At 37.9% G+C, this 72,089-nt stretch overlaps 2 protein-coding genes and 1 pseudogene across 4 annotated transcripts in view; all 3 read right to left on the bottom strand.

Annotated features, from left to right (window-relative positions):
- The window catches only part of LOC149847687 (monogalactosyldiacylglycerol synthase, chloroplastic-like), a 6,251-nt gene extending 4,491 nt beyond the window's left edge, over positions 1 to 1,760 (bottom strand). Inside the window, exons 1-2 of one of the 2 annotated variants that reach the window (XM_089995516.1) lie at positions 1,097 to 1,760; positions 831 to 1,003 (exon numbers count right to left, since the gene is read on the bottom strand). In XM_089995516.1, coding sequence (XP_089851642.1) covers positions 831 to 1,003; positions 1,097 to 1,621 — 698 coding nt within the window. In that variant the 5' untranslated portion in view covers positions 1,622 to 1,760. The remainder of the gene's footprint in view (positions 1 to 830; positions 1,004 to 1,096) is intronic. The other variant, XM_089995435.1, reaches the window with a different exon arrangement.
- A 16,200-nt stretch (positions 1,761 to 17,960) lies between these two features.
- Positions 17,961 to 18,467, bottom strand: LOC149847686 (putative steroid-binding protein 3 pseudogene; annotated as a pseudogene). Its single transcript, XR_016428486.1, has one exon. The product of XR_016428486.1 is annotated as a putative steroid-binding protein 3 pseudogene (transcript).
- A 23,305-nt stretch (positions 18,468 to 41,772) lies between these two features.
- On the bottom strand, positions 41,773 to 63,094 carry LOC149847685 (uncharacterized). Its single transcript, XM_089991795.1, has 6 exons — positions 62,859 to 63,094; positions 62,720 to 62,779; positions 43,512 to 43,665; positions 42,399 to 42,496; positions 42,234 to 42,299; positions 41,773 to 41,995 (listed from the first exon to the last, which is right to left on the bottom strand). The coding sequence occupies exons 1-6, from the start codon at positions 62,991 to 62,993 to the stop codon at positions 41,957 to 41,959; spliced, it is 552 nt and encodes a 183-aa protein (XP_089847921.1). The 5' UTR covers positions 62,994 to 63,094; the 3' UTR covers positions 41,773 to 41,956.
- Positions 63,095 to 72,089: the final 8,995 nt, after the last annotated feature.

The following is a 72,089-nucleotide window of genomic DNA, read 5'->3' as shown; positions in this document are numbered from 1 at the left end:
CTCAATTCCAATCAGTAGCTCAAACTCATCAATAATCTTGAATTGAAAGTTCTAAGTATAAGAAACTAAGCACTGCAAATTTCCAGCAGGTGATTGTCCCATAACAGACTCTAATATAGGGATCAGATCAATACTCAAGGAAAAGTTCAACATTCAAACAAACATGAACCCTTATGAGAAACACACACACACACACACACACACACACACACACACACACACACACACACACACATATATATATATATATATATATATATATATAATATACCCAAGTATGTAAGGACCATAGATTTTGAATAGATTACTATCCGATGGACAAAATAAAACAAACATATTAAGATGTCTTTGGGTCATTTCACGTTCAAATAACATACACATTCAATAGAATTTGACTTCATATAGCAAAAAAAATTCTTGGCATAGATTTGAAAATTTTAGAACATGCTGCAAATACTTGGGGATTCCTATCCAGAAAAAAATGGGGGGTGGTGTGTGTGTGTGTGTGGGGGGGGGGGGGTGCGTTGTGTGAAACAACTATAGCCTACTTAAAACACAAATCGATAGTTCAAAACATAATCAATCCCAGATATCCCTCATGCCCTATGTTCTCTTTTAATGATATTTGTTAAGCAATTTAATCCACAAAATATATGAATAAATTGAATGCACATTCTCCCTTCAGTAGCTTTGACATAGATAAGTTTACGCATGTTCCAATCATCCAGAAATAGTTAAGGCAACAGTCGGCGAGCACTCGGCATCAAATACAACTGAAAGCGTGAAACAATATGTTCAACATTCATCCATCAAGAAACAAGAAACCTCACCGAGCTATAAAAGCAGAGGTCGCCGCGAAATGTGGCTGATGGACCAAGGGCGGAGCTGTTGCGTAATACGTCATCCTCCAGAGTGCCCCATGTTTCACCAAGAAGCTATAGCTCCTGGGTAACTGGTTAAAAGGCCAAGGTGTATGATCCGACCACAAATCTGTAACATATACCTGTGCCAAACATCTGTAAATAGTACTTATATAATGAAACCAAGAAACTGCTAAAACCAACTGAATGTTAGATTTCTTCTATCAAAATCAGACCTGATACTGATCACCAAATTCAAGATTGAAAGCTGCCTTGATTGCTTCCGCAGAAGCTCTGTGTCCACCCCCAGTGTCACTCATCAGAATCAGTACCTTCCTGACATGTTTCTCCTCACTCATCACCTGAACTTCACCACCATGGTGTCCGCCAAAACCGATACCACCACCATTACCACTGCCCGACTCCGGGCTGCTCTTCATCGTCCCCCCGACCGACGCGAACCCGTAAGAGAACCTCTCACAGTGAAACTTGACAAATCTATTGAACTCACTCCAGGCACCATGGACGCTACCAGGCCCACCATTGCTCAGCCTGAGGGAAGCAACGACCTTGTTGGGCCTCTTCTCTCCGAACTTGGTATTGGAAAAGGTGCTCAAAGCAAGCGAGGAAGCCGAACCGGTTGAACCCAAGTGACCAAAATCCTTAGAAATTGAATGGTTACTGAGGGCCAGGTACCCAATTCTTGACAAGAATAGGTCCAGGAAGTTGGAGGGCTCTTGGGTGATTGCTGAAGCTTGCATGATTTGGTTCTTCTTCTTTCCTCTCTATCCCCTCTATGGAGCCTCAACAACACAGTGTTGAGCTTAATCCATTCGGGATGTCAGTTTCATGCAGAATCATGACATGGGGTTATATTTCTTCTTCAAAATACGCGGCAGAGTACAATATATATACCACAGATGAGAGAGAGAGAGAGAGAGAGAGAGAGAGAGAGAGAGAGAGATCTGGGTAGAAGTTTGCAGCCACACGCGAGGATTTGTAGGGATGAAGAGCTCTCTCTCTCTCTCTCTCTCTCTCTCTCTCTCTCTCTCTCTCTCTCTCTGTGTGTGTGTGTGTGGCCGTGGTGAGTGGCTGGTGCCAAACATTTTGCATCTTTATCGATTTCCCACGCGAATACAAGCCAAAGAGAAAACTAAAATTGGTTTTGTGAGGTTGCGTCTGCGATCAAAACCTTGTGAGTGTGTGTCAAAGGTCGTGTGGAACATGTGGCTTTGGTCGGTGTTTGATCTTCCAACCGCCGTGCTCCATCACCATTCACCATTCAGCCCAAAGTATGAAACCGAGTAGCCGTGTCCGCAACCCCAAGTTTGACCTCTTAGCCTTGGTCGGTGTTTGATACAAAACTCGGATTGTTAGCTGACGAATAGGTCCTCTGTGATCCGAACAAGAACTTTCCATGTTTTGGTTTGAAGGTTTCAGCAATGAGAAAATTTGCATATTTGGATATTTGATAGGGAAGTTTGCCTATCTAAAGGAAATTCACATGTGCTGGTGAAAAGGTCCTTTTACAACCGAAAAGTAATGCCTTTGAACATCGAGCAGATCTTCAAAAATTGTAGGGATTTTGAACACATCATGTCATTTTCCATATATAAACCTATGAAAAAAAAAGATTGATGCACTTTTTGAGACATCATAAGTAACAACACAACTTTTTAAGCTGAATTCTCTTTAAAAGTTCTGTTTGCTAAGTGTGAGGAAAGTGCATGAACTCCAAATTGTTTGAAGAATCTTTTTCGTTGGATGGATGTATCTCAAAGGGAATCATACGGAAAGCGTCTTTTTCCCATGTGAGTTTTTCCACAGTTTGAAGCGCGAGAGCTGATACATCATATTGTATATTGTTGGGGTTAAAACGGACGTAACGGGTCTCCCCACAAGTGTGAATCGATAAAAACAATAATGCAATGACAGTGAAAGAAATAAAACCAAAACAAAACATCGAAAACAAAACAGTATACAACAATTTATGTGGTTCCCTCTCAACTGAAGTATGTCCATGACGACCAATAGGTCAACAACTTTCACTTTCTTCCAAGAAAGATTACAGAGTGGCCAAAAGGCATAAACCTTACAAACACACAAGGTGTAACGAAATGAACAAAATGATATACCTCACTAAGGAATAAAGAACGAATGATCTGAAGAACCAGCTTGACAAAGTTGTCCGGAAAGAAGTGTAGCAACACTTCTTGCTTTTGTTCACTCCATACCGTTTTGGTGCCCTAAAGTTTCTCACACCTTTTCGCTCTCTTATGCTTCTTATTTTGCTCTCTCATCTATCCCTTAAATAGAGGTCGAGACCCGCATTTAATGTGAAAGACTAAACATCTTTCACAACTTACAATGCGCCTGAAGCACATTAGCACAAATCACTATCCACCTGAAGCCACAAATCGCTATCCAGCGACTACTACAAATCGCTATCCAGCAACTACTACAAATCACTATGCAGCGATACCACAAATCACTATGTAGCGATACCATAAATCGCTATCCAACGATACTGCAAATCGCTATGCAGTGATACCATAAATCACTATACAACGATATTGCAAATTGTTATTCAGGTTTAAAGTACTCTTCGCCAAATCGTTATCGACAAATCGTTGATCCTCAAACTCTAAACAACTGAATCATCATTCAATTGAGAGGACTTCTACAAATCGCTATCCAGCGAATACAAAAATCGTTCTCAAGAAGATCAAGCGTCATGCTTGGAATTCTGCAGCGATACTGAATGTGCATCGAACCAATGGATCCCACAAAGGAAGAAAACCCAACAATTCTCCCCCTTCCCGACTTTATGTGGAAGCTTCTTTCATTCCTGCAAGGAATCAACACTTCTCATGCTTGTCCTTGGGCAATGACTTGGTCAACATATCTGATGTATTGTCATCAGTATGCACTTTCTCCAGTTGCAACAATTTTTCATTCAAGACATTTCGAATCCAATGGTATCGAATATCGATATGTTAAGATCTTGAATAAAATAATGAATTCTTACTCAAGTGAATCACACTCTGACTATCACAGTGAAAAACATACTCTTCGCTTCAAGCCCAACTCTTACAAGAATTTCTTCACCCACAACAATTCTTTACTGGCTTCTGTAATGACGATGAACACAACTTACATTTCTGTAATTCGACTGCCATGCAACTGCTCCCCCTGCAAAAGTAATCAAATACCTAGAAGTAAACTTTCTATTGTCTACATCACCAACCATATAAGAATTTGTGAACCCATCAAGAATAGGTTCACCCTTTCCAAACACATGCTCAACTTTGAAGTGCCCTAAAGATACCTCAGAATCCATTTCATTGTTGCCCAGTGTTCCTTCCCTGGATTTGACAGAAATCGACTAACAACTCCAACAACATGAGCTATGTCTAGTCGAGTACAGACCATAGCATACGTCAACGAACCTACTGCCAAAGCATAGGGAATTTTCTGCATCTCAATTCCTTTATCATCATTTGCAGGACATTGACTTGAGCTAAGTTTGAAATGGCCTGCAAGTGGACAATTAACAGGCTTTGCTTTGTCCATGTTGAACCTCTCAAAAACCTTTATGATATACTTCTTTTGCGATAGCCAGATCAGCCCATGTGATCTGTCACAAACGATTCTCATCCCAAGAATCTGCTTTGCTGGACCTAAATCTTTCATGACAAAGGTCTCACTCAGCTCCAACTTTAACTTGTTTATCTTGCTGATGTCTTGGCCCACAATCATCATATCATCCACATAAAGCAAAAAAATGGTAAAATTACCATCTAAAAATTTCTTCACAAACACACAATGGTCTGTAGAGGTTCTTGAATATCCATGCTCAGTCATAAAGTAATCAAACTTCTTATATCGTTGCCTTGGTGCTTGCTTCAATCCATACAAGCTCTTATCCAACTTACATACTAGGTGCTCTTTACCCTTGTCAATGAAGCCCTCAGGTTGCTCCATATAAATTTCTTCTTCCAAGTCACCATGCAGAAATGCAGTTTTTACATCAAGCTGCTCAACTTCCAAATTCATGCTTGTAGCTATACCGAGCACAGTTCGGATGGAGGCCATCTTTACAACTGGTGAGAAGATTTCATCAAGATCAACTCCCTTCTTCTGAGCAAAACCTTTCACTACAAGCCGTGCCTTGTATCTAGGTTGAGAGTTGATCCCATCAGTCTTTTGCCTGAAGACTCACTTGTTCTTCAACACCTTCTTCCCTTTAGGTATCTTTACTAGATCAAAGGTGTGATTCACATGCAATGAATTCATTTTCTCTTTCATTGCCTTAAGCCACTTAGTTTGGTTTCCGTCCTCTAAAACTTCTTCAAAAGTTTTTGGCTTACCTTGATCTATAATCATCATATACTCATTCGATGAGTATTTCCTGGATGACTATTTCTCTCTAGTAGACCGCCTTATCGGAGTCTGAGGAAGTGACTCTTGGGGTGTTGGCTCCCCCTTAATTTTTTTCTTATCATATCCTTCATTTCCATCATTGTGAGGATGTGACATCTCCTCTATGAAATCCTGAACAGCCGGCGCATCAAGGGGATCTAAGTCAACAAGATCACCTTTACTGGACTCCGATGACTTAGACTTACCAATGTCTTCAATGGTATGATCTTCCAAGAAGATAACATCTCGACTTCTGACCACCTTCTTATCAACAGAGTGATAGAGTTGTAGTCAAATTCTTCCTGTCTATAGCCAAGGAATATGCACTGCTTGACTTTTGGATCAAGCTTGGACCTCTCTTCCTTTGAAACATGAACAAAAGCTTTACAACCAAACACTCTTAAGTGTTCATAGGAAGGTTTTTTCCTTGTCCAAACTCTCTGGAACATCTCCTTTCAAGAGAATAGAAGGAGACAAGTTAATAAGATCAAATGTTGTTCTCATTGCCTCATCCCATAAAGATCTTGGCAATTTAGAGTGTGACAACAGACATCTGACTCTCTCAAGGATGGTGTGATTCATTCTCTCAGCAACCTCATTCTGTTGAGGTGTCATCCTCACAGTCTTTTCATGCTTGATGCCATGATTGTTGCAATACTAATCAAATGACCCAATGTATTTGCCACCAATATTCGAGCGAACACACTTCAACTGCCTGCCAGTTTCTCTTTCAGTCATGGCCTGAAAATGCTTGAATACATCTAGAACTTGGTCTTTAGTTCTCAGTGTATAAGCCCAGACTTTTCTAGAGTGATCATCAATGAAAGTCACAAAGTACAATGCACCACCAAGTGTCTTGACCTTCAAAGGTCCACAGACATCAGAATGTACAAGATCTAGAACATGAGATTTTCTAGATGCAATGCTTCTATAGAAAAAAAACTTTGTTCTGTTTACCATGAAAGCAATGAACACAAGGTTCCAAAGATGTACCTGTGGCACCCGCCATGAGCTTTTTCTTAACTAGGACTTGCAGTCCCTTCTCGCTCATATGTCTGAGTCTTCTATGTCATATCTCTGTGGACGAGCCAATCTTCACAGCATTCACAACACTCTTGCAAGTCTTCGCTTGCAAAGTGTAGAAGAAGTAGGTCTTAGTTCCTCTTGCTACCACCAAGAAACCCTTGGTTAACTTTCACCTTCTATCACTAAAGGTGTTGTTGTAGCCCTCATCATCCAACTTTTCGACAGAGATCAAGTTCTGTCAGATGTTTGGTACATGCCTCACATCTTTTAGTAACAATTTGCAGCCAACGTTTGTTTCCAAACAAATGTTGTCAATGCCAACAATCTTTGACACATCTTCATTTCCCATTCAAACATTCCCGAAATCACCTTGCGAGTAAGAAGTGAAGAAATCAACCTTTAAGGTAACATGAAACGAAGCTCCATAGTTAATAACCCAATCAGTCTCTTGACCGATCAGATTGATGCTAGTGCCATCACAGATAACCATGAGCTCTCCATTTGTGACTATGGCTGTGACACTTTGTTTTTCTTCTGAGCTCTTCTCTTTGCTCTACTCCTTGAACTTGAACTTCCTGCACTCTCGCTTCATATGCCCCTTCTTGTGGCAATAATAACATTCGACATCTTTCTTTGAGCTCGAATGTGAGTGGCCTCTGGATTTGCCACGGTAGTGAAGAGCCTTGCTCTTACTCCTGCTTCTCCCTCGGTTTTCAATCACAAGTGCCTCAAAGGTAAAAGGACCTGATGACTTTCTTCTTGTCTCTTCATTTAGGAGACTACTGGTAACTTGGCTCATTGTTACCGTTCCATCAGGTGCGGAGTTACTGACTATGACCACCAAGGTTTCCCAACTCTTAGGAAGGGAACTAAGGAGCAACAAGGCTTACAACTCATCATCAAAAGTGATTTTCATTTTAGCCAACTGATTTACAATGCTTTTGATCTCATTTAAATGCTCTGCAATAGAGCTGCCCTCTTTGTATTTGAGGTTCACAAGCTTTCAAAATAGAAAGGCCTTATTCACTACCGTCTTTCTATCATAAAGACTTTGCAGTTTGGTCCAAAGATCATGCACCGAAGTTTCTGTGGATACATGATGAAAGACACTATCATCTATTCATTACCGAATGAAACTGACAACCTTTCAATCTAGTTTTCTTCATTTGTCATCTTTCATCTCTTCTGGTTTGCTGCTATCACCCTCTATAAGTTCATCCAGATCATTACAAACCAAAAGGTCTTTCATTTTTGTTTTCCATGTCATCTAGTTTGTGCCATTCAAACTGATCATGCGACTGACGTTGTTCTCTATGACACACACAAATATATGACGAACTGAGACTAGAAACCAAAGCTTTAATACCAGATGTTGGGGTTAAAACGAACATACCGGGTCTCCCCACAAGTGTGAATCGATGAAAACAATAATGCAATGACAATGGAAGAAATAAAACCAAAATAAACCAACAGCGAAAACAAAACAACACACAACAATTTATATGGTTCTCTCTTAACTGAGCTATGTCCACGACGACCAATAGGTCAGCAACTTTCACTTTCTTCCAAGAAAAATTACAGAGTGGACAAAAGGCATAAGCCTTACAAACACACAAGGTGTAACGAAATGAACAAGAGGATATACCTCACTGAGGAACAAAGAACGAATGATCTGAAGAACCAGCTTGACGAAACTATCCTGAAAGAAGTGTAGCATCACTTCTTGCCTTTGTTCACTCCACACCCTTTTGGTGCTCTAAAAGAGTTTCTCATACCTTTTCGCTCTCTTCTGCTTCTTATTTTACTCTCTCATCTATCCCTTAAATAGAAGATGAGACCCACATTTAATGTGAAAGACTAAACGTCTTGCATAACTTATAATGCGCCTGAAGCGCATTAGCACAAATCGCTATCGACCTGAAGCCATAAATCGCTATTCAACGACTACTACAAATCGCTATTCAGCAACTACTACAAATCGCTATGTAGCGATACCACAAATCACTATGCAGCGATACCACAAATCGCTATCCAACGATACTGCAAATCGCTATGCAGCGATACCACAAATCACTATGCAGTGATACCACGAATCGCTATCCAGCAATACTGTAAATCACTATTCAGGTTTAAAGCACTCTTCACCAAATCGTTATCGACAAATCGTTGATCCTCGAACTCTGAACATCTGAATCATCATTCAACTGAGAGGACTTCTACAAATTGATATCCAGCGAATACGAAAATCGTCCTCAAGAAGATCAAGCATCATGCTTGAAATTCTGCAGTGATACTGAATGTGCATCAAACCAATGAATCCCACAAAGGAGGGAAACCCAACATATATAACCAAATTACTGGCTATATTGTATCACCACCGTGCATCTCAATTGATTTAGGTGTGTGTGGGCCTAGCTCTCACATGTCTCAAGTGAGATGTGTGTGGAGATTGAATCTAACCGACAATCAGTTATATACAATATGACTGCAACGGTTCCCTTGTGAAGCATAGTGATGTTAAACATTTGTGCATTGAGCTATGCATGCCATGTGGGCGGCCTTTTTTATTTTTTATTTTATTTATAACCTAAAGAAATCGTACCCAACACAAAGACCTGATTGTGCGGACTCAGCTTGTCATACCTATGGTCATCCTGACAGTGTTGTATGTAAATCTCTGAGGCTACGCCCCCACCCCAAGGGTCTATGCTGGGCATCGGCTTGCGCAAAGGGATGACAACCATGAGAATTGAATCTTGATCGCCCTTCTAGTGGCCAAGGCTACACCCCACTACCCTAACCCACTTGAGGCACATCCTTTCTTTGATTTAACATGGAGAAACCACCACTAAGATGCCATATTACGAGTCCAATGGTATCACCTGGACCGCGCCTGGCACAAGGGTGGGCCTAGACCCATGTGTTCTTATTTGGAGCCTTTTGTCACACGAGAAAAACTAGCAACACGTGATCCCTTCTGTCTCTTTTTCCAAAGTAGGAAGTCATTTTTGCACCTAAACCTGCAGACCCACCATGGCTTATCAACCTTTCTCACAATTAAAACAATTCTCCCAAAGATGTGAATGAAGGTTTATTCTCTTAATAAGCCATATCAGGAAGTAGGATTAGTCAAAGGGGGCTCCGTGGTTGGTAGGAACTGTCAATGCATGACTAAACAGTTATACACAGGCGGAGTTCTGTCAAAGAAGATATTTAGATAAAAATTTCCAATACTTCACAAAAAAAGAAGCTCAAAATTAAATTTCGCCGTTAACGCACATTAATGGAGCAGAGCAGTCCATAAAACCATCACAGGAATTGAACTGCAAAATACCATGCTCATAAAAGTCATCAATTAAAACTCTGAGGAACCTCAACCGTTGCTACTGATAAAGCAGAATAGATGAGCAACGAGGCCATTTTTTTATGCAGTGGCGCTGCATGATTGACCAGCAGCTGGGCTACTGATGACCATCCATCTCAACATTCCAGACGGACACCACACCCATCTACAAAAATGCCAAGATGGGTTGGCTGTCAAGCAGGTCGCTGCATGCCCACCATGCAGAGACACTGCATATAATGTGAAACCATGAGCAATTTTAAGATCAACATTACCAGCTTTGTAATACTTTAAATGCACTACATTACTGACCGAACAAAAACAAACAAAACCATAATGGATTGACAACAGTTATTTGCACCTGCTGCTTCTACGTAGCCAGCAAGCAATTTACAGCATAGCAATGTCACAACTCATAACTATGACAAAAAAATTTATACAAGCAAGAAAAATTTGATTTGGAATGCTCAAGGTTGCAAATTAGTTTGTTTGGCATTTACTGCACCATACCACAAACCTGTAATAAATGGTACCCGATTATAAAAAATGGCACCCTCGAGACAAAAAATCCTTGAATTAAAATTGGAAACATTTCCAGATAGTTTTAGTGGGACTTCCATACACCAAAGCAATTCATAAAAGTAAAGAATACACACTAAATTATGAAAAAATGTATCCTTGATACCTAGAAGAGTTGGCTCCGAAGCCAAGAAAATCAACCATAACCAGGGTTGGTAAAAAAGCTGAATGAGACAAGCTGGTTCATTTAGGTTCACACTTAGCTGACTTCAAGCTCAAGCTCATGACAATCTTGAACCAATCAACTGAGCTTGAGCTGGCTAGCTTTTGCGCTGTGTGTGTGTGTGTGTCTGACAAGCTGAGTACAAACTGGCTCGCCTAAAAGCAAGGTTTATTATGCTGCAACAAAGAGGATCAAACTCCAAACTGCCAGCCATATACTTCAACAACCTATCTTACACAACACTATATACATAAATAACACTTTAATTCTATATTTAGCCATACCTTACAAATGGGTCATGTACTCGTGCACACCAACACACAGATCAAATATGATGAGTAGAAAGACACACATACTCACTGATCAAACATGATGAGTAAAGCTTAATCCAGTAATCTGTCTCTCTCTCTAAGATAGGAATGTAAATGGGTCAGATTCTGGTCGGATCTAACCAATACCAAATCCAACTAATTAGTTTTTGGCAAATCAGATTAGGATTAGGATTCAAATGAAAAAAAAGGTAATACCGAATCTGAAAAGTAATCAGATTAGGATATCTGTCAGATTCGGTCATAAATCCTAAATCGAATTCAAATCCGATTACCAATTCGATTCAGTTTTCTTAACCAAATCCGACTAGTCGGATTTGGAATCGGTTGGATATAGGATATATCAAATGAAAAAAATCTAATACCAAAACTGAAAAGTAATCAGATACGCATATCCGTCAGATTTGGTAATAAAATCCTAAATCGAATCCAAATCCGATTACCAATTGGATTCAATTTTCTTAACCAAATCTGACTAATTGGATTTGGAATCGGGTCGGATATAGGATATATTCAATCCTTCGACATCCCAACCCATGTAAATAGCTTTCTTAACTTTTTTCTCGCTATTAAAATACATTTATACCACAACCAGTTTAGTAAATGACTAAAAATCACAACACTCACCATGACCCGGACCGATCTTTCGGAATAAAACATGTGTAGTGCGGAGCTCTACTCAGTGGAAAATGCACTGAGTGTAGGAATGCACGGTATGCATTCGCTTGATCGGTGACGTGCGGTGGTAGCATGGCATGCGATAGGCATCGGTATCGTTGCTAGTGCATCGTTGTATGGCAGCACAGACGTGAAGCATTGTTTGGTTAAGCAGTGCCAACGGATCAGAGAATGTTGCCTTTGGAGATTTGGTTAAGGATCTCTCGGCTTGCAAGACTTCCCACGCGTAGCGGTTGGACGCACGGGGGTGAGTGTCGGTTAGGATTAATTCCCCCATGAATCACCTTAGGTGGTTCCAACCGAGTATGGTGACTCGAGGCTAACGAGTGAATGCCTAGGCCCCGACGAATAAGTCTGGGTGGTGTTCTTCGCTACGATGTTCAATCATCAACTAATCTTCGGACTGTGGACCGCAAAGTCTTGTTCCTTCGGTGATGAGGTTTTGCTATGTCGTGCGCATGGAGTCGCGATACGCTCCATAGCATGCAAGGCTAAGGCAAAGTTTGTGCATCTTTCGGAAGTGATAGCTGGTATGGGACGGCTATACACTAAATGGCATGGACTACATAGAATACACATTTGAAAATGCGCTTAATCAGCTTCCGCTAGGCAGCTGCGCACGAGGTGGTGCGCAGGGCCAATGAAAATGATTCAGCATATGGAAATGTGTGCACATGAAAAGGTATTGGTACACAGCCGTTAGGCTGGGCAGCTTGGCGCATCGCGGGTTTGCGAAGCATTCTATGCCTGTGACAAAGTGATAGAAAACCTTGCGACGGTAAGGAAGGACCGTCGCACCGCACTGGCTTATTGAAAAAAAGTAAGTCTGTGACAAATTGGCATCAGAGCAGAAAGATTCATCAAGACCTTATTGTCCATTGTGTGTGGCACTAAAGAGGACAATGATGGTTTATCTTAGTTACGCAAATTTTTGCAACTGAAGTGTGGTTGACCGAGCACATAAGCAAGATGTTGGCAGGATGATATGAGACATCTTGTCAATGATAAGCAGAAGTGTAAGGTTGTTGTTCAGTTAGCTAAGAAAACGTAGATAAGCCAAAATATTTCTACCAGTTGTGTGTTAAGCTTATAGGTGGAGTGTAACATTTGTCTTGTACATACAAAAAATGCACGTTGAATTCGGTTGGATGGATTTGCACCTTTGGGTATGAGAGACTCAACTAAACTTTTAGATTCTCACCCAAGATTGTGGGTTAGCGGAGTGCCCATGTTGAGCAGAATACTCACTGTTTTGGTCCCTTGAGTTGGCAGATCCTCTATAAATTATGTGTGCAAAAAAAGTTGTTGTTCGTAGCTCGTCGGTTCCGACAGAAAAGTTTGGATGACTCTAAAAGAGAGTTACAGCGAGCTACTCCAGAAGGGGAGTTGCAGCGTTGGGCCAAAGGTGCTCATGTGAGGACAAGTGCCCAGGAAGACATTTTGAAGGACCACTTTGGGGTGATACGCAAGAAGGCGTCCCCCACTTGAGGACTAGTTTGAACTATTGAAAAACAACAAGTTGGACTTTAAGGGAGTTGATATTCTCGCGGCACGCATTGGTGGTCATCTTTCTCTGTGAGGACCACGAAGGGCTTGAAATTACCCTTGCTGGGGTTGAAGGTACCCCAACCTTGAGCATAAAGACGACAAGTTTGTCGTGCAGGTGATGATGACTTTCTTGTGCATGAGACTACACTTGGGTCTCACGAGCAGAAAATGTTCGATGTTGATAAAGCAAAAGACCGTTGTCTAAGTGATCGAAGATGCGTTAAAGGTACGAAACTTGGCGTGTTAAAGATTGCAACGATGGTGGATGTAAACCAAAACAAGTTGAGTAGATTGAAGAAAAAGAGTAAACCAAAGATAAGTACAAAGGGAAACTGACATATTAGTGAAGACTGTATTCTTACCTGCATCGGCATTGTCGAGAACGACAATGGTTTTGGGTGAGAGAGAATTTCCTGAACCAATCTTTCGGAATAGGACATGTGTAGTGCGAAGCTCTACTGAGTGAAAAATGCATTGAGTGTAGGAATGCACGGTATGCATTCGCTTGATCGGTGACGTGCGGTGGCAGCATGGCATGCGGTAGGCATTAGTATCGTCGTTAGTGCATTGTTGTATGGCGGCACAGACGTGGAGCGTTGTTTGGTTAAGTAGTGCCAGGGGATCAGAGGATGTTGCCTTTAGAGATTTGGTTAAGGACCACTCGGCTTGCAAGACTTGCCACGCATAGCAGTTGAACGCACGAGGGTGAGTGTGGGTTAGGGCTAATTCCCTCAAGAATCACCTTAGGTGGTTCCAACCGAGTATAGTGACTCAGGGCTAGGCGAGTGAATGCCTATGCGCCGGCAAATGAGTCTGGGTGGTGCTCTTCACTATGGTATTCAATCATCAACTGCTCTTCGGACTGAGAGCCATAAGGTCTTGTTCCTTCAGTGGCGAGGTTTTGTTGTGTCGTGTGCATGGAGTCAAGATACATTCCACGACACGCAAGGCTAAGGCAAAGTTTGTGCATCTTTCGAAAGTAATAGCTGGTATGAAACGACTATGCAATAAGCAGCATGGACTACATAGAATACGCATTTGAAAATGTGTTTGATCAGCTTCCGCTAGGTAGCTGCGCATGAGGTGGTACACAGGGCCAATGAAAATGATTCAACACATGGAAAGGTGTACGTGGCCTTTGGCCGTTAGGCTGGCCAGTTTAGGCAGCTTGGCGCGTTGCGGGTTTGAGAAGCATTATATGCCCGTGACAGAGCGATAGAAAGGCTTGCGGCGGTAAGGAAGGACCGTCGCGCCACACTAGCTTATTAAAAAAAGTAAGCTCGTGACACACCACATCATTTTACAAAATATTGTGTGACATGGCTTGTCATATAAAAAATATATATAGTAAATTATATACAACACAAACCACTCTCCTTTTATCATTTTTAAAATGTTATAAATACAACTAATTTTTGACTCCCTAATGCCCATCATTGCTCCTTTATAAGTAGTATGGATAAATAACCACTCATATTATATATTTAGCCCATCATTGCTCCTTTATAAGTAGTATGGATAAATAACCACTCATATTATATATTTAGCCTTAGCCGTGCTGAGCAACTCTTGTTTAGGCTTGGCTTGCTAATCTATAGGAGCAGCTTGTAGCTCATTGTCAAAATTTACTTTAGGAGCCTGAAAGAGCTATTCACGAGATGAACTGAGCCAAGTCACAAGCTACTCAGTTAATTTTCCAGCCCCTTTATAACATTATGGTAATAAAAATCCACGAGCTTCACAATTTTTCTTTTTGTGAGTGCCTTGCCATCTGGACAATGAAAGGCCCGGTCATGCACAGTACAAATTCATACAAGTTGGACATCTACAAACTCCTATCACAGCAATACTTTGGTGGCTCACCTTTTCAATAAATGAAGCTTCTGTACTGGACCAAAGGAAGCGATATAATCACCAGTCTTGAAACTCTTTCTCTCAGCATTTGTACATTTGAAACATTGGATATGTGATCATACCAGTCCTGAAACTCTTATTCTTCTGAAGATTTCTAGAGACGGGCTTACACGCTCTCCAGTTCTATTGTTTGGACTAGTAATGGAAAAAATTTCTTTGACCAATTTGATGATTCCTTGGAAAGTTCAAACAAATCATCCACCATCTACTTAATTTGTTCTAGAATCTAAATGCCCTTAAGGATCCCATATCTAGCTCTAAAACTTATTTAATCTTGCATTACCCCTCCAAGTACCAGGTCCATGGCCTTTGATACACTTCAATTGCTTCATGCCACAATGAGATCCTTATTTATAATCTTCCACAACCAGTGGAGGACGGCCAACATTTTAACCTCAAGAACGACAGCAGATCCAGGTTCTGCAACTGCCCACTCCATAAAATGTATCTTATTGTCTCGAATCTTGCCAAATAGACTCACATAAAGCTTCACCTATGATTCATGCCATTGAAAAATTCCATAGACCAAGATGAAGTCCTTAGGTAAGAAAAGGATATCATATGGTAGAATCTTCCACGAGAATAATTTGCTCTGCGATTACTTTTGATGCATCTTTGGCCTGCACCATATGATCCTTAAAGATGATTCTGTAGGTGAGAATAAGGACCAATTTTATGGGAAGAAGAACCCTCTATATGTTCCATGATCCTTGCAAGTCACAATCTAATAACCACACAAATAAACTTACATCACCATACTTTTTTTGTCGCATCATGGCTACTTATAACCCAAAGGTGTATTGTGCCATGGATTACAACAAAGGTAACATCTCTGACTGTAATAAATAAGAAACCCTACAAGAAACTTGTTTTCAATCCTCAATCGTAAAAACATTCTAAATTATGATTATAGTATCATACTGTTGGGTAAAATTGATTGCCACATTACTGTTATCCGCCTGACTTGTCACATGAACACTCCAATTTTACACTAACAGTTCAAGAACATATCATTGACCGTGATGTAATGCAGTTGGTGGACAACTTACTAACAGATTTCCTCATAGCCTTCGTAAACATAAACATATAAGGCCAATAAAGTCATAAAATGACAGTGTTAATCATTTACATTGCATCTAAAATTGATATGCACAGTAGTCCTTGGGTCACATTAACAAAAGATGTCCACATTGTATCAACCATCCATGTTTTGTGCTTTATACCTGTATGTGCACTCATATGACACAACACCTGACATTACTTTGCATTTTGGATATTTCTTTTTGTTTTCTTCATAAGTATTGTAATTTCTTCTTTTTCGCAATGGAAAACATAATGAAGGGGATTCTGAGGTATGACAATATCAAGTCACTAAATTTCAGGAAAACAGGGCCACCCTCACTCCTACCATCAGGCATGCTCTTGTAAGGTATGGGCAAGATTCCAACCTTAACAAGGCAGTAAACACTAGCACATAGTCCAGCTGCTCTAGCTGCCTACAGGGTGCATGAATAGGGCGCATGAATATTGTAAATTTTTTATACTAAGACAATTATCTGCAATTATTATCATTTCTTGAGAAAATCAAAATTAAGTCAATGGCATTTTTACATTATTATTGGCACAAATAGCTCCAGTAGTGAATCTAATATTATACTAAAAACAACTGGAAGTGCAGCAGTTGCAGACTCTTTGAGAACAACTTTCTTATACCATAAAACTTGCCAAAAGAACCATGAGGTGAGTTCATGGATGAACTTTGTCACAAACTGAAATACTAAAGTATGAAAATTTCATTTACAGATGCCTGTTCCTATAGCTTTTCAAACTATGTAAATAAATAAAGGTATTTACTGGCTACTAGATCAATTATGACTAAAGAACATGTAGTAACAATTCTTTCACAGTTAAGATTAAAATAGGTGAGAAATATGCAGATTGCACCTTGAGAGATTCCAAATAGCTACTTAATCTCAGCCACACCATGTAAGATGTGATTTGCCATCCTCAAGCGAAGATAGACTGATCCATAGCTCTTGGGCTGATGGGGCTGATACACAATAATGAGAACAGTGCACATGCTATTAATTGATCCATTTTGTCTGGCTATGTTAACATGTTTCAACATAAAAAAAAAATTATCTCCTAAAATCTTATGATTGTTACAAGTTTTTCTTCAATGCTTACACATGAATGTGATGGTATTCAATTAGGAATCAAACTTGTGGTTGTGTTGCAAGAACATGATTGCACAATTTGAAGCAAGAAAAGTATAATATATCTTGCAGTACCAAACAAAGGACCCTCAAGGAGATCAACGACTTTGGTAGGTGGCTCTCCTTAGTTCCCATCAAGATCACACTAGGATTTCCCTTTTCTGATTGGTCGCCAGTAATTATATAAACTGAGTCGGCAGGCATAGTCATTCATCCTGTTCCTCCAGGGAATCTAAAAAAAAGATTGTTAAACATGATGCAATGATTGCATAACTGAAAATTAGAACACCGGCGCCAAAATATCTTTTGGGGATTAGCATTGCTATGTTTTACTGACTCACGATTTACCTCAATCTTTTGAGTAACAGATAAAATAGCCACTATGATAACAACCACACTACTCCATCTCCTAGCAACATCGATCACATATATACGCTTCAAGGAAAGGGAAACAAAGAAAAGGAAAAAACAGACATGATGCCATTGCCAGCCATTGATGCTGTACCTTCATGATAATGAAACTGCAAAACCCCATTCAAATTCGACAGACAACCTTATTCTTCCCCGATCAAATTCACAGAAATTTTCACCCATTTGTCATTATTCACAAAAACAAAAGTACTCTTTTGCTGTAAAACAATAACCCCCTTAAGAGAAACCAAATTCGAGAAGCTGCAGGGCTAGAAATCATGCAACTTTGACTCTTTGCAGATTGATGACAATTCCTCACAACCAACACCCCCAACAGTCCTAACAAAGTGGGTGCTATCAGAAGTACAGGATCTCCTCATCCAAATCTCATAAACCGCAAAAAATACCAAAAGCGAGCAAAGAAAGACCACCATCCAACATATTAACAAATATTGCGAATACCACCAATCATGATAATAGAGATCACTACTCATAAACTATTAGAGTCGATTCACAAACTATGCGAGTCATCATAAGGGAAACGAAGGGTACCCATTTGAGTTTTCACAAAGATAGCCAATATTATAGGAGATACCCATCACAAGATTCTGCATATGTTGAGCCTAGACGACACGGCCAACGACGGGATACTTAGCTTCGAACTTCTTCTCCCAGTCGAGGAGGACACCAAGTTCCTTCTCAGAGAGGCCATCCAAGGAGGAACACACATCTTCCTCCTTCTTGCTCATCTTGGCGAGCGCCCTGCTCGCGTCCTTCCCCGCAAAGATGCAGTAATCGCCGCCGGGGCCGTAGAAGTTTCTGCCGGTGGACACGTCGAAGATCCTTTCTTTGATCGCTACATAGATGGGTTTGCCCGGGTCAGAGCCATTGAACTGGCTCAGCTGCTGCTCGGTTAACTCCATCCTCTCTCTCACTCTCTCTCTCTCTCTCTCTCTTCCCCCAATGCTCGCAAAAGAAGCAGGTGTTCGTTGAGGATTTTTGGCCTTTATATTTGTAGGGTGGGACTCGCCCGCGTGGCCATTGGGGGTGGTTGTGAAGGTGCTGTGACGAGGAAGCAGATCAGGTCATGCTGAAAATGAGCGTTTTTGCTCATGCGGGCATCTTGGCCGTCTGTTTGTATTTTGGATGAATGCCACGTGGTTTGGTTGACTTTTGAATTTTTTAAAATGCAAATCGGATGGCCACGATGTCGGCGTGAGCAAAAACTCTCATTTTCAGCATGACCTGATCTGCTTCCGGGTGAGACTGGAGTGGGATGTTGTCTGCTAAGTGTCGGGAAATTAAAAAAAAAAGTGAGGAGCAAATAAAAGAGAACACCAACCAGTCAAGTCAACCTTTGCTTGGATGGGTCAAAGTGAAAATAACGGAAACCCAATTGAAAATAGTTATTTTTGCATTTTTTAAAATAAAAAAATAAATAAAAATATTTAATATTTGTAAATAAACTAAAAAGGTTACATTTTTTCTGTTAAGTTACTGATATAACGGTAAATATCGTGATAAAATTGAAATATTTTGGTATAAACAATAGCATCAACATATTTTTTAAAATATCGCTATATTTGAACCGTTTAAAACAATGACCATAGTGTCATGGTTTTGTTCAATAATTTTTAAATGTTGCCGATATTTGTCACTGTGGATGACGACAAACATGCAAAATATTTTTCTTGTGTCGGTGGTTCAAATCCACTTATATGCAAATAAAGGTAGCGAGATAGTGTTAAACAACTCCTGTTGGGAGTTTCTGCCATTCATTGCTTATTGTCGACTTGTTGAAGTTGGAAACCCTAAATTGCTGTTCTCACAGTCGAACCAACACAGCAAGGAGTCCTTAGATAACATTTAGTAATTTTTTTTTTTTATATTTACATAGAGAAACTGCCCTTAAGAACAGAGACCTAGCTGAGCTGCACTGGCTCTGCCTGCCGTACTTATAGTAACGTAGTTTGCAAGGGCTCCACTCATCTAATACGGGCAACTTGTGAGCGGAGGTTACAAGTTCAAAACCCATGAGTGGTGTCCCATGCTGCAAGGTCAAAGCTGGGTGTACTCCTCACTTGATAGGAGGGACCTTAAGGGTTTTACCAAGAGAAGGCCAGCCAATGTGTAGTCGGTGATGGGGTGTTTTCTCTTGAATTATAAAAAAGAAGAAGAAATGAGTTGCATGTGATTTTTTTTTTTTTTCAAATAAAGGATATTTTGTTAAGGCGACCAAAATCTCCCAGCAGTGAAGATTGAGAAGCACTGGATTCAAGAAGTATGGGAAAGTGACCTTACATAATGAGGGGAGCACAAAGTCACATGTACAGAAGATTAAGGCAAGCTCCCAGTGATAGTGGTGTTGGGCCGAGGCCACCAGATGGGCAGCTGAGGGTTATATTCCCTTGTGTGTGAGCCTGAGATCGTTGGGTGGGAGAAGTTAAAAAAAATCAAGGGAAGACGGTTCCTCCATTTGCGCAAACCGTCTTCCCCATTATCACAGGAGGGGATGAGGATAAACCTCATCCCCCACGATCGACGGGTGGGGTGAGGTTTATCCTCACCCACCATGAGAGGCCTATAAAAAGCCCTCATGGTAAGCCCTCCACCCAATCGATACACACAACGAGAGGAGGGTGAGAAGAAGAAAAAAATGAGAAAGACTGGCAGAGAGGGGAAGAGGCTTATACCGAAACCACCGCCGATGACACCACAGATACGCTGTCTTTTTTTTTCTCCTTTCTTTTTTCGGTCGATCAGAGGGCCAGCAGCCACGGTTGTTGACGAGTTGCAGAGAAAAAAAATCGGACAACAAACTGGCAGCCATGGCTGCCAGCTTTGTTTCCGCGCGCACGAGAGAGAGAGAGAGAGAACTAGCTTCAGCTATTGACCCCTCTGCAACAGAAAAAAAAATTGAAAGGGGTTGTGCCCCTTCTTCCCTATTAGAGACTGACTTGGGTAGGTCTGAGTGTGACCCTAACCGAACCAAGTAAGTAGAATCAGTGGTACCGGATTGAACCAGTCTAACTCGATCGTACCAAATCGAACTGATTCAGTCAGACCCAACCGATCTAGGTGTAAACCAAACTGAGTCGGGTCTGACTAGGTCTCGATTTTTTGTTTGGATTTGATCTGATCTAAACAAGACCGAATCTGGGTCTAATTTGATCTAGATAAATCTGGACTGATCCAAAATTGAACTAGATCTAGATAAATCTGGGTCTGGATCTTGTCTGACAAATCTGGATCTAGATCAGAACTGAATCTGATTCGGATTAGTATTGAATCCAGATCAGAACTAAATCTGGTTCTTATTAGTGTTGGATCCAGATCAGAGCAAGATCTGGATCCAACTGGTTGTATCAGTTCTGGATCTAGTTTGACAATTCTAGATTCGGATCTAACTCATAGCTGGATGGATCAGTTCTGGATCTATATCAGAACTTGGTATAGATCCAGTCTGACAGTTCTGAATCCAAATCAGAACTAAGTTTGAATCCAATCTGACACTTTGGGATCAAGATCAGAACTAGATCTAGATCTGGTTTGTAATTAGTTATGAATTTTGATAATCCAATTGAGTTTTTTTAAATCAAACCCAGATGGGTTGAGACTAGGTTCAGTAAACCTAGTATTTTTAAACTCAGATCAAACTTGTTTTAACCTATGATAAGTTAGATCAAATCATAAGAGTTGAAATGACCAAATTACTCCTACATATACCCAATATCTGATTAAGTAAAATTGACATAACTTTGCACTCCAAAATCAGAATTGAGTGAGGTTTGGTGTGTTGGACTCATATCATAGAGGAGAATCTCTTTATTCTTTGGTTCTAGTCAAATTAGGGGCATAAAAATCAATGTCTGATGAGTCAACTTGAGAGAGATATTTTAATAATTTTGTCAAAATATAAAGAAGTTATGTGTATTAATATAAACATGCTTGTATGATGATCAAATTATGTTGTTAGAGCCTTTTTAGATTTGATTTTTACCAAAGTACAACATTCATATTTGAGTTAAGGGATATTATAAGTAATCTTAGTTCTAAACAAACTATATTGTGTTGCATGTTATGATCAATGTTGCATATTAACATGTTTATAAATGTAGCTTTTGAATGTGAACATGATATGCATAAAATGATCATGCATGAAATTATTGCAATGAGATGATTATGTGTACATGTTAGTCGTGATGTGTCATGCATATTAGAAAGATATTATTTTTGTAATAGCATATCCATATCCTGAAAAACCGGTAACATATACCATCTTTCAAGTATACCTAGATTACCGTAAATCTTATGATTTTGCTTACATTTTTATGTTTCATTTATTGTCTTGTGCGAGTCATCGCACCACGGGGATTTCCAAAATCCTGAACCCGCCACTGTGTTCAAACACATTGTATGCATCTTATCACTTGAGTGTCATAAGCACCACCAAGATATGCAAAATTCTCAGAATTCAGCTCGTCCCAGAGCCCACATTCAAACATTTATCTTTTGAGCTATGGTGTACATTTTCGTGCCCATGAACAATGTCATACTCGTGGTAAGCTCTATTTATCTTGAATGTGCACACATTTTTTTTCTTTATGTGCACTCTTATTGAGGTCACATGGACTTTAAACACCGCGTGGGGCTGCCCTAAGCACGCCCACGCCATGCCCTAAGCTGGGTGTACTCCTCACTTGACAGGAGGGACCTTAAGGGTTTTACCAAGAGAAGGCCAGCCAATGTGTAGTCGGTGATGGGGTGTTTTCTCTTGAATTATCAAAAAGAAGAAGAAATGAGTTGCATGTGATTTTTTTTTTTCAAATAAACGATATTTGTTAAGGCGACCAAAATCTCCCAGCAATGAAGATTGAGAAGCACTGGATTCAAGAAGTATGGGAAAGTGACCTTACATAATGAGGGGAGCACAAAGTCACATGTACAGAAGATTAAGGCAAGCTCCCAGTGATAGTGGTGTTGGGCCGAGGCCACCAGATGAGCAGCTGAGCAGTGGCGGAGCCACGGGTGGGCATGGGTGGGCGGTCGCCCACCCTAGAATTTGAAACCGAGTCGACTCGTGACTCGGGAAACCGAGTCGACTCGTGAATCGTGAAACCGAGTCGACTCGGGACCCGGGCTCTCGATACGTCTAGAGCCTGTCGAAAGGGGCGAGGGGTAAAACCCTCGCCACTTTTTCTCTTTCCTATGTGCTTTGCCCTTCTGTTCCGGCGTTCCATCAAAGGCAACCCCATTCGCCGGCTCTCCTCCCCTGTCCTCTGCATCCACCGGCGATTGTCGCCGGCCTCCCTTCGGTGAACCCGCGGTGCCCCCCAAGCTCTGACGACGCGAGCCACCGGTGTAGCAGTCGGACCTTCCTCCTCGTTCGCCAACGACCATCGCTAGCCGGCGTAGCCGCCGACCATCGCACTATCGCAGGTAACCTCCCCTCTCTCTTGCTTTTCTAGTCGATCGGCAGACAGACACGATAACCCTGCTTTTGAAAACACGATAACCCTGTTTGCAGCTTCTGAGAAACTGAAGCCTTCGGTTTCTCAGAAACCGCAAAGCGTCAGACGACCCATGTCGCCGACCGAAAGACCTGCCGGCGACGACTGCCAGCACGACGCCCAACGGACTTCGGCGAACATCTGATCCCCTATACTTTCCGGCGATGGCAGCTGGATGGCTGGCCAGAGCTTAAAAGTTAAAACCCCCTTGACCTTACAGAGAAGCCGTTAAATTTCTGGTGAAAACGGCGACGTCCGGCGATAGAAACCATTGTTGGCTCCCCAATGACGATCCATGGTCGGAATCCCTTTGAAAGAAACTCATCCAACGATGGTTTCAGGATTCCGGCCAACTCGGTGGTCTGGTGATGGTTGTGAGCCTGTGATGTCGGCGATGAAACAGGGATGTCAGCGGCGCCGGAGAGGCCGTTGGTGATCGAAGCCCCTCAGGGCCTCAACTCCTCGGCGAGCATCAGCAAGTAATCAGAAAATCGGCAGTTGATCATGGCTATCGGTCACTGACCGAGGTAGCTGACCCTCACCAGTGGAAGCAAAAAGGGGAAAAACCCTGCTGATGTAAAACAGAGTCTATCTGCCAAATTATTTCTTTATACTAAAAAATCTGAAACATTTCCCGCATCGAATGAGAATAGATTTTGTCATGGTTTGAAATTCATCACAAATTTGACTTTTATCAAGAGCTTAATTTTCTCTGACTTTTGAGTTTGCTTGATTTTGGTAAGCTGAGATATATTTCAGTATCTTTGCTTTTACATGTAATACATCTTTTGAAGTTTTATGCCTAGCCGATTTGTTCAGAATGCATGCCTGTCTTCTAGTTAATCAATTAAAACAGATTTTTTGTTTTCATTATTATAGGATGTTAAGGGCATCTGAATATGGGTACGTAGAATGGTTGTTTCCTTTGCATGTTGATTCTTCGCTCTAATGCTTTGCTTTAGTTATATATACTTGCAGATCAGACAATAAAGCATATCTTTTCATTTATTTGTTGTTGTTTATTATTTCTTTCCCCATGTGTTTTATCATGAATTTATTGTTACCACTTGACCTCTCTTTCCATTCTGGTTCTTGGCCATCTACTTAGATGGTCTATTATTTTGGATGCAAAATCCACAATGGATCAGTTCTTTTGGCTTTTGTAGATCAACTGGACCCTTTTATAGTTCACACTTTTGTTGCAGTTTCTATGCTCATAAAGTATAGGACTACAATTCTCTGAGACTTCTGCTAGGTACTATTTGTGGTGTCAATGTTTTGCTTGGGGATTAGGTTGGCCAGTGTGAATGCTTTCTGCTTGGTTGTGCTATCTCAGTAGGAAGATGTATAAGATTTATCCTGTCAGGTCATTGAATGGAAATGGTAGTTAATACATCATCTGGGTCGCTTGACTTTCCCAACTTGTGTTTTTCCGGTGGGGAGCTTCACCCCCTTTGCCTCTGTGAGCCCTTCCCGACAGGAGGCTTTGCCCTCTGTCCCTCGATTATCGGTTGGGGATTTGCTTCTGATTGCCACTTCATGCAAGAGATCTGAGCTTATTCGAGAAGCAGAATTTATGTGAATTGTTGAAGCACTTGCATTGAGTGAACTTGAAACGGGACGAGGATTAAATCAAGAAATAAGTTCCAAACGACCTGGTGATACTCGGTGGGGTTCTCATTACGATGCTTTGGTTAATTTACTCAGTATGTATTCTTCTATTATTCAAGTGTTAGATTTCATTGCAGAAGATACATATTCAGGAAAAAGCTCAGATGCAATTATTTTATATCATCAGTTGCAAGATTTTGAATTTGTTTTTTGCTTACATTTGATGTGTAAAGTTTTGGGAATAACTGATGATCTTTCACAAGCACTTCAGCGAAAAGATCAAGACATTGTTAATGCTATGAGTTTAGTCACTATATCAAAACAATGCCTTCAAGGTCTGAGAGACAATGGATGAGACTCTCTTATAAACAAAGTGTTCATGTTTTATAAGAGATTTGATATTCTGATTCCTGGTCTAGGGGACTCACATACACCTCAAGGACGACCAAGACGTAAGGTTGAAAAGATCACCACATTGCATCATTATCGTATTGATGTGTTTTATGCTATTATTGATTTACAACTTCAAGAGTTGAATAATCGTTTCACTGAAGCAAATACAGAGCTCCTCCTTTCAATGGCATGCTTGAGTCCAAAGAATTCTTTTTCTGCTTTTGATAAAGATAAGTTGATTCGTCTAGCTGAGCTTTACCCCAAGGACTTTTCTACAGTAAACATAGTTATACTTGAAAATCAATTGGATATATATATTGCAGACATGCGAAACAGTGATCAGTTTTCAAGTTTAAAATCTTTAGCAGAGCTAGCAGAGATGATGGTAGCAACTCAAAAGCACATTGTATTTTCTTATGTGTATCTATTGATTAAGTTGGCATTAACTTTGCCAGTTGCAACAACAAGTGTTGAAAGAGCATTTTCAACTATGAACAATATCAAAAGTCGTCTACGTAATAAAATGGGAGATGAATGGATCAATGATGCTTTGGTTACTTACATAGAAAAGGAGACATTTGATACCATCAGTGATGATGCAATTATGAATTGTTTTCAAAATATGAAAAATAGACGATGTCAATTGTAAAATTTTCATGAATTTAGTTGTTTGTATTTCTTAAGTGAACAATCTTTATTTTAGTTTAAAAGTACAATTTAAGGTTTTATCTTATTATGTTCATAAATTTAGTTGTTTGTGTTTATAACAATTGTATTTTAATTCAAAGGCTTATTTAAGTTTTATCTCTCCACGAACGGTTGTTCCTCCAGCGAAATTTTTTGGCTCTGCAACTAGTCCGAATAAATGGATCGTCCTTCAAGACCATAGTATTGTCCCCGAGACCCGAAGTCTGCCCACCCAAGGAAAAACTTCTGGCTCTGCCACTGCAGCTGAGGGTTATATTCCCTTGTGTGTGAGCCTGTAAAACCACTCGCCGAGATCGTTGGGTGGGAGAAGTTAAAAAAAATCAAGGGAAGACGGTTCCTCTATTTGCGCAAACCGTCTTACCCATTATCACAGGAGGGGATGAGGATAAACCTCATCCCCCACGATCGACGGGTGGGGTGAGGTTTATCCTCACCCACCATGAGAGGCCTATAAAAAGCCCTCATGGTAAGCCCTCCACCCAATCAATACACACAACGAGAGGAGGGTGAGGAGAAGAAAAAAATGAGAAAGACTTGCAGAGAGGGGAAGAGGCTTATACCGAAACCGCCGCCGATGACACCACAGATACGCTGTCTTTTTTTTTCTCCTTTCTTTTTTCGGTCGATCAGAGGGCGAGTAGCCACGGTTGTTGACGTGTTGCAGAGAAAAAAAATTGGACAACAAACTGGCAGTCATGGCTTTCAACTTTGTTTCCGCGCGCGCGCGCGAGAGAGAGAGAGAGAGAGAGAGAGGTGAGAGAGAGAGAGAGAACTAGCTTCAGCTATTGACCCCTCTGCAACAGATTTTTTTTTTTGAAAGGGGTTGTGCCCCTTCTTCCCTATTAGAGATTGACTTGGGTAGGTTTGAGTGTGACCCGAACCGAACCAAGTAAGTAAAATAAAATAATAATAAAAAATAAAAAGAATCAGCGGTACCGGATTGAACCGGTCTGACTCGATCGTACCAAATTGAACTGATTCAGTCAGACCGAACCGATCTAGGTGTAAACCAAACTGAGTTGGGTCTGACTAGGTCTTGATTTTTTGTTTGGATCTGATCTGATCTAAACAAGACCGAATCTGGGTCTAATTTGATCTAGATAAATCTGGACTGATCCAAAATTGAACTAGATCTAGATAAATCTGGGTCTGGATTCTGTCTGACAAATCTGGATCTAGATCAGAACTGAATCTGATTCGGATTAGTATTGAATCCAGATCAGAACTAAATCTGGTTCTTATTAGTGTTGGATCCAGATCAGAGCAGGATCTGGATCCAACTGGTTGTATCAGTTCTGGATCTAGTTTGACAATTCTAGATCCGGATCTAACTCATAGCTGGATGGATCAGTTCTGGATCTATATCAGAACTTGGTATAGATCCAGTCTGACAGTTCTGAATCCAAATCAGAACTAAGTTTGAATCCAATCTGACACTTTGGGATCAAGATCAGAACTAGATCTAGATCTGGTTTGTAATTAGTTATGAATTTTGATAATCCAATTGAGTTTTTTTAAATCAAACCCAGATGGGTCGAGACTAGGTTCAGTAAACCTAGTATTTTTAAACTCAGATCAAACTTGTTTTAACCTATGATAAGTTAGATCAAATCATAAGAGTTGAAATGACCAAATTACTCCTACATATACCCAATATCTGATTAAGTAAAATTGACATAACTTTGCACTCCAAAATCAGAATTGAGTGAGGTTTGGTGTGTTGGACTCATATCATAGAGGAGAATCTCTTTATTCTTTGGTTCTAGTCAAATTAGGGGCATAAAAATCAATGTCTGATGAGTCAACTTGAGAGAGATATTTTAATAATTTTGTCAAAATATAAAGAAGTTATGTGTATTAATATAAACATGCTTGTATGATGATCAAATTATGTTGTTAGAGCCTTTTTAGATTTGATTTTTACCAAAGTACAACATTCATATTTGAGTTAAGGGATATTATAAGTAATCTTAGTTCTAAACAAACTATATTGTGTTGCATGTTATGATCAATGTTGCATATTAACATGTTTATAAATGTAGCTTTTGAATGTGAACATGATATGCATAAAATGATCATGCATGAAATTATTGCAATGAGATGATTATGTGTACATGTTAGTCGTGATGTGTCATGCATATTAGAAAGATATTATTTTTGTAATAGCATATCCATATCCTGAAAAACCGGTAACATATACCATCTTTCAAGTATACCTAGATTACCGTAAATCTTATGATTTTGCTTACATTTTTATGTTTCATTTATTGTCTTGTGCGAGTCATCGCACCACGGGGATTTCCAAAATCCTGAACCCGCCACTGTGTTCAAACACATTGTATGCATCTTATCACTTGAGTGTCATAAGCACCACCAAGATATGCAAAATTCTCAGAATTCAGCTCGTCCCAGAGCCCACATTCAAACATTTATCTTTTGAGCTATGGTGTACATTTTCGTGCCCATGAACAATGTCATACTCGTGGTAAGCTCTATTTATCTTGAATGTGCACACATTTTTTTTCTTTATGTGCACTCTTATTGAGGTCACATGGACTTTAAACACCGCGTGGGGCTGCCCAAAGCACGCCCACGCCATGACCGTGTGGCAACCACTACCAAGTGACACCATCAACGAGACATGCTAACTGACGCTAGCATTTATTGAAGAGTCCACCTGCCACTTATGTTAACAGGCCCCACAAGTATTTGCAAAAAAGGGTTCTTTCTTTCCCGACTTTATTGCAAACAAGAGACCATACGGAGAAAAGGTACTCCATTGGCAATGTCCATGAAGTACTATTTATTTATAAATATAAAAAAAAAACACCTCATTCCTAACATTTTAAAGTTTTATCACAAGGGTATGGTGAAAGGATACAAAACACTAATCAAGAAGAAGATGAATACTCAACAGAGAAAATGAGTGGGACACTCTAGAGAAGCTTCTGTTTTGTTTTTTTTATATAGGCCTCGAGAGAAGCTTCATTGCACACTAATTGAGAGATTACAAGATTATAAGGGGGTCGACCCCTCTAAGTCACTACAAGACAAGCTGACTCTACAACAACCTAAGGCAAAAATACTAGAATACCCCTATAAATAATTATATCTACAAGATAGTAAAGTGCTACCACAAAAAGAGTAAAACACATATATTATACTACACTTCTCAATACAAAAAGGATACAAGGATATGGGAATTTAAAAAAAAATAAGGCATCGAGATGCAATCATTAAACAATTAGGATACATAATATGCATTTCCAAATATGAGCACGTAAGATTCCATGACTCTAAATTGCAATCTAGACCGCCAAGTTAAGGCATGATGACTAAGAAAAAAAAGATGAAACATAGGCATCATACTTATATTTGACCCTGTCCATTAAGCATTATGGCACACCTGATGTGTGAATCAGCAAGGACCACCTTGCAAGGCTAAATACTCATGGGTGGCCAGTAGCTAACTGATACTATGAGGGAAAGATGAAAAGAATGACCATGACAGAGCATGTGACAGGTTCATGCTGATAATCAATTGACACAAGTCCGTGTTTGCAGAACATAAATCATAACAGTTAAAGAAGAAAAGGGAAAGAAAAGAAGAAGAAAATGTGCTATGTGCTTGGTATTTCCATCCTTACCCACTATATCTTGTACAATAAACTAAGGTCCTTCTTTCCATCTCTAGTTTCCAAGAAAATGAATTTCAGCCATTGAAGTTCCACTAAACAATTTATCATTTCGTAACATAATTTTTTTTCTAGCAGCTTTAGTAACATAAATTTTTTTCTAGCAACTTTAGTGTACATAGAAACCAAATTTAACTTTTTTTGTGTGGCAATTATCTTTTGAATTTACATTCAGTGTAAGTGTTGAAGAAGTAGAGGATAAGGTGCACTCCCAAACTATATGAAAGTCCATTATCGCGAGTAATTTTATTAGATCTTTCATAAATTGTCAAGAATTATTTAATTGGATGGAAGCTCATAGAAGTCATTCTCCAACCAGAAAGGTGTAATTAAACCCTAGTCATCATTTTGATCTCACAATGATGGTAAAAAAAATATCATGTATCTAACTTTACTTAAGATAAAAATGCAGCTGCTAGAATTTGATTTTATTTGATTTTCCTTTAATTTGATTTTTTTCTTTTTAGATGTTCCTATTGTGATAAAATGAAGGCCAATAATGGCTTGAAAATTGGAATGAATTCCAATAGAAAGACAAACTGCACAAATGGCATTCTAATGGCATAGATTTCAAGATGAATGAAACTAAATCCTATAAATGAATAGAACCATCCCGCCTTGATTAGCAGCCACAAAGGGGAAAAAGGAAAAGTGAAACTGTAATGCAAGAAAAGAGAGCCAAAAACTAAGTTTAAAAAAAGTAATAGAGAAAATAGAAAGGGAAAGTAGAAAAGCATTCAGCAACTGCATCACCCACACAGATACACACATGCATGCACCATACTAGTACCGCAGGGCACTAATCACACACACAAATAAAATACCCCTTACTTTTTTGAAGCTTTAACTGGCGATAATGGCCTTTCTTTTGTTTTCACGTTGGAGCACACTTCATCACGAAGGAGAAGACCCTCACGGTCCAACCATGGAGGTAGAGAGAGAGAGAGAGGGTCTAGAGTGGGGTTTAGAAAATCATGTTTTCACGATTTCTAAAAAACCCTTCCTAATTTGTCTCCACTTTCTCAGGTAGAGTTTCAAAACTCAAACCTCATAAATCTTCTCCAAATCCCACAATTTTTGTTGGGATAGCATCTCTTCCGATATTGCCCTTTACTCCATGTGTTAATTTTTCCAACTTTCACCCTTTTTTTCCTAATGTGGTACCCCTCATCCCATGATGCATGGGATTCTCCTTTTTTTTGGTAAAGTGAGAAGAGTACATTTTTGGTAGAGAGAAGCCAAAAAGGTAGGGTTTAATTTGAGCCCGCGTTTTTACCTTTTCCAACAAGGTAAAAACTATAATGTTTTGTGCAAAAAGAACTCCACGCAGAGGAGGTATCGAACCGGGGTTATCCACTAGAGGGGCAACGAACCCCAACACTTGTGTTATCTTTAATTTTGTTGCAAAGTGTGTAGACTTTATTGTATTTAACCCTTTTGGTTTTGTTCCAGTTTTCATGTAAAAAGGAAACATTTTTCCTTTCTACGTGGGTGCACAATGGGTTTTGAACTAGGGTTGCGGCTCTACATAACCGTGCATCCTACCACAACACCACTTCCCCATTTGTTGTTTGGTTTAGCAAAATAATTTCCTATATGCTTACTTGAGACGTTTTCCTAGTTGGTGAATTTTCGCGTTTTCACGCGAGCTTTCTCGATTCTTCTTGTCTCATTTCTAACTTACATTTAATATGCTTCGGATCTTCCACTATAGTCCTGAAGTATTTGAATTCTTTGAATTAATCTCGTGAATCGAGTCGGATCTTTGGATCTCACTGAAGTTTGAATCCGAGTATTCTTTATCGGGTTCGCACGGACCAACCCGTATGCATTGGAATCACATTGAATTTTGACAAAAATCATATTATTTCATACTAATTCACATTTTCATTTTATTGAAAATTCCTTAAAATTTATGGGTTTTACAGCTACTCGATTTACGAAAATCATATATCAATTTGTCATTTATTTTCGCTATGCGATTTTCGTAAATCGCTACTCGATATAGAGATTTACGAAAATCACATAGCGATTTGCCATCGATTTGGCAGGGAGGTGGGTCCTGTCGGAGAGCACGGCGCCGAAGGTCGAGAAGAGGACCTCGTGGTGCCAGAACCCGATGAATGCCCGCCAAGACTTGAGGGTGCGAACATCCGTGTTAAGCAGCATCAGGGTGCCCTGGAGGGCATAGCTCTGATTGGAAGTATTGCCGACGTAGGGGTAGACGGATTATACTTTGAAAGACTCTGTTGTAGGTATATTGAAGGAAGATTCCGTTGTAGGTGTCCATCGAAGGCGACGGAGGGGCAGCCGCAGTCAGTTGCCTACTAGACGAGGGCAGCATTCTGGCCACTGCTCGCAGAAAGAGGATGACGATCACCATAGGATCGTCGGCTCTTTGCCTCCCTTAATACAATGTTTCACGGAGAAGGAAGAAGAAGAAGATGACGACAAAAAGTTCAAACGAAAAAGAAAGAGAGAGAGTTTCAGGTTTGTTTCGTTGTTTGGACTTTGAAGAGTTAACATTATCCCCGACTTTCTAGATGGAGGATATTTTTGTTCTTTTTTCAAACCGTTGTTTCCCTTTTTTCGAATAAAGAACATTTTTGTCATTTTCTCGAACTGTCATTTCATGGCGAGAATAGCAAAAAAGGGTACTTAAGTCTTTGCAACCGCACCGGACTCTGACGCTAATTGGTGTTGACAAACATAGGGATACAAGCTCCATGTGTTTACATATGTGGCGCTCATTGAGACCCCCCGAACACGCGATGTAGCTAACGTCCGTCTTCGATTGAGAACACACACCACCCTCCCGAGAGAGGGAAGGCGCTCGAGGCACAACGGGGTTCAAGGTGAGGTGGGGCAAGGTGGAGCAATGTTTTTTAATTAATATATATTATATATTTTATATTAAATATAATACGAGTGCAACCTTATCGATTTTGGTAGACCAATCAAGCTCGACTTGTTTACTTGGCCGAGCCTTAGAGCTTAGCTCAAGCTCAGCTCATTTACAGGATGAGTTGAGCCCGATCCGAGCTTTATCTAGCTGAGCCTGAGCTGGCACGGTTCGTTGTGCATCCCTGTGGGAAAGTGAACATTGAGAGTTTTCTATTTTCTGATTATTTCCTTTTAAATCTAACCTTTGCAAATTTAAGACTGTGGGTTTGAGTTTCACTATAATCATTTTAAAATGGATTATTACACTCTTTAGAGTATGTATGCAAAAGCAATTGGGGAAGTTTGAGAGCGTTGTGCATTTTCAAAGGCCTTGAAAGACTACACAGTTATCAAGGGAACTCAAAGTAGAAGGTGGTTCAATTAACTTCTAGCCTTTAGAGAGAGAAGTTATGATTTAGGTACTAGATTGGTCTTGGATTAAGAAAGGCAACTTTTGCGGTCTTGTAACTGCAGGATATATGGACACGAGATTTAGTTTGACATTAAAGCCTATAGGAGAGAGCTTTGAAATCACATGAAAGGCTAGATGAAAAATGGTGAGTAGAGGTCCAAGAAATCGACGAAAAGGTCGAGGGCAACGCTGGATCAAACGCATGGAGGATAGATGCTTTCGTGACGATCGAACCAGACTTTGTCAGGTCAATCGCTGGTGGCCCTCCTCATTAGGTCATGCTCCTCCTGGGCTCATCCTGCCATTATCGGATTCCAGTTCGTGGGGAGGCAATCCACAGTGGCTCACTCTCCATGGTGACTGCACTCTTGCCGCAAACCAGGTAGCATGCTTAGTATGATATAAGGTGTGAATCCTAATATCATTTTGAGATTAAAAGTGAGATCCACCGTGATTATTTCACGATATCACTCATGAGAGAATAAGTGAAACACAAGCTTAAGAGTAAGATTAAGTGTAATAAACTTAAAATATGACTTAGGGTTATATTCACACAGTATTTGAGACTCTAGACAACCATAGATGGTTGAAAATCGTTGTAGTTAGGATATAGCATAAACTATGGCGAGATTGAGTTTGAGCCTAACCTCCCAGCTAGCTATTGGTGGGGTCCCTCTTGTTGTTTCACTGCAATACCTAGTAATTCGTTGAGAATGTATGGTTCATAGTTTGGCCAATATTGTAGAATTGAGGTATTCTACATGGGTTGCTATGCCCATAGATGGTTATGACCAGTATAGCCAACATAGTGTTATAGTTTGGTATGAGTAAATGTTTGATTGAGAGAGCTAAGGGAGAAATTAAAATATACAAACCTTGTGTGGTGTGTCAAAAACTAAACTCAGAATGGAGGTTTAGAGCCCACTACAGTTGTAAGTTAAAGTCATTATTTGCTTATAAATATTCTTTATTGAGTTATAGATTCACTCCCTGTATAATTACAACTATGGGTTCCAAGTACACTAGCGCAGGCAGAACGTGATCAGCTATTCCAACTTTGCAGCAAAGTACTTATTAGTTTACTTTCTTATCATTGAATACTTATGTAATTATTATTTTCGCATGTTATGAATGATGAACTTTGAGAAAGAAATTGAGTTATTAGAAAAAAAATAGTCATATTTTCTTTGTGTGAACTTTGTATGATTTCCCTTTGAGAAGTAATACCAACCAAACTTGGATTTTTGAGGTCCTGAATTGAGGTGTTATAGAGCCAACACCCAAAATGGGCTTTGGGACTGAAGGTTTTGACCTTGAAGGGTCAATATATGATCTATTTGCCACGAGGGCCAGGGCTTTTTTTATGATGAAGAAAGCTGGGGTTAGGTAGACCTCTACTAGTTATACAACCATACCATTTGGGGTTCGAACTTTCAACATCCCAACACAAGGTAATATGCACTAATTGCTCCTGCCAAACAAGAGGAGCCCCCATTGGTGAGGGCTAGGGCTTTCCTATGTAATAAAATAACAACAAAAAGAAGACTAAGGCATAAGAACAAAGTGCTCAATGTTTCCATAGCAATCCAACATCGACTTTCTTTGGCCCATTTTAACTCCATCCTAGACCCATGCTTTCTTAGTTTTGCAAGCATTTGGCTCACGTAGCCTGTATGGTGCATTTGTGTGCTGCGGAATGAGGCTTTAGGTGGAGAGGAACAAGAATGCTTACCTAAGTTTTATGACTCTCTTTTGATCAGACTCATCGTGATATAATAAAAAAAGGGTATTTATATTCAATTAGGAATGATTCAATCACCTCCACACAGGAGTCTACCAAAATTTCTTAGATAAATAAGATTCATTTATCTTTTCCAAGGATTATCGCCCATGTGGAGCTTCCTTCCATGGTACTCAAGCCTGAACCCCTCCCATTGGAGTTGTTGGGGTGTGGGCCAAGGAAACGCCTTGATTTTGGAACATTTCCAATGAAAGCGCAAATTTTCTATGCAACACAAATGCAACCTTATATGGGTAATTCAACTCGGTGGTGGCATAATAAGGTCTATGTGGAACTGCCATGCATGCATTTTTCTCAAACTGATTGAGGACTCGCCTCCTTTCTTGTGTTTTTCTTTGGGTATATTGTCTTTGTGCGCAAATGCAAAGAACCAAATATAAAACACACATGGACAAGCATCACTTCCACAAATTACCTTCATGATAATCTTTTATGCTCTGTTTTGAAATATTGTATTTAGTGTTGAAATGCCAAATCTTGGATTTTTAACTCGAAGATTTGGAAGCTACATGATTTATCAAATCCTTAATCTGCTTGGAGAACTGATTTAGAATTTTGACTGAATTGAACATATTCTTTTCAAGTACAACCATCAAATTACCACATAAGAGCACCCGAGAAAGAAGAAATAAATATTTAATTATGAGAGCACCTTTTTTTTTATAATCCAAGGGAACCTCCCCTCCTAGTCACCTAATGTACATTGGTTGGACTCTGGTTGGTAAAACCCTTGAGGCCCCCCTGCCCACTGAGGAGTAAACCCAACTTGAACCATATGGTAAGAGATGTCACCTATGGGTTTCGAACTTGTGCCATCCTTTAAACTTGGTGGCATTCTCAAGTCAACCCTACCAAATAAGTGAAGCCCTTGTGGGTTAATTATGAGAGGACCTTCAGAGAAGACCCAATATTTAATGATTGAGCTACTGGATTAGCATACAAAAATTGCTCCTTTCAAGTGATAAGACTCCAGGTTGAAACCATGAGTTACCATAATTATTGTCACACGGTTCGGCTCCTCTAATATAGCTGGTTGGTTCCTCTAATATAGCAACAATCTCCAATGTAGCTAGCCAGTTCCCCTAATGTAGCAACAATCCTTAAACCATCTCCTTTAATATAGCATTTTGTTATCCAGTAAAGTGATCTCACCTGATCCTTGTTTGTAGGAGTGTTTATCGATTTTTTTCTTGCAACCACTGTATATTGGATAATACTTTCAAATGTTTAATATGATATAACCCTGCACTCACAAAAGTCATGTGAGCTCAAGCATGTTTCCTTGTCTATCATTATCTTTTCATGGTATCAGAGCATGAAGCTCCCTTGAGTGTTTCAATGGCTTCCAGCATTGCCACAACCCAGTAGAATATAGTCTCAAGTCTCATATCAATCAAGTTGAATAGAGAAAACTGCCTTCTCTGGAGATTTCAACTAGAGTCAGTCATGATGAGTCAAGATCTTCTCAGATTTATAGACAACTCCTCTTCTGAACCTTTCGAGTTTGTCTTCTCAGAAGTCGAGAAACAAGAAGCAAATCCTGAGTTTTACATCTGGCGCAAGTCTGACCAACTTGCCTTAAGCTAGATCAAAGCTACAGTCTCTGAGTCAGTGCATAGTCTCAACCAAAACTGGACGAGAAATTGGGGTCATGCTAGAGAAGTCTCATGGTTCTCAATCGCCATTGAGGATCATGCTCTTGAAGAAGGATATTACCTTCATTAAGAAAGAAAGCATGGACATAGACACCTATCTAAACAAAATAAAATTTTTGGTTGATTCTCTTGCTGCTGCAAATAGTCCTGTTGACGACATTGATCTCATGCAAATCTCTCTCAATGGTCTTCCTATCGAATATTAGAGATTTGTTACCTCAATTACCACTAGAGTCATTCATCACTTATTTGCTGATTTGTAAGATCTCTTGATCAATTAAGAAAGGAGAGTCACTATGCTTAATCCCAAATAGGTAGAAAACCAAGAATCGTCTCAAACTGCTTTCATGACCTCTCAGAGAAGATATCGTAGATGTGATCCTTATAGGGGTCGTTGAAATCAAAGCCTTGGTCAGGGCAGGGGTTCCTCAGGAAATTTTAATCCACTCTCCAACAATCCCAACAATCAACGGGCCCATGTCATCTGTCAATACTGCGGCAAGCGAGGTCATATTGCAAAAAAGTACTGGGACATTCTCAAAGCTTTTTCTGCTATGTCACTACAACTATTGACTGATGATCATTGGTACCCTGACACTGGTGCCACCAATCATCTGACCATAGATGACAAGTAGTTTGCAAATAAATCACCCTATTAGGGCAACAACTCCATTATGATTAGGAATACTAAGACGTTACCCATCTCTCATGTCAGTGATTTGGTTTTATTTTCTAAAGGCTCTTCATTTAATTTAAAGAATGTCCTTCATGTTTCTGACATTGCCAAAAATTTATTGTCTGCGGGCAAATTCATAGCAGATAATGATTGTGTCTTCGAATTCACTCTATTTGAATTTTTTGTCAAGTATCAGCAGACAGGCAAAATTCTTCTTCAGGGACCGAAAACCACCATGGGACTCTACCCAATTAAGGCTAGTAGCACCTCAATGATGACAGCCTATGCAGGACTTCCAGCTATGTTTGATCTTTGGCACAAGTGTCTCAGACATGCAAATAAGAAGATCGTTTATTTCCTTAAAACCAATAATGCTATTTATTTTAATAATAATAAGAGTACCACAGTTTATGAATACTGTCTTGTTGGAAAAGCTAGAAAACTTTCATTTGGACGTCCCTTATCATGTAGCTCCTCGGATGCTCTCACCTCATCACTTGCTACCGACCCTATGCCTAACTTGTCTGATCCCTCCTCCTCCATAGCATCTCCTACCCCCGATCCCACTGTGCCTTGTTCACACAGTTCTCCTTTAGTCATTTCTGTCTCTCTTGGCCCATTGGAGCTCTCTCTTGCGTCTATCTCGGTCCAGCCTATAGCACGTCCTCCTGATCACACTCATCAGATGGTAACTTGTTCCATGACGGGTTCGCTTAAACCTAAATCTTTCTATGCATCTTTATACCCCATTGCCTACACTGCTTTCAATGCCCAACTTTTCGAGCCTGAGCCCACCACCTACAAGCAAGCCATCAAGCATTCTCATTGGCGCTCTGCCATAGAAGATGAATACAATGCTTTCTTACAAAATCACACCTGGCATCTTGTTCCTCCATAGTCACAGTTCAATGTTGTTGGTTCTAAGTGGGTGTACCACATCAAACGACATGCAGATGGGTCTATTGCCCTTTATAAGGCTCGCATTGTGGCCAAAGGTTTTCATCAAGAGGAAGGAGTTGATTTCTTTGAGACCTACAATCTTGTTGTTAAATCAACCACCATTCACATGGTTTTGTCTCTTGTGGTCTTATTTAAGTGGCATATCCATCAATTGGACTTCAACAATGCCTTTCTTAATGGCTTCTTGGATCAAGATGTTTATACGAGCCAACAGCCTAATTTTGTGCATTCCCAATTTCTTCATCATGTTTGTAAGTTTGATCGTACCATCTATGGTCTCAAGCAGGCTCCGCGGGCCTGGTACCAGCGCCTAAGCTCCTACTTGGTCTCTTATGGCTTTATTGTTTCTCAGTCAGATGCCTCTCTTTTTATTTTTCAACAGAGTGATCTTATTATTTTTATGTTAGTATATGTGGATGACATCATCATCACTGGCAACTCCTTCTCAAAGATCTCTTGCCTCATTTCTCGTCTTGGTGTGGCTTTCTCTATTAAGGATCTTGGGTGGCTCAGTTATTTTCTTGGTATCAAAGTATTATATTCCTCTAATGGTGTAACCCTCTCTCAATGGCTCTATACTCTCACTCTCCTTCAGTGAGCCTGCATGGCTGACACCAAACTCGTTTCTACTCCTATGGGCTCCTCCTCCAATTTATCCGAAGATGGCTCTCCGTTGTTCTAAGATCCTACTCTCTATCACAACATTATTGGTGATCTGCAATATCTCTCTCTTACTTGTTCTGACATCGCCTTTGCTATCAATAAGGTATGCCAATACATGCATCAACCGACTAATGCTCACTGGACTGCTGTCAAATGGATTTTACGTTACTTAAAAGAGACTTTGCATCATGTTTTTCTCCTTCAATCTTCCTCCTCTCTTGATCTCAGTGCCTACTCAGATGTGGACTGGGCAGACTGTCCCAATGATCGAAAATCTACTACCAGCTTTGTTGTTGTTTTTTGTCCTAATGTCATTTTCTGATCGTCCCGCAAGCAAAAAATTGTGGCTTGCTCTAGTACCGAGACTAAATATAAATCACTGGCTTGCGCTGCTTCTGATCTACTTTGGTTACACTCTCTCTTCTGTGAACTTGGGTTTCCTCTTTGAGCACCTCCTATGTTATGGTGCGATAATATCGGGGCTCTCTATCTTGTTGCCAATCCTGTTTTGCATGCTCGGACCAAGCACATTGAAATTGACTTCCACTTTGTTTGTGATCACGTTCACAAAGGCGACCTTCAAGTCCAATTCATTTCCTCTCATGACTAGCTCATGGATGGCCTCACCAAACCGCTCACGTTTGTGCATTTCGTCAATCTTCATCACAAGCTCAAAGTGTTGGCCCCCCATTGAGCTTGCAGGGGCGTAATAAGATAATCATACAAGAACTGCTCCTTTCAAGTGATAAGGCTCTAGGTTGAAACCTTGAGTTACCATAATTATCGTCACATGGTTCGGCTCCTCTAATATAGCTGGTTGGTTCCTCTAATATAGCAACCATCTCTAATGTAGCTAGCCAGTTCCCCTAAAGTAGCAACAATCCTTAAACCATCTCCTCTAATATAACATTTTGTTATCTAGTAAAGTGATCTCACCTAATCCTTGTTTGTAGGAGTGTTTATCAATTTTTTTTCTTTAACCAATGTATATTGGATAACACTTGAAAATGTTTAATATGATATAACCTTGCACTAACAAAAGTCGTGTGAGCTTAAACAGGTTTCCTTGTCTATCGTTATTTTTTCAACTACATTCTCTTTAGGATGTAGCTAGATTTAGGAGATGGAGATTTGGTAAATACAAGTGCACTCAAACTGCATATGGTGATGGCCACTCCTTGAACCAACTCCAACACCACCATCTATAAGTTTCCAAACAGAGCCTTAGGGTACATTTGGTTGCATCTCATATGATTTGAAATCGCATGAGACTTAGAAAATGAATCTCATTTGAACAATACCTCAAAAACAATCAAACATAACAATCTTTTTTGCACGGAACTCCAAAAGCAAGTCTCATAAAAAGTGAATTGGTACATAATCCCAAAAATAAGATTTAAAAAGTAAATCTCATTTGTGTGAGATTTACTTTCTCATGAGGTCTTGATATTTTGAAAGTGAATATCTTTTTAACAATATTTTTACTTTTCAAAAATACATACCCTTAGGGCACGTTTGAAAGGCAGAAAGATGTAAAAAAAAGTGATGCAAAATAAAAAAAAATCTATATGAATTTTTTGACCCTTCTAAAAGAGAGAAACTTTTTCACTGAGAGAGTTTTTATAAAAAATACAGTTTTTCATAGGAAACATCCATCCATGAGAGGAGTGCTGGAGGAATATTTTCTACCAAGAGAAATTTTATTTTTACATTCCCCACCACTCATCTCACCACCACCCACCATCTCACCATCACCACCATCCATCTAACCACCACCCACCCTCCTCATCCTCTCTCTCATTTTTTCATATTTTCCCACTATTTTTCTCGTGCTACACAAACAAGCAAAAAACTTTCTTTTTGAAAAACTTCTCATATAAAAAATTCTCATAGGCAAAGCTTTCTTTTCCTATAAAAGTTTTTCTCTCTTCTAAACATGCCCTCCATCAAAGCATAACACAACACTAACAACATTGGAGATAAGATACCTTCATAATGAATATGATTGGGGACATGATACTCTCACGTTATCAAATAATGAATATGAAAGTGCCCTTAGGGGCTTCGGCAACTAATATGATGCATGCACTCGGTACTATGCTGATGAACTTGGTAACTGGCAATGAGTTAAAAAAAAAGTAAACAAGGAACTTGTTTTCATGGAAGGTATACTCGTAAAAAACTCGCACGTGAAATTCCTTTTTTCTTTAAAGATCGACTCTTGCTTTGTCATTTATATTGCCGCCGCACTGAAATGTACATAAGCTTATATATATATATATATATATATATATATATATATATATATATATATATATATATATATGGTAGGCAATTTTGCATACTCCTGACTACCTTGCATTACGCTTGCATTTAAAGATGCAGATTTGCGCATGTTGACCAAGTCTTTAAAGAAAAAAAAATTCACATGCAAGATTTCAAAGCTCGTAATATTCATAAAAATACGTGATTTTTTTTTCTTTAAAGACTTTGCATGCACATTTTTTTTACAAATAATTGTTTATGAGCACGTTATTTTGCAAAGTGACACTATTAATTACATTGATCTATTAATTGTTCGTGGATATCATGTTGTTTATGCATTAAAATGATTCATATAAACTTAAAATTCTTAGAATTTTAATTATTAAAATATTTCTGTTTCTAATGACAAATACCTTTGCTTTTCTTACCTCATGTTCAAACAGTTAAGGATGAGCCAAACAGCAGAGCGTCAATCCCTCCCAAGACCCACCACCTGAACAAGGGTTTTCCCTTGATATAAAAAAAAAGGTTGAAGTTTCACTCTTTGGACCAATGGCAACCTTACGGGTGCATCCCAGTATGATTAGGGATCTCTAATATAAAAGATGCACCATAGCTGTGAAAGCTGCTTGAACATGTTTCCTACTTATATGACAGACTCTGATAGCTAACATTAACCATTGTTGTGATCATTCCCAGACATGGAAGACAGGTTTCACCACAGTGGCCAGCCCTAAAGCTGATCAAAATGGGTCAGTTTTTTTTTAATAAAAAATAGGAAAAGCTCCCACAAGGGCTCTGCTCATCTGGTAAGGGCAACTTGTGAATGTCACCAAGTTGATGGGATGTAACAAGTTCGAAACCCATGGGTGGCATCTCTTGCCACAAGGTCGAAGCTGGGTATACTCCCTCGTAGGCAGGGAAGACCTCGAGTTTTACCAACAAGAGGCCAGCCAATGTGTGGTCGGTGATGGGGGGGTTTCCCCTTGGATTATCCAAAAAAAAAGCTTCCACGAGCAAGAACCACTCCAAAACATATGTTAGTCAGTTAATCAACTAATACAGTTTCTTTGCCTCTTAAGGACTTCCTATACTGCACATACAACGCAGGCACACTGAAGCCTAAATCATGGAGTTCCCCACATTTGATTTGTCCAATTTTCCGTACATAGATGTCAGGCAAATGGAAGACCCCCACCAGAATATTCAACCTCCTGAAAAAGAAAAAGCCAGACACATATATAAGAAAATGGGGAGTTGGAAACCGATAGTGTCATTCTCCTGAGATGCCAAAACCTAGAAAAAGCACTGCAGGCAACAACTAACTCCTGCAATCTTCGTTGTAATTGACAGACAGAGCACTCCTTCATTATGGGTACAGAAATAGACACAGACCAGACATTTTTCATGGTTGCAATTTACCCATAATTCATAGGCAATTTGTTAGCATACCTGAGCAGGTGGCAGGGATGAAACCCAATCAGACGCATGGGTGGGAAGAAGGCCAAGAGTATTCAGCTGCCAAATAAAACAAATTTGTATAAGAAACTGGAACTACCTGAACAATTGCACTGAGAAAACTAGATACATTAAGATGGATCAGTGTCAATGGTTTACCTTCCAAATACCCAATGCCATTGCTGCTAGGTTAAGGGCGATAAATACCAATTTGGGTGCAAGAATATCTACTCTTGAATCCTTGTAAGGCTCAAAAACTAGGGAAAATGGAAGAGGAAAAATCCTTAGATAATATATGGTAGAAACAACAGCAAGATAGCATTTAAAGAGAGGTTCTAGACAACATACGAGTAAAATTGCAATAGAAGATATTAGAAAGCAATGAACAACAGTGACAGATATCGGAATAAACCTCACAGCAGAACCAAAGAAGATGTTTATTCAACATCAGAGTATTGCCATTATTTATGTAAATATTACACAGATTAGTTACACTGCACAATAAGAATGCATAGGTGACAATCATATTGTATATACATCAAGAATATTAACAGGTAATGTAAGTTGATATGAAAACAGAACAAGCTCAGAATTTAAACCCATGGGGTATGCTTTTTGTTGGTTTTTCAGTATCACATTTTTCTCAGATTGGACCAATGGAATAGAAAAATCATTTTTCTTAACATATATCATCAGCATGAATGCCCTGAAGATTTTCAGAACCAAGTCATGAAGAGATTCTAGACATGAAAAATATGACTGATTGAATTGAAGTATTTTTTTATGGTTAAGATGGCTCAATCTAATTAAGAGAAAACCAAAAAGAAAGAATAGTGAGTTATGGTAATACACATGTTGCCTCATAGAATATTCATTTTTTAGATGCATACTCTCCCACCAATTTTAGTGCCTAAAACAAATAAGGCTATTCTCATTGAGAAAAAAACAGAAAACTGTTCACATATGAACTAGTAGCATCCTTATGGACCACATAACCCTTAAGTTACAAGGTTAAAGATTACATTATCTCATTAGCAAAGATTTGTATTAGACTAGGAGAAACGAAGGTTCAACAAATTTAGCACAACTTTGCAGTTTCTTGTTTGTAGTTGTAGTGTTCACTTGTACAGAAGATTCGGGTAACAGGGATTGTCACATAAGAAACCCTATAAAATCCTCTAGAGTTTAAAGAATAGTACCTTTACCAACACCCTGAAGGGCAACATACCTTGCAGCATCAAGAAGGCAGCTATATAAGTCAAAGAATTGTACCTTTACCAACACCCTGAAGGGCACTTATGGGCTGCCAAAGAGCTGAGAATGTGATGCCAATACTAAACAAATGCACTGTATTTCCAGCCATCCACATCATGAAACCCATCATTAACAAATTCTTGAAAGGGGCTTGAGCTATTTCCCAGGCTTTCTTCTCATGCAAAAAGAAAAAGTCATTTGTCAAAATGATGGATCATAAGAATAACTTAATGAATCCAAAGATACAAGATTAGCAGATGGGTTGCACATTGATGCACCCTAAAATATTAAGCACCAAAAAGAACACCTTAAAACTGTTAAAATGTATACTCAAAAACATTATTGTAAGTATAAATATATATACTTATATACATAGAGATACGTATACATATGTTATATGTATACGTATCTCTATATATAAGTATATATATTTATACATTTTTCTCTTTTTACCCGAAAAGGGTATTTCAGTCTTTTTACATTTTGCGCATATTCCATTTGGAATATGCTGTATTTTTTTCCTTTTATTTTTGTAATTCTTTTTATTTTATTTTTCCTTTTTGCATATTCAAAAAGGTGCATTGGGGGTCTCCCCAATAGAGTAGTTGGGGAGCCCCCAACGGTCACAATTGTGACCGTTGGGAGCTCCCCAACGACTCCTTTGGGGAGCCCCCTCTTGCACCTCTTCTTTCTTGTATAAATAGGGGTGTTCCCCCTTGTTGTAAAATAAGCTTGAGAGTCTCAAGCACTTGCTTCCTTTTTATGAAATACATGCATTATTGCATGTTTATTATTTATACGCTTTTTGCGTATTGTGTTCAAGTGTTGTGAGAGTGCCTTCGTGCACTTCTTTTTTAAGTATTTATGCTTGTATGCGTATTGTCTCTTCGTAGACAATTTCACATGGTATCAGAGCTCGGTTGGTGATTAAGGATCGTGGGATTCTTCTTTTTTTGAGTGCCTCGAAAACCGTGCCTTCGGATTCTTAGAAATTGAAGTGGTGGATCTTGCTTCTCAAATATTTTAGAAAGATCTTGTGCAAGCTAGAAGTTGAAGCATTGTGTTGGTACGCCTCCTTCTCCTTTTCTTTACTCCTTAATGGGTGAAAAAGAGTCTCATTTCGCTCTTGGCTTCAAGTTGAATGGGTCCAACTACCATATTTGGGCCGGGAACATAGAGGCTCACATAAAAGGTAAAGGATTATGGGGTTATGTGCAAGGCACAATTCCGGAACCGGAACCCAAAATAACCGTGATGGACGGAAATGAAATCAAGATTCTTGAGGGAGAGGAAATGATCAAAGCTCTTGAAGAATACTGCAAGAAGCATGACGAATGGGAAATGAAGAACTTCAGGATTCTTTCTTGGTTCTTCGCATCCGTCGAAACAAAGATTAATGCCAACATTATCAAGTTCAAGAAAGCATCGGAAGCTTGGCATTATCTCGAGAAAATGTATACATCAAGAGATCTATCCCATAAGTATTACCTTCAAAAGAAGGCCCTCTCCCTTACTCAAGGAGAAATGTCCATTAGGGAATATTATGCCGACCTCTCCTCCATTTGAGATGAACTTTCCATGCTTGAACCAAAATGGAGTGGAGAGGCAATTGAACTCCGCCACAAGCAACTTGAAGAATATCGGTTCTTCAACTTTTTGAATGGGTTAAGACCAGAATTTGAGCAAATAAGGTCATCTCTTCTATCCTCATTTTCTCCTCCATCTCTTGAAGATGTTCTCACCAAATTAAGTGGTGAGGAGACTCGTATGAGTTTATGTAAACAAGGATTAAATGTTCTTGTAGTTCCTTGTAATCATGAAGAAAACAATGAGGTCAATGCCGTATCAAGACCCGGAAATAATGTAAAGACCTATCGTCCTCCTCATTTCAAATTCCAAAATCAAGGAGGAGATGGTGGACAAAGAGGAAAGAGGGACTATAGCAAGACTATTTGTCACTTTTGTAAGGAACCGGGGCATATCAAGCCCGTATGTCCCAAATGGAAGAGGCTTCTCGCTATGGCCACCACCGGTGTACCACAAAAGAAAGAGGCATCATCAAGTGGGTCACTCTCGTTGAATCAAATAGTGGAAGCTCTTCAACCTCTTCTCAAGGGAGCTACATCCGGTGCCGCCGTGTCTACCTCTTCCATTCCAGGTAAAGTCTCTTGGCTTTTGGACTCAGGGGCATCTTTTCACATGTCCCCAAACATGTTTTCACTTTCCGATTTTTCAAAAAATGTTTCTCCATCCTTTGTTTCCACTGCGGATGGAACCTCTCTTGAAATTAAAGGAATAGGTAATTTTGAAACTCAAGATTTTTTCATTCAAAAAATTAGATTTATACCTAAACTTAACTTAAACCTTCTCTCTGTTTCTCAACTCTCGGACCATGGATGCGATATTAAATTTTCATGTGACAAATGTTTAATACAGGATCGTTGGTCCGGGAAATTGACTGAGGAAGGCTTTAGAAAAAGAGACTTATACTATATGGAATCTCTCCAAGTTCCAAAATCATTTTGTAATGTTGCCCGGAACAAAGATATAAACATATGACACAAAAGACTTGGTCATCCTAATGTCACCAAGTTATCTTATTTACATTTTGCAAAGGATCTATGTAAAAGTTCGTTTTCCTGTAATGATTGTATTCTCGGAAAAATGCAAAGTTTACCTTTTGAGCAAAGAACTATGTTCTCATCTAAAACCTTCGAAATTGTTCATTCCGATGTTTGGGGACCCGCACCTGTTGTTTCAAAAGGAGGCTTTTCTTACTATGTTATTTTTGTGGATGATTTCTCCAGGTATTCATGGATCTATTTCCTAAAGTACAAACATGAAGTTTTTACATGTTTTAAAACCTTTCACTCAATGATCAAGAATCAATTCAACAGTAATATAAAGATTTTTAGAAGTGATTCTGGAGGAGAATATCTCTCCAACCATTTTAAAACATATCTTGAGGATCACAGAATTATTCACCAAAGGTCTTGTCCTAAAACCCCTCAACAGAATGGATTGGCCGAAAGAAAACATAGGCACATCATTGAGACCACTAGGACCTTGCTTATTTCTCAAAACATTCCTAAGAACTTTTGGGCTGAAGCAGCCCTCGCTTCTGTTTATCTAATAAACCGCTTACCATCTAGGATATTAGGAAAATATCCCCTTTTGAGATCTTATATAAACTTGAACCTGATTATAATAGGTTACGTGTTTTTGGGTGTAAATGTTTTATACTTACGGATAAAAATGACAAGCTCTCTCCCAAAGCTATCCCCTGCGCCTTTCTTGGGTATTCCAAAACTCAAAAAGGGTTTCGTTGCTATGATCTTCGAGATGATAAGTTATATGTTTCTAGAAATGTAACGTTTTTAGAAAATGAGAGTGGATTTGAAAAAAATGTTTCTCAACAAGAAAATTTTGATTACTCATTCCTTTTTTATTTATTGGCTAGTAATGATGATATATCTAGTGATGATGATGTATCATCAAATCACGATGAGGAAAATGGTGGTGATGTTGAAGAACATAACCCTCTCAATGATCAAGAAAACAGGATTTCAAGTGATCCGATAACCTACTCCCGTAGAAACCAAGACACCTTTAGAAGTGCCATTGACCAATATAGTGAGCTTGTACCTACTCTTGATCACCGAAGATCTGAGAGGAATAGGAGACCGCCAACTCGTTTTGTCTCTTTTGATTCTTTTTCACCCCGGTATAGGGCTTGTCTTAGTACCATTCACTCTTATTTTGAGCCAAGGAATTTTGAAGAAGCTAAAAAATGTATAGAATGGCAAGAAGCCATGCAAAATGAACTTAGTGCTCTCAAAAGGGCTGAAACTTGGGATTTCCAAACTCTACCCATAGGAAAGAAAACTATAGGTTGTCGATGGGTTTTTAAAGTTAAAACTAAAAGCGACGGATCCCTGGAAAGGTATAAAGCTCGCTTAGTTGCTAAAGGGTATGGGCAAGAGTATGGAATTGATTATGAAGAAACTTTTGCTCCTGTAGCCCGAATGGTTACAGTTAGATGTCTCATTACTATTGCATCTATTAAAATTTGAAACATTTTTCAAATGGATGTGAAAAATGTTTTTTTAAATGGTGATCTTAACGAAGAAGTGTATATTGATGCCCCACCAGGCATGAAGATTCCTAAAGATAAAGTTTTTCGTCTTCGAAAGGCTCTCTATGGTTTGAAACAGGCTCCCAAAGCCTGGTATGACAGATTTACCAGTGTAATGTTGGAAAATGGTTTCTCCTCATGTTATACTGACACTGCTCTATTTACTAAAAAATCTAAGGCAGGGATTGTCATATTATTGCTTTATGTTGATGATATGTTAATTACAGGTGATGATGTTCAAGGAGTCAAGGGTATTAAGTCCGTCTTGACTTCAAAATTTGAGATGTCAGACTTGGGTTTTCTGACATATTTTCTTGGAATTGAGGTTGCCTATTCGCAACGTGGTTATTTTCTATCTCAGTCTAAACTTGCTTGTGAGATTATTGACAGATCCGGGATTTCTGATGACAAAGTATGCGAAACTCCTGAAGTTGTGGGAGCAAAAATGAAAATTGACGATGGTGTTCCCTTAACCGATCCTACCCCTTACAGGCAGTTGGTAGGTTCGTTAATGTATCTTAGTATTACTCGACCTGACTTGTCACATGCTATACACATCGCCAGTCAGTTTCAGCACGCTTCCACAACCGTTCATATGAGTGTTGTTCTTCGCATCATCAGATACTTGAAGGGCACAGTAAATAAGGGAGTATTTCTATCTTCTTCTTCTGATTTAAAATTACTTGCTTATACTGACTCAGATTGGGGAGGTGACCCTAGTAACCATCACTCCACCACTGGTTTTTGTGTTTTCTTAAGTGAATCTTTGATTTCATGGCGATGTAAGGAGCAACAGAAGGTCTCTCTGTCATCCACTGAAGCCGAATACAGAGTCATGGCATCCACTACCATGGAAATTGTATGGATTCGACGCCTTTTGGAAGATATGGGAGTGCCTATCAGAGAACCAAAGCTATGTTGTGACAATAAAAGTGCAATCTATATTGCCAAAAATCACACCTTTCACGAGCGAACAAAGCATATAGAGATGGACTGCCATTATGTCAGGGAAGAATACTTGAAGAAGGTCATTGATCTACCATACGTGACGTCTGAGTATCAACTTGCGGACTTCTTCACAAAAGCTCTTTGTTCGCCTAGATTTCATTTCCTTCTTGACAAACTTGCGGTTATCACACCGTAAGTTTGAGGGGGGGTGTTAAAATGTATACTCAAAAACATTATTGTAAGTATAAATATATATACTTATATACATAGAGATACGTATACATATGTTATATGTATACATATCTCTATATATAAGTATATATATTTATACATTTTTCTCTTTTTACCCGAAAAGGGTATTTCGGTCTTTTTACATTTTGCGCATATTCCATTTGGAATATGCTGTATTTTTTTCCTTTTATTTTTGTAATTCTTTTTATTTTATTTTTTCCTTTTTGCATATTCAAAAAGGTGCATTGGGGGTCTCCCCAATAGAGTAGTTGGGGAGCCCCCAACGGTCACAATTGTGACCGTTGGGAGCTCCCCAACGACTCCTTTGGGGAGCCCCCTCTTGCACCTCTTCTTTCTTGTATAAATAGGGGTGTTCCCCCTTGTTGTAAAATAAGCTTGAGAGTCTCAAGCACTTGCTTCCTTTTTATGAAATACATGCATTATTGCATGTTTATTATTTATACGCTTTTTACGTATTGTGTTCAAGTGTTGTGAGAGTGCTTTCGTGCACTTCTTTTTTAAGTATTTATGCTTGTATGCGTATTGTCTCTTCGTAGACAATTTCACAAAAACGTCGTAAAGATACTCCATTTCTAATTCATGCACACACACTATACTATCAACGCCAATTTCTACAAGAATAACTGTATTGTAGTCCGTACTCATATTCATGCAACACTGCCTTAACTAAAAAAATGGTCTATATAACGTGATACAACAAATAAGGACATGTTCAGAGAGAACACAAGTACAACTAGTTGATTTTTCTCCTGAAATTTCATGGGAAGCCATGGTGGTCCCATTTACTAGTTGGCACCACAAAAGAGTCTTCAGATGCGTCCATATACAACTTATTTGTTTTATATTATGTTTCTTTCAAGAGGTTTTAACATCTTCTAACCCATAATTTCTAGGTTTTTTGGAAATTCAAATATGAATATTTATGGTCCTTATTTTGTATTTATGCTTGGTTTATTTATTTACTAATATGAGGTTTACCCATTACCATTATAAGGTGAGATACGAAATAATTTTCTCTTGTATCATAGCCAGTGTTGTTAAAAATGCGCCTCAAGGCACAAAAAGTGTGCCTCCCCTCAAGGCGAGGGCCTTTTTGCCTAGAGGCGCAAGCCCAAGGTGCAACTATGGTCGAGGCATGCGCCTCAAGGCGTGTGACCCTCATACACCTTGAAGCGCACGCCTCGTGATGAGGTGCATGTTGTTAAAATGTAATGTTCTTTATATATATATATATATATATATATATATATATATATATATATTCCAAATCCGATAAGAGCATTTCGGTCATTTCCCACATTTTACGCATATTCTCATTTGAGAATATGATTGTATTTTCTTTTTTTATTTATTTCTTTTTAGTCTTTCTTTTCTTTTTTCTTTTTTCTTTTTTTTTTATTTTTTGTTGTAACATGGGGGGCCCTCAACATATACGTTGGAGCCCCCTCCAACGGTTATAAATATAACCGTTGGAGGGGGCTCCAACGTGTATGTTGGAGCCTCCCCACTACTCCAACTTGTATTTATAAGGGTGATTCCCCTCATGCTTCTCCAAGTTTTTTGTAAGGCCCATTTGGGATTCAATATATTGAAGTTCATATTTTGTATGCCTTTGTGCATGTGTATTCGTGCCCTTGTGCACTTGTGACAATTCTCCGTGTGCCTTTGTGTACACTTCGTGTTTTTAGCATTGTGTTTGTACACAAATATTCTTTTTATAGAGATTTTCACATGGTATCAGAGCAAGGTTGCTTGGAGAAAAAAAATCTTGCGGTTCTTCACAATATCGAGTGCCTCGAAAAGCATGCCTTCAACTTTTTGATGATTGGCATGGAGACTCCTCCCCATCCAAAATTTTAGAAGATTACTACAACAAGTAAGATTTAAAATCTTATTGTGGTAAGTATCATTTTCTTTCATCTTACCTCTCTAATGGGTGAAAAATACTCTCATTTCTCTCTTGACTTTAAGCTTAATAGCTCCAATTATCACGTATGGGCCGGAAATATGAAAGCCCATATTAAAGGAAAAGGGCTTTGGGGTTATGTTCAAGGCTCGATTCCGGGACCGGAGCCTAAAATCACTTTGGTTGAAAAAGGAAAAATCAAAATTCTTAAGGGAGATGAAAGAACTAAGGCTCTTAAGGAATATAGCAAAAAACATGAGTAGGAAATGAAGAACTTCAAGATCTTGTCATGGATCTTCTCCTCCGTTGAGACAAGAATGAACGCCAATATTATAAAGTTTAAAAAGGCATCTCAAGCACGAGAGTACCTTGAGAAGATACACTTCTAGGGACTTGTCCCATAAGTATTACCTCCAAAAGAAGGTGTTAACCTTTCTTAAGGAGATATGACTATAAGGGAGTATTTTGCCAAACTCTCTTTCATTTGGGATAAGTTTGCTATGCTCGAACCAAAGTGGAGTGGAGAAGTCATAGAGCTTCGTCATAAACAATTAGAAGAAAATCGATTTTTTAATTTTTTGAATGGGCTAAGGCTCGAGTTTGAACAAATTAGATCTTCTCTTCTATCCTCCTTCACCTCTCCCTCTCTTGAAGACGTCATTACAAAATTAAGTAGAGAGAAAACTCGTATGGGCTTGCAAAGAGTGTGATGGAGCGAATGCCGTTTCTAGGCCCGGAAACAACTTGAGGACATATAAACCTCCTCATTTTAAAAATCAAAATCAATGATCCAATGGTGGACAAGGCAAAAGAAGGGACTATAGCAAAATTATGTGTCACTTTTGCAAGAAACCGGGACACATTAAACCGGTTTGTCTCAAATGAAAGAAATTATTGGCTATGGCAACCACATCCCAACCACAAAAAGAAGAAAGTGCATCTACTTCCACAAATGAAGCTCTCTCTCTAAATCAAATTATAGAGGCTCTTCAACCTTTTCTTAAGAGAGTAATTTCCGGTGTCGTTGTATCTATTCTCCCTCCAGGTAAAACTTCTTGGCTTTTAGACTCGGGTGCTTCATTTCATATGTCTCCAAACATTTCTTCTCTTTCCGAATATTCTAAAAATTCATCACCATCTTTTGTTTCAACCGCAGATGACACTTCTCTTGAAATTAAAGGGATTAAAAACTTTGAAACCCAAAATTAGATTTATACCAAAATTAAATTTGAATTTACTTTTCGTCTTTCAACTTTCGGACCTTGGATGTGACATTCAATTCTCATCTAATAAGTGTTTAATACAGGATCACCGGTCCAGGAGGTTGATTGGGGAAGGCTCTAGAAAGAGAGACTTGTACTATGTGGACTCTCTTTAAATGTCTAAAACTCCTTTTTTGTAATGTGGCCCAACATAAAGACATAAATGTTTGGCATAAAAGACTTGGTCATCCTAATATCACCAAGTTATCCTATTTATATTTTGTTAAAAATCTTTGTAAAAGTATTTCTCTTGTAATGATTGCATTCTTGGAAAAATGAAAAGTATGCCTTTTGAACAAAGATCTATGTTTAACATAAAACCTTTTGAAATTATTCATTCGGATGTTTGGGGACCGACACCTGTCATATCCAAGGGAGTCTTTGTCTATTATGCGATTTTTGTGGAAGATTTTTCTCGATATTGTTGGATATATTTTCTTAAACATAAGCATGAAGTCTTTTCATGTTTTGAATCATATCATATGATAATCAAGAATCAATTTAGTAGTAGTTTAAAGATATTTAGAACTGATTCCGAAAGTGAATATCTCTCTAATGAATTTAAAAAAGATCTTGAAGACTATGGTATTGTCCATCAAAGATCGTGTCCTAAGACCCCACAACAAAATGTGTTGGCCGAAAGGAAACATAGGCATATCATTGAAACCACTAGAATTCTACTTATATCCCAAAGCATTCCAAAAAAATTTGGGTTGAGGAGGCTCTTGCATCCGTTTATCTTATTAATCGTGTTTCATCAAAAAATTTAAATAAAATTTCTCCTTTTGAGACTCTATATAAAAAAGAACTCAATTATAATAGATTGAGAGTTTTTGGTTGTAAGTGTTTTGTCCAAACGGATAAAAATGATAAACTCTCACCAAAAGTCATTCCTTATGTTTTTCTTGGCTATTCCGAAACCCAAAAAGGATTTCGATGTTATGATCCTAAGAATGATAAGTTATATGTCTCAAGGAATGTGACGTTTTTTGGAAAATGATAGTTGTTTTGAAAAGAAAGAATCACACTTAGAAAATGCCAACTATTCCTTTCTATTTGATTTATTATCTAAAGATAATGATCTCTCTAGTGATGATGAATTAACAAATGATAGTGACAATGAATTGATTGAAAACAACAATGATTCTAATCCACTTACCTCTCAAGAAGAAAATATAACTAGAGACCCTATCACCTATATTCATAGAGATAGAAGTACCTTTAGAAGTGTCATTGAACAATACAGTGAACCTAGCGAATCTATCTCCACACATGATACAAATCCTAGAAGAACTGAAAGAACTAAAAAAACTCCATCCAAATTCGTATCTTTTGATTCTTTCTCTCCTAAATATAGGGCTTGTTTAAGTGTCATTCACTCATATTTTGAACCAAAATATTTTAAAGAGGCCAAAAGATGTGTTGAATGGAGAGAAGACATGGAGAGTGAACTCAAAGCGCTTAGGAAAGCTAACACTTGGGAATTTCAAACGCTTCCCAATGAAAAGAAAACTATAGGATGTTGATGGGTGTTCAAAGTCAAAACCAAGAGTGATGGATCTCTTGAGAGGTATAAAGCCTGCTTAGTAGCTAAAGGGTATAGTCAAGAATATGAGATTGATTGTGAAGAGACATTTGCTCTAGTAGCACGTATGGTTATTGTCAGATGTCTCATCACCATTGCTTTAATTAAAAAATAAAATATTTTTCAAATGGACGTCAAAAATGTATTTTCAAATGGAGATCTTAATGAAAAAGTCTACATGGATGCTCCACCTGGTATGGAAATCCCTAAAAATAAAGTTTTTCGTCTTCGTAAAGCTCTTTATGGCTTGAAACAAGCTCTCAAAGCTTGGCACGATAGGTTTAACAATGTAATGATGGAAAATGGTTTCTCTTCGTGCTATACTGACATTGCATTGTTTATTAAGAAATTTGATGCAGGAATTGTTATATTACTGTTATGTGTTGATGATACGGTGATAACAGGTGATGAAAACAAGGAAATTAAGAGCATTAAATTTATCTTGACTTCAAAATTTGAAATGTCAGACTTAGGATTTCTGACATATTTTTGGGGAATTGATGTTGTTTATTCTCACAGAGGCTATTTTTTGTCTCAAATTAAACTTGCTTGTGAGATTCTTGACAGATTAGAAATCACAGATGACAAGGTCTGTGAAACTTCTGAAATAGTGAGTTTGAACATGAAGATTGATGATGGGATTCTCCTAAAAGATCCCACACCTTACAGGCAACTGGTTGGATCTCTAACGTATCTCAGCATTATTAGGTCTGATATCTCTCATGCAGTACATGTTGCTAGCCAATTTCAACATGCACCTACTACAGTTCATATGAATGTCATTCTCCGCATCATTAGATACATAAAGGGTACAATAAATAAGAGGGTATTTCTATCTTCTTCTTTTGAATTGAATTTAATTGCTTATACTGACTTTGATTGGGGAGGTGACCCGAATAACCGTCACTCCACCACTGATTTTTGCATATTTTTAGGCGAATCTTTAATTTCTTGGAGATGCAAGAAACAACAGAAGGTCTCACTCTCATCCACGGAAGCCGAATATAAAGTCATGTCATCTACTACCATGGAGATTATTTGGATTCGCAGGTTGCTGGAAGATATGAATATTCAAGTTCAAGGGCCTATAAAACCATGTTGTGATAATAAAAGTGCAATTTACATTGCCAAAAATCATACTTTTCATGAGCGCATGAAGCATATTGAGATGGACTGCCACTATGTTCATGAAGAATACTTAAGAAGAACCATAGACCTTCCATATGTTACATCAGGATATCAATTGGCAGACTTATTCACCAAAGCGTTGTGCTCTCAAAGATTTAACTTCCTTCTTGGCAAACTTTCGGTTATGTCATCCTAAGTTTGAGGGGGGTGATAAAATGTAATGTTCTTTATATATATATATATATATATATATATATATATATATATATATATATATATATATATATATATATATATATAGAGAGAGAGAGAGAGAGAGAGAGAGAGAGAGAGATATAGTATATATATGTATATGTATATGTATCTATCTAAGTATATATATATATATATATTCCAAACCTGATAAGGGTATTTCGATCATTTCCTACATTTTACGCATATTCTCATTTGAGAATATGATTGTATTTTCTTTATTTATTTATTTATTTATTTTTAGTCTTTCTTTTCTTTTTTTGTTGTAACATGGGGGGTCGTCAACATTGTTAAAATATATGTAACTATACATATATACATATATATTTGTCTATAAATATATATATATAATACCCGGTAGGGGTATTATCATCTTTTTATATAGTTGTTTTAGCAAAAAACTATTTCTTTTTTATTTTGTTTTTTACTTTTATTTTCTTATTTTCTTTTTATTTTGTCTCAAATTCAACCCAAAAAGGGGCCCCACATAGAGTCGTTGGGGCCCCCAACGATCACATTTGTGACCGTTGGGGGCTCCCAACGACTCTATGGGAGCCCCCTTTTGGCTCTCCTTTTGAGGCCCCTTTTGGGGTGTATAAATAGGGGTAAACCCCTTTGTATTCTTTATGTATTGGAGCCTTAGTGCTCTCTCTATATATATATATTTCTCTCAATAAAGAGACTATATTTTAGCTTGTGCTTTCTTTAAAGCTTGTGTATGTATTGTCCCATAGTGGACTTGGCTATTTTTCCTTTTGTGTATTAGTCCACCGTGGGACATTATGAATGCTTTTTAGCATTCTTTATCTTTCCGCATACTTTATTACATGGTATCAGAGCCATTCGGTTCATAAAAGAAAAGGCGTGATATTCATCTTTACGTTCATTGTCCCCATCCTTCACACTCTTTGGTGGCATCATGGAATCCAAAATCGACCTATCCTTCAAGCTCAATGGAAAAAACTATATGATGTGGGCATCGGCAATGGAGAACAACCTTAAAGGTAAAAAACTTTTGGGCTACGTAATGGGTTTCATTTCGGAATCTCGATTAGAGCTCACCAAGATTGAAGGAGGTCAAGAAAAGGCGCTTGAGAGATGCTTGTCTCAAAGCCATTGAAGACCACCAAAAGAAAGTTGAAGATTGGGAAAGCAACCATGCCAAGATCCTTGCTTAGTTCATGAACAATGTGGAACTCAAGGTATGTGCCAATATAGCTAAATTCCGCGAGCCAATGAGGCTTGGTTCTTTATGAAGGGTATGTATATCCAAAAAGACCTTGCAAGAGCATATTTTTTGCAAGAAAAAATTAGAACCACCAAATAAGGTAATTCAAGTATACAAGATTATTATAGTACATTAAACCCACTATGGGATGAGTTGGCTCTTTTAGAGCCAAAATGGGTGGCTATGGAGGATGTTGAATTAAGACAAAAACAAATGGAACAAGACTGATTGTTCCAATTTTTGTTTAGACTACATCTCGAATTTGAGCAAGTGAGATCATCACTTCTCCATAGATCTATTTTTCCTCCAATAAAAGATGTCATAGCCGAAATCACACAAGAAGAAACTAGGCTTGGCATGAGTAAAAACATTGATGAAGTACTTGTCGTATCCAAACCTGGTAACCATGTCAAAACCTATAAACCACCCCATTTTAGAAAACAAGGAAACTATAATGGAGGAAGAAAGATGATTTTGTGTCATCATTGTTATGAGTCGGGTCACATCAAACCCGCTTGCCCTAAGCTAAATGGGACATTCAAGCCTAAGGTGGCTTCTCTTGAAGAATCTACTACCAACAAAGAAGATGAAGGCAATAGTGGAGACCTCAAAGAAACACTTGGACAAATATCTATGGCTCTACAACAAATTCTCAAATTCACTTCCTCCACATCGGGTGCGGCCATTGCATCTACATCATCACCCGGTATGTATTCTTGGATCCTAGACTCCGGAGCATCTTTTCATATGACTCCTCATGAAAATGCTTTAACCGATGTATGCACCAATTCAAAAAGTTCATGTGTTTCTACGGCCGATGGGACCTTTTTAAAAATCACAAGCATTGAAACACTTAACTCTCAAAATTCTCAAAATCTATTTGTTCCTAAAGTAAGAGTTGTTCCAAAGCTTAATTTGAACCTTTTTTCAATTTCTCAAATTGCCGACCATGGATGTGAAATATATTTTTCATCTAATGGTTGCTTTGTGCAGGATCTCCAGTCCGGGAAGCGAATTGGGCAAGGCCATAAGAAGGGAGACCTCTATTATATGGATCATCTAAACCTTCCTACAAATTCTTTTTGTACTTATGTCCAAAATAAAAGCATTGAAACTTAGCATAAAAGACTTGAACATCCAAATTATTCTAAAATGTATCTTTTTCCGTTTGGATTCAAATTTTATAAGAAAAAAGATATTAATTGCAAAAATTGCATTTTTTGGAAAATGAAGTCTATTCTATTTTCAGCTAGAACCTTTTTTCAAGAAGACCTTTTGAATTGGTGCACTCGGACGCTTGGGGTCCATCTCCGATCATGTCTAAAGGTGGTTACTCTTACTATGTCACTTTCATCGATGACTTCACTAGATATGTTTGGATTTATTTTCTTAGTCATAAATCTGAAGTATTCTCATTTTTTAAAGAATTTTATATGAAAATACAAAACAAATTTCAAAGTAATATATTAACTCTTAGATCCGATTCCGGTGGAGAATATTTGTCTACCGAATTTCAAAATTATTTAAAACAAAATGAAATTTGTCATAACAAAATTGTGCCCTAAAACTCCACAACAAAGTGGACTAACGGAAAGAAAACATAGACATATTATAGAAACCGCTAGAACGTTGCTTATCTCTAAAAATATTCCAAAAAAAAATTGGGTCGAAGTCGTCATGACCTCAACATATTTAATCAATAGAATGCCTTTTTCTAAACTAAAGAATGTTTATCCATATGAAAAACTTTTCAAATTCTCTCCCGACTACAATCGCCTTCGCATCCTTGGTCGTAAATGTTTTGTTCTCTTACATAAGAGAGACAAGTTATCTCCAAAGGCAATTGAATGTGTCTTTTTAGGCTATGGGAAAAATAAAAAAGGCTATAGATGTTTTGATTTCAAAAATAATAAACTATATGTTACTCTATGGGAGCCCCCTTTTGAGACCCCATTTGGGGTGTATAAATAGGGGTAAACCCCTTTGTATTCTTTATGTATTGGAGCCTTAGTGCTCTCTCTCTCTCTTTCTCTCAATAAAGAGATTTTATATTTTAGCTTGTGCTTTCTTTAAAGCTTGTGTATGTATTATCTCATAGTGGACTTGGCTATTGTTCCTTTTGTGTATTAGTCCATTGTGGGATATTATGAATGTTTTTTAGCATTCTTTATCTTTCTGCATACTTTATTACAAACATATACGTTGGAGGGGCTCCAACGTATATGTTGGAGCCCACACGCCCCCCCCCCCCCCCACTACTACAACTTGTATTTATAGGGGTGATTCCCCCCATGCTTCTCCTAGTTTTTTGTAAGGCTCGTTTGGGATTCAATATATTGAAGTTCATATTTTTTATGCCTTTGTGCATGTGTATCTGTGCCTTTATGCACTTGCGAGAGTTCTCCTTGTGCCTTTGTGCACACTTCGTGTTTCTAGCATTGTGTTTGTACACTACTCTTTTTATAGAGATTTTCACACATGCCTCATTTTAGCATGGTCAAATGAGGTCAAAATCCTCATTTGACACGAAATCTATTTAAAAAAAACTAAAAACAAAAGGAGGCCCGATGCTAGGGAACTCCCCTTTCGTCTCCTCTCCTCCCTCCTCTTCACTATTTAAGAAGAAGAAGAAGAGGAGAGGAGCAACTAAGCACACACACTCTATCTCTCTCGATCCTTCTTCGGCTCTTCTTCTTCTCTGCCTCTCTCTCGCTCTCCCCTCTCTTTCTCTCTCGTCTCTCGCTCTCCCCTCTCTCTCTCTGCTTCTCCATCTCGCAGTCTCTCTTGCTTTTGCATTCTAAAATCTTAATCTAGTGAGACTTATCATTTTTCATTTTTGAGTAAAGTTTTGGGAACCTTGGAAGAGCCCTTAAAAGCAACCTTCATACAGGAAAAGTGATCCTTGGGTCGACTTCTCCCGAACTCGTATCTTATTCGTAATCCGAACTCAACTTTTTATGAAATTTCAGGCATACAAAATGTCAAAAGCTAAGGCCCTTTTCTTTTTATGTGGTCAGGTTAAGGTCATAAAATCAATGTAAAATAGAAACTGAAAACCCTATGCTAGTTTATTTTATTGTGTTATTGCATGTTTAAATATATTTATTTGAATCCTTATTTTAGGACCTAAAAACACTTCTCAGGGAATCTCTAGCTCATAGATTTAGAACTAAACATCAACCCCTACTAGCATATAAATAAGTTGGTGTTGTCTTCATCTCTTCTTTTTTGTTAAAGGCATTGAATTCTAAAATTTCTCAAGTTAAACTATGGTGGTACACAAGAAACAAATTGGTTTGCCACATATCCTTTATATTTATACCTTAGTCAGCAATAATATTAAAAATTGAAAAAGAATACAAATAATAATGAATAAAAGAAATAATAAATTTTATTGATTGTTAGAGATTTTGTTACTTAATTTTTTATTGAATGCTCATATTTTATTTCTTAGATACTTACATGGATCAAGTTGTTGCATTAATATTACTTTTACATGTTAATCTCATATTTTTTGGTATTTATTTGAGATTTTCTATTTCTTATTAGTTGTTGCTTCATCAATAAAGCATTTTTTTATATATTCATATTTTTAAAGATTTTTTTAAGTTTAATTTTTTTTTAGGCTTACGTTTTACACCTCGAGGCTTACGCCTCACTTCAGTTTTTGGTGGAGCACTTTGCTATGCCTCAACACTTTTCACAACATTGATCATAGCACATAAGGATCTGCATAATGTTTGTAGAAGTTCTCCGATGCAATCATGCACAGAATATAAAAAAACTTAACATATGAAAAACTTTCCTCATAACACTTTTACTATATGATTCAATAAAATGTGTATAAAATTTGATAAACGAAATCATACAAAACATACATGCAAAAATTCCTGCATGCAGTCATAAGAATCCATGTAACATTGGATTAAATGTCATAACTGGCTTATGACAAAAGTCTTTATATTAGCTGAGGGCACAATCTATTTCAATTTCCAGTTGGGGAAAGCTCCACCAGCTTATACAGCCAGACAAGAAAAAATGTTCCTGTAGTTGTAGATGTATTATTTTGACATGCTGGATTTTTTTTGCATAATATGACCTGCAGAAACTTATTACATATGTACCATACCTCATCTAAAATTTAATACACATACCTGCACAGTTTAACATACTTAAGAACAAATCCGATAACTCAATTGCACAGTCAATGTTATGTTCTTTTACATATTCATAATTGTAGAATTGTTAGAAGTTCCACATACGGCTATCATCTTTTGGAAAGAATTTTCTTGATTTTCTGGGCAAAAAAGAAAAAAATCAATAACTTTAACTATATAAATTATTGCACAGAACTTATTTTTTTTGTTCCCACTTCACCGATTCTATCAGACCTCTCAAAGGGAAATATTTGGACTACACCGAATGGCTCTTTTAAAATCAAGAATGAGTCATATCTCTGTGAGGAATTTAAATCCATCTTCATCAAATCCTTATTTGGGTCTTCCCTTCCTACACTAGTATTAGACCACCTTTGTACAATTTTCATCTTGATCTGTCAATAGGAAGTGCCTAAATGACAGGAACATACTATCTAGTCAAAATCCCCCACTAGGCAGAGACTAGTCCGCCTAGTCGGTCTAGGCGTAAGTAAAACGCCCAGGCTTTGAAATTCCTAGGTGGGTACCTTAAAAGGTGCCAATTTTGCCAACTAGGCACCGACTAAGGAACCTCCGCCTAGGCACGAGGGCAGTTTAGCCATTTATTATTCTTATATATATATATATATATATTATTTTTTATATATATATAATTATATATATGTGTGTGTGTTTGTGTGATTTGTTCTGTGAAATCATGTTAACATGCTTAGTTATTATATTTATGTGTGTGTGTGTGTGCTACTTTGCTTTTGGGATTTTTCTGTGAAACATTGAAGGCATGCACAGTTAATTTTAATTGACTATGTTATATATATATATATATATATATATATGTGTGTGTGTGTGTGTGTGTGTGTGTGTGTGTTACTTTGTTTCTGATGAAGTTTTCTATAAAATCCTGAAAGCATGTTTAGTACTATGAATTATGTAATATGTTATTTATATATGTATGTGCTATTGTGCTTATGTGAAAGGTTGAAAGCATATTTTGTTGATTATACTGAATATGTTATGAATAATTGAATATATATATATATATATATTTGTCTGTGTGTAACTATATGTATATTCTGGTTATGTATATTAATATCAAGTGTAATTTTGTACTTGCGTAATGAAAACATCTTATTGGTAAAAGAATTAAACATATTTTTATATGTATTTTGTATATTTTTTATATTTTAATTGGGATACCGACTAGTCCCACCTAGTCCTCGACTAGTCTTTTTAGGGGTCTGCCGACTAGGCACCGCCTAGCACTTTTGACTACATAGGAAACATGACATGGATATTGTGGCATGCTCTTAGTGGCATTAAATCAATTATCTATAGATATTTAATACACAACACAATTAGCAACCATAAGCAAAATTATTAGCAATAATAGGTTACAAACCCAGATTTTCTAAAATGTGCACTATACCTCCCAATTCACCCAAGTTAAACATAAAAAGTGGCTCGCTTAAATCTGGTTTGATTCAAAGACGAAAGAAAGATGGAAATGAAGATCAAAAGAGACTCCATGAGTCATCAAAGGCTTTTTGAATCCCCACCCGCTGGTGGTAGACCTCCCTGTCCAGTGGAGTGGCCTGAAACTGTTCGGACTTTTCGATGCTTCTGCAATTTGTGGAAATACAGAACCATGTGCCCATGTCTCATAATCCTGTGCCAAAAAGGTTCTTTATTTCTTCCATAATACCAGCAGACAAAATGCTTTGGATCAGGTCACTGAATTGTGAAGGCAAGTTTTGAGAAAATCCATGACAATCTCAGAAATTTATTTCATGATAGATGACCTTGTTTGTTTAGGTTATGATGCCGCCAAGGGTATCAAAGAGCACATAGATGATGCTGAAGCCAAAATAAGCAACGCACAAATATTTAAATCTACTGAAAATGAATTGTCATCTCACGGATTGGCTTCATAGAAACAGAAAGTGGTGTACCATCCCCACAGATTTTTCCCAAATCACATCCATCTTTTGTTATGTGCTTCATCAATAACTCTCAAGTTTGAATTGTCACGAATATGCTATGGAAAAGAAACCAAACGCCTCAAAACCGATTATGCAATAGAAGATGCAATTCAAGTTTTCAAAAGATTTTGCAAACAGAGATGGCCGAAAAGCAATCCAAAGGATCCAGAGGAGATGTTCTCGAAGTCGAAAGACTTTTCAAACAGAGATTGGTCAAAGGGAATCCAATCATAAAAGGAACTGCCAAGATCAACCCATAATCCCAGGAACAAAGAAAGCTACATATTGCAAAAACACACAAGAATGGATCCATAGCACGCATATTCTCCTGTCTTTTCACTATCCAAATGGAAGACAGAATGGAAAAAGGAAAGGGAAATAATCAAATGGGTACCTGCGCCTTCCATGCTGCCTCTGTTTCCTTCTTCTGACGGCTGCCGCCAGCACCATCCTCCTAAATTTGAACATATGAGCAATTACTGATCAAGCAAAAGCAAAACCCTTTTTTTGTTAGAGAGAGAGAGGGTGTTTACGGGCTCTTGGGAGGAGCGAGTGAAGCCGAGGGGATCGGGGACGTCGCGGGAAGGAGAGGAATAGTCGTTGGTGGTGGTGAGATCGATCGCCCACTTGCGACCATACCCTCCTTTACTGCCACCACCCTTCTCCATCCTCTCTCTACAGCAGCAGTCAGTAGTTGCAGAATGTCTGATCCGCACCCCCGTTACGCTGGGAACAGGGACGGCGGGGACGCGGGTTAAAAAAAAAATAACGAAACGCCAGAGGAAGGACACTACCTCATCTCTCTCTCTCTCTCTCTCTCTCTCTCTCTCTCTCTCTCTCTCTCTCTCTCTTCTCTCAGGGATGTCAACGGGTAGGGTTTACCCGGATCCGACCCGTACCAAACCCTATAAGGTTTGGGTAGGGTGATAAATAAGAAGACCCGAATTAAGACCCGGGATGGGTACAGTTTGTGAAATTTTACACCAAACCAGGGCCCGACCCAAGTTCCGATTAAGACACAATTTTCAATGTAAAACTGATAAAAAATATTAATTTACTGGGTATAGTGCGGGTCTGGTTCATGTACTTATTGGGTTCGGGTATGGTTTTCTAATGGTAGGTCTGATTATACCTCAGTCCAAATCTAATACCTTACCCGAAAATTGGAGCCAGGTATGGTTCCACTTGAGTCTGAACTAAACCTGACCCGTTGACACCCCTATTGTCTCTGTTGTTGAGTGAACTCTAACCAGGGTTTGCTAAATCTGATTTTTTTTTAATATGCTTTAGATTTTAAAGGGTTTTATATTTTAATCCTTATTTTTGTAATTTATTGGATGAATAATGTTAAATCCAAATTTTATTTTCGGATATACTTTATATTTTAGGGGTTTTGTATTTTGATTATTGTTTTTATAATTTATTGAGCTAATGATGTTGAATCTAATGTTTATTTTTAAAAAAAAATACTTTAGATTTTAAGGGTTTTGTATTTTAATTCTTATTTTTATAATTTATTGAGTATGATGTTAAATCTGTTTTTTTCTATGCTTTATATTTTAAGGATTTTGTACTTTAATCAATAATTTTGATATTTATTGAGTGAATGATGCTAAATCTGATTTTTTTCTTTGGATATGCTTTAGATTTTAAGAATTTTGCATTTTAATCTCTATTTTTATAATTTATTGAATGAATGATGATAAATCTGATGTTTTATATGCTTTAGATTTTAAGGTTTTGTATTTTGATCTCTATTTTTGCAATTTATTGAGTGAATGATGCTAAATCTGATTTTGTTTTTTGATATACTTTATATTTCATGGGATTTTATATTTTAATCCTTATTTTTATAGTTTGTTGAGTGTGTTTTAATCCTATTTTTGTAATTTATTGAATAAATACATGTTAGATATATTTTTTTATGGTTAGAATATAAATTTATTTTTCTTATCAAAATACACAAATTTTAAACATTTGTGTTGAAGTTGTCTGCGATAATGAATCAAACACAAAACACATGGACAGTACCGTAATCAATGCAACCATTGAACAAGAATGCCTTGTCACAATTTAGAACAAATAAGGACAAAACTGAACTGAATATGGTGTCTTTGTCCAGAGCTGTCCGCAAATCAAACGGTCCTTAAGGGTATGTTTGATGGCTTGTCTAGGATTGAATGAGATGAACAAAAAAGATGAAACATAACACCTATTCTGGTTGTTCCGTAACAACTGTACCAAGTCCAATGTTTGTTTGTACCGTACTCAAATGCTTTCTTGCAAAGTTCAACGTCTGTTTTACATTATGCATGAATGACATGGACATACATGGCTAATGGGTTAGATAACTTTATTTTGAATCATACTACTCGATTTGCCGACCATTTCAGTGTTTTAACATGTTTATTATGGATTTTAGCCTTGGATACGGATCTTGGATTGAATTTAAAAACTAAAAAATGTCTATAATTTGTCATTTGAGAAAAAAATCGATATTTTTTATATATAAATGATTTAATCAAGATCATACAAAATCTAATTATGAAAGTTTATCATAAAAATATCAAACCCTAAAAGCAAATTTATTATAAAAAATCAATTTATCAAAATAAATATACTAAAATAAATCATAAATAAACCAGAAAAACCTAATTATAAAAAAACTATAATATTAAATAAAACCCCCTTAATTCAAACCCTAACCAAAGAAAATAAAAAAATCTCTAATCAAATACAAGAAAAGCCCTATTCAAATACAAGAAAAGCTTAAAATACAATAGCCCTAATCATAAAAACTCTAATAAAAAAAACCTAATCAAATGAACAATAAATAAGAATTCAAATTTTTTTATATACAAACTAAAACCTATAAATAAATCATAAAACCCTAAAATGCAAGAAAATAAATAATAAATAAACGAAAAAACCCTAAACTAAAGATATTTGATTCGAATCCCTAATCAATGAAAAACAAAAAAAAATGAGTGAATAAAAAAAACCTAATCAATGAAAATAAAAAAAATCTTAATTAAAAAAAAAGTCAATCAAGAAGAAAAGGAAAAAAGAAGAACTAGGAATAAGAAAAAGAAGAAGCAAATCAAAGAAAAAAGTTCTAAGCAAGAAGAAAACAAAAAAGAAGAAGAAGGAGTTGGGTGGCATCGCCTCCGCCCCTTCTTCATTCCTCTTCTTCTTCGCCTCCCCCCATATGCCAGCCGCCAGCCTCGCCTTCCCCCTCTGTCAGTCGCCGCCTTTTTGCCAGCCTCGCCACCACCCCTTTGTCGTGTAAAGAACTAAATTTTGTCTTCCAGCAATTCAAAAGCAAGATTTGTCTAGATATTGTCCACATTGCTCCCAACACGGCTGTGTGGCCCTCCTATGGTTTAGAACCTAGCTATAAGGACAAATTTTAACCCAATTTGGATAAATTAAATGGTTAAGATTTTCAACCACTGTTTTTAAAATCCACAAAACACGGTTCAAACCAAACTAGCAGAAACTCTTTCTATATTTAGTTATCTTTTAAGATTTTAACATTAATCTTGAAAAAGTATATTAACTTCATTAATAATCTCATTATTCATTGAGATACTGCTAAATGGTTCTAATAATGTAATCGTTACAGTCACAAACAGTGCCAACATTTTCAAAATATCATGATTTCATCACAATATTTTCAAAGTGGCATTATAATAAGAAAACACAATGCCTTTAAAATATTGCCTATTTTGAAAGTATCATGTTTTGACCCCATGCTATAGAAAAACTTTCCATAGATTTCTTCTTATATTATTATTTATTAACATTGTCTAAGTACTAAGTACTAGGTGCTATGATAGTGAAATAACCCCAATACCGTACTCCTTAGACCTTATCTTGGTTTCTCAATACTTTTGTGGTCCCATCCTAGTTGGGACAAAAAACCCATCGCCCTTTGTGTTTTATCTTTTAGAATCTGATCCATTTTCTCATCAAAGGAGGTTTCAAAAGAATTGGGAATTTTAGACCAAAATTTAGATAAAAGATTTTTGGCTAACCCAATGTTAACTCATTGATATCTGACCACGTTGTACATATTGGAATCAAGTCATATAAAATGTATTCTTAGTACTCCCTTTCAACTCATTTAGATTTGAGGCTTGGAAGGATTTATGGCCATATGATCATTTAGGAAACCGATCCAGCTATTAGGAAGAAGGATTTCCACCTACGGTTGAGAGGAAACAAATTAAATACATTTAATTTAATTATAATTAAATCAATAAGTTAATATACTAAGTTGAATATGAGAGGATAGAGGGCATTTCACTAAGGAAGAGAGTCAACTTCAGCCCTAAGTCTATAAGATAGAGGTCTTGCATTCTCTAAAAAGATATATCTACCCACAAAAAACAAACTGAGAGAATAACAAATAGAGAGACTTTCAAAGGCTATGAATAGTCTGACCTTAGAGATTATGAGCGTAACAACATGCTCCACCTTGATTCGTCCTCATTATGATCATCGTCTGGGGGTGTCCCAACATTGGTATCAGAGCCCAGGTTGTCGCTGCTACAATGCCACCCATTGCACACAAGGAATGCTCCTTTGGTGATCTTTGTATTCGCGTATCTGCACTTTTCTCCAATACAAGTATACAATGAGCTAATTAAAAAAAAAGGGAATACACACGACCATACCAATTGATATGAAAAATCCCCTTTTCCAAATAAGAAGAGGGCCATCAGAGGAAAGAGCAACCAATCAGAAACCAGATTTGGTTTGCTAAGGCCTGAATCTATCGATCAGAGCTCAGATCCGGCCAAGTAGGGCTCAAATCTACTGATCAAAACACATATCTAGCCTGCAAGGGCTCGGATCTGCCAATCAGAAGCAAGATTCAACCGTCTAAGGAACAAATCTATTGATCAAGAGTCAGATTTAACCAGCCAGGGTGCGGATCTTCAGATCTCAAGCCAGATCCAACCATCTAGGGCCTGAATCTGCTGATCAAAGTGCAGATCTGACTGGTGTAGGGGAAGAACCCTTCATATGAGGCTCAGGGACACCGACCGACGATCGACCACCCTTTTTGCAAACACTGTATGATAGAAAAGGTGAGTTGCTCCTCTATCGGCAAAGATAGAGGAGGAGAGAGAGAGAGGAATAAAGATAGTGGGAGAGAAAAGGAAACAAAGACAAAGGGAGAGAGGAGGAGATAGAGTGACAGAGAAGAAGAGCCACCCATTTCTACCCTTCCTCTCTATTCTGATCTCAGGTAGAAGGAGCAACAGAGGGTTTCAACCCTCTCCCTCTCTCCGGCTAGTCTTAGCCAGAGAAGACTCTGACGCCATCATAAACCTCTGTCACCTCTCTTCTTCCTTCACCTTTTCCATCGGTTCATTGGATAAGGCACTGGAGAGACATTGGTCCATCAAGCGAGGTTGGGTCTATCGGGAGAGGCATCAATCTACCAAGAGAAGGGTCGGCCCATCGGGAGAGGCATCGACTCGTCGGAGAAATGTCAGAGGTTATCCTCAGCTTTGGCTGTGCCTCCTCTTTCTCTCCTTTCAAGAAAACTCAAAAAAGGAAAACCCTAATCGACTTCCCCCTTTTCAAGTATTTATGTAAAAAAAAAAAACAATTTTGGTACTGTTTTGTTTCTAAAAATTCTAGAATAGGACACATGTATTCTTCTATTTTACAGAAATAATCCCTTAAGTTTTTTGTTTCACAGAAGTAGTGTTGTAGTTTCTGGTTATTCTAGAAAGAATATGTTGGTTTCTATTTTTTACAGAAAACCCCTTGGCTCTGTCATTTGATATTTACTATTTCAATATAAAATTTTATATTATTCTTTGTACGATACCTGGTTTGCTAGCTATTTACTATTTAGTACTTAGAATTACTATTTATTTTCAACCTCGTAGTTCTGTGACAAAAAATTATTGATTGGTACTTGAAACTTTGTTGAAATTATTAAAAAGCAGTTTTGTTAAAAAATATTAATTACAAAATAGATACAAAACTTTTTTGAAATTACAGAAAGTGGTCCAAAACTTCTAAAAGTATAGTTTTTGGCATAATTTAAAATTTTAGAAAACAATACTAATGGAATCATTTCAATTTAATCCTAGTATTTTTCTTTTTTAAAAGGTTGAAATATGGCAAACCACATTATTATGGTTGAGCTTTCTAAAATTGAGAAACTCAATGGCAAGGACCTCGAGATGTGGTGACACAAGATGGAGTACCTCCTTATTTAATGATAAAAAGTTGTATGTCTTGCATAATGTGAAACCAACACTTAGGGAAAATGCTAGCAAAGAAAACAAAAAAGAATTTAGCTAAGTTTGTTGATGATGACATAGTGGCAAAGACTACTCTCCTCACTTTTATGCAAGACAATATCATTCATGTTTCTTGGGACCGTGATTCGGCTAAGACCATGATGGAATCACTGAAGAAGTACGACATGACTTCTGAGACTCATATACAACTACTTCTGGAGCAGGACAACTCCTGCAAGATGAAAGAGTCAGATGATGTGATGGAGCATATTAATTGCATGCTTGTAATGACCAAGGATCTAGTAGTGGTCAAAAATGTCATTATTGACTGCATGTAGATGTCTATGATTCTGTCCGGCCTCTCTCCCTCGTGAAAAACCGTAGCAATTGTCATGAGGCTAAATAAATAAAAAAATCTGACTATGGCCAAACTACCTCAACATCTTGCCCTGAAGCAGGAGCATATGAACAAAGATAAGAAGAGTGAGGCGATGACGATTCAGTCTGCAAGCTTCAGACCATTAGCATATCGAGGAACTCGACCCAAGGCCCCTGGTTTTAAGAAAACCAATAAATTTAAAATTAATAACAATAAATATCAATTTATGAAGAAAAAAATCGATCACCAATGCCAAAAGAAAATTATTTTTATTATGGGAATCTTAGGCATTTCAAGAAAAATTGCTCACATTTATAAAAGAAGGAGAACACAACTAAGCCAAAAGGTAGTCATGAAATTGTTTACACTGTTTTTAAGTTGCTGGTGAGTGATGGAGACCTGTCAGGATGGTGGATATTGACTCAAGTTTGACTCGGCATATCATCAAAACCAAGGAGGGCCTTATGTAGATAAAGACAGAAGACCAGATGGTCTATATGGGGAACAACACATATTTCAATGTCATGGGGAATAGGTTATATAGGTTGTTTGTTGATGACAATAATTTTTTATTGACTAATGTTTTATATGAGCCTTTTATGAGAAGGAATCTTGTGTGTGTTGCTGATTTTGTAAAAAAAGATTTTGAAACACATTTTTTATCAGATAAGGTCACTTTTAGAAAACATGAACAAGTAAAACTCACTTGACACTTTGACCCTTACCATGGTCAGTTCTGCCTTAATGTAGTTGCTCCTATTATGAATAAATTAAATTCTTTTGGTTATGATTATACCTTGAATATTGATGCATATATGTGACATTTAAGAGTAGGTCATATAAATGTTAATAAAATAAAAAAGATAATAAGTCAAAGCATGTTACCTACTCTTGAAAAAATGAATTTTGACAAATGTGAACCTTGTATAACTGGAAAGATGACTAGGAAACCTTTTTAAAAGAGAAGGCTGGTGAGTTGTTGACTATAGTCCACTCAGATATTTGTGGCCCTCTGTCTATTGATACTTATGAGAAAAAGTCACATTCCATCACTTTTATAGATGACTATTCAAGATATGGATATGTTTATCTGATTTTTAGGAAATTAAAAGCTTTAGAAATGGCATATAGATATGAAGTAGAAGTTGTTAGGCAAAAAGATCAAGGTCATCAGATCTGATTGAGAAGGTGAGTACAACTTTGATAAGTTTAAAGTCTTTTGTTATGACAACCATATTATTCATAATACTCTGATGTCTGGCACCCCTCAGCATAATGGTGTACCAAAAAAGACGTAATCAAACCCTGATGGATATGACTCAGTCAATGTTGGCACATGCAATTTGTTGTGAGTCTAGTGAGTAGATACCAAAGTAATCGTGACACTCCTCATTGAAAAACAATAAAAAAAATCTTTAGGTATCTTAAGAAAACTAGAAAACTTAAGTTATGTTACTGAGCAAAAAAGTTAAAGCTTATTGGTTATTCTGATGCTGACTTTGCAAAAAATATTAAAGATGAAAAATCTATTTTCGGGTATGTCTTTACTTTGAGAAGTGAAATTGTTTCTTGGTCATGTAAGAAACAAGGTTGTGTAGCATTGTACACTCAAGAAGCTAAATATATATTTTGTAATATGGCTATGACCTTTGGAGTTTGGATTGATCGTTTCTTGAGTGAGTTGAGACTGAATATCTCGAATAAACCAGTCTAAATATTCTATGATAATAAAGTTACAATAAACCTGCTGAACTCTGGAGTTGATAGCTCTAAAAGTAAACATATTGAGGTAAAATATTAGTATGTTCATGTTATGATAAATAAAAATAAAATCTTAGTTAGTTATTTACCTTTGTCGGACATGGTTGTTGATCCATTGATGAAGGCAATTATTGAGGATGTCTTTGTAAGACATGTGAGTCAAATGAGACTCAGGTATGTGTAAATTATCATGAGTGAATAATTTGCTTAGTGTGAAAGAAATTCTCATGATGCTTGTATTAAAGTTTGCAGTATGCATGAATAGAATACGAAGTAGTGAGTGTACAAATGCAAAAGGCCATTAAAGTGGGACTAAGCTTTGTGACACCTTAGATGACTTATGGTCAAGTGAGAGATGTAAGGATTTATGGCCATATGGTTATTTAGTAAACTGATCCAGTTATTAGGAAAGAGGTTTTCATCCTTGATGAGGATCTAGGATCGTTGAGAGGGGGCCATTTCAACAGTCTAGAATACCGAACACATGAGAGGTTGGCCCGCCTTTCATGCAATAAAACCGACATGCAAAATAATAATAGAAAACAAATTAAGTATATATAAGTTAATTATAATTAAATCAATAAGTTAATACTGCATGAAATTGGTTGAATATGAGAGGATCAAGGGGGGATGGGGTCACCAAGGAAAGGAATCAACTCCAACTCTAAGTCTAAAAATAGAGGCCTATAAAAGACATATCTACACACTGAGAACAAACAAATAGAGAGACTTGCAGAGGTTGTGAATAGTCCGACCTTGGAGATCGCGAGCGTGCTCCACCTTGATCCGTCCTCATCTTGATCATAGTCCTGGAGCATCCTAACATGGTTGTGGCTCAGTTTCTTGGTGAAAAGTTTCTCGAGAATGAGATTTGTGACTATGGTAACAACAAAAAAACCTAAATAATTCTGATCAATGTGGGAGAATATGGCAGAAACTAAATGAAGACTCTTTATGCTTCTTGGCTTTACATTGTGTTTTTTATTTTATGAAATAGTTGTGATGCATGTACACCCCACCAGTAACAGGCACTCCAAATGATCGATGGTTATTTGTGCTTGTTTTGCAATGACACAAAACAATCGTTTTCAAGCCTTAAAGAAAAAGCTTCACTCTTACAGTAAAGTTTCTGTTGTGTAGTCCAAAAGACATGAGGCCCATATGACAGGTACTCTTTGAGCTTATCTTTGTGGCCTTCCTAGTGGGTGCTAAGATCACTGAGATAACAGCACTTTTTTTTTTCTTTTTTTTTACCACAGTAAAAATGCTATAGGCTCTAGATTTTTCAATCAGAAAGTTGTGCATGTTTTGTTAGCTCCATACACCTAAGCCAGTTAAGTTGGCTTTAGATGTTC

This window comes from Nuphar pumila, chromosome 1 (genome assembly GCF_984573655.1).
Source record: "Nuphar pumila chromosome 1, dmNupPumi1.hap1.1, whole genome shotgun sequence".
NCBI lineage: Eukaryota > Viridiplantae > Streptophyta > Magnoliopsida > Nymphaeales > Nymphaeaceae > Nuphar > Nuphar pumila.
The sequence above is the reverse complement of the archived record's forward strand: the minus strand, read 5'-3'. Positions and strand labels throughout refer to the sequence as shown.

Excerpts from the sequence above, each read along its gene's own strand:
- LOC149847685 (XM_089991795.1), bottom strand. The coding sequence starts at position 62,993 with ATGGAGAAGGGTGGTGGCAGTAAAGGAGGGTATGGTCGCAAGTGGGCG. Across the intron at positions 43,666-62,719 it reads AGGCAGCATGGAAGGCGCAG|AAAGCCTGGGAAATAGCTCA; the intron begins GTACCCATTTGA and ends TTGCATGAGAAG. Across the intron at positions 42,497-43,511 it reads CCTTCAGGGTGTTGGTAAAG|TTTTTGAGCCTTACAAGGAT; the intron begins GTACAATTCTTT and ends CATTTTCCCTAG.